General features: G+C 43.7%; 3 protein-coding genes across 3 annotated transcripts in view; all 3 read left to right on the top strand.

Moving 5' to 3' along the window:
* LOC136157634 (zinc finger protein 420-like) overlaps positions 1-6,613 on the top strand; it is a 21,270-nt gene extending 14,657 nt beyond the window's left edge. Inside the window, exons 6-7 of the mRNA XM_065919454.1 lie at positions 4,776-6,294; positions 6,379-6,613. Of these exons, the coding sequence (XP_065775526.1) occupies positions 4,776-6,294; positions 6,379-6,613 (1,754 nt within the window). The remainder of the gene's footprint in view (positions 1-4,775; positions 6,295-6,378) is intronic.
* A 24,545-nt stretch (positions 6,614-31,158) lies between these two features.
* Positions 31,159-48,713, top strand: LOC136157633 (zinc finger protein 708-like). The gene is made up of 7 exons (XM_065919453.1): positions 31,159-31,169; positions 33,933-34,017; positions 34,177-34,419; positions 41,344-41,470; positions 41,976-42,071; positions 45,006-46,812; positions 48,695-48,713. Exons 1-7 carry the CDS (start codon positions 31,159-31,161, stop codon positions 48,711-48,713), a joined length of 2,388 nt encoding a protein of 795 aa, XP_065775525.1.
* Positions 48,714-71,700: 22,987 nt separating this feature from the next.
* Positions 71,701-72,089, top strand: part of LOC136161709 (poly(rC)-binding protein 1-like) — a 1,464-nt gene continuing 1,075 nt past the window's right edge. Inside the window, exon 1 of the mRNA XM_065926734.1 lies at positions 71,701-72,089. This exon is cut by the window's right edge and continues 1,075 nt beyond it. Coding sequence (XP_065782806.1) covers positions 71,748-72,089 — 342 coding nt within the window. The 5' untranslated portion in view covers positions 71,701-71,747.

The following is a 72,089-nucleotide window of genomic DNA, read 5'->3' as shown; positions in this document are numbered from 1 at the left end:
CTTAGTGGTGCCATCCAACCATCTCATCCTCTGTCATCCCCTTCTCTTATCTTCAGTCTTTCCCAGCATCAGGATCTTTTTCAGTGAGTCAGTTTTTCGCATCAGGTGACCAGAGCATCAGAGCTTCAGCATCAGTCCTTCCAATGAATATTCAGAACCTATTTCCGTTAGGATGGAGTGGTGTGTTCTTCTTGCAGTCCAAGAGACTCTCGAGAGTCTTCTCCAACACCACAGTTCAAAAGCATTAATTCTTTGGCACTCAGCTTTCTTCATGGTCCAACTCTCACATCCATACATGACTACTGGAAAAACCATAGCTTTGACTAGATGAACCTCTGTCAGCAAAGTAATGTTTCTGCTTATTAATATGCTGCCTGATTTGGTCATAGCTTTCCTTCCAAGGAGCAAGTGTCTTTTATTTTCATGGCTGTAGTCACCATCTGCAGTGATTTTGGAACCCCCAAAATAAAGTCAGTGCTTTCACTGTTTCTCCTGCCGATTGCCATGAAACGATCTGACTGGTGCCATGATCTTCATTTTGTGAAGGCTGAGTTTTTCAGCTTTTTCACCCTCTTTTTTCAGTTTCATCAAGAGACTCTTGAGTTACTCTTCACTTTCTGCTATAAGGGTGGTGTCAGCTGTACATCTGAGATTATGAATATTTCTCCCTGAAATCTTGATTCCAATTAGTGCTTCATCCAACCTGATATGTTGCATGACATACTGTGCATATAAGTTAAATAAGGAGGGTGACAATGTACAGCCTTGACGTACTCCTTTCCCAATTTGGAATCAGTCCATGGTCACATGTCCAGTTCTCACTGTTGCTTCTTGACATGCATACAGATGTCTCAGGAGGCAGGTACGGTAGTCTGGTGTTCACACCTCTTGAAGAATTTTCCACAGTTTCTTGTGATCCTCACAATCAAAGACTGTGGGTAGCCAATAAAGATGTAGTTGCTTTTCCAGGACTCTCTTGCTTTTTATGTGACCCAAGGGATGTTGGCAATTTGATCTCTGGTTCCTCTGCCGTTTCTGAATCCAGTTTGAACATCTGGAAGCCCTCAGTTCACGTACTATTCCAGCCTTGCCAGGAAAATGTTTGAACCTTTATTACTGTTTGAAACGAGGGAAGTTGTGTAGCAGTTTGAGCCTTCCTTGGCGTTGTCTTTCTTTGTGATTGGCATGTGAACTGACCTTTCCCAGCCCTGTGTCCACTGCTGAGTGTTCAACATTTGCTGGCTTATCTAGTGCAGAACTTTAGCATTATCATCTTTTAGGACTTGAAATAGGTCAGCTGGAATTCCATCACTTCCACTAGTTTTGTTGGTCTTCATGCCTTCTAAGTCCTACTTGACTTTGGATGCCAGGATGTCTGTTACTAGGTGAGTGATCACACCATCGTGGTTATCTTGGTCATTAGATCTTTTTTGTATAGTTCTTCCATGTATACTTGCCAACTTCTCTTAATATCTTCTGCTGCTTTTAGGTCCATCCCGTTTCTGTCCTTTATTGTTCCCATCTTTGTTTGAAATATTCCTGGTACTTCTAATTTTCTTAAAGAGATCTCTAGTTTTTACCGTTCTATTGATTTCCTTCCCATTTAGGTCTCCACAGAGCAATGAGTAGAGTTCCCTCTTTCAGTCATGGTTTTAAAGTATCTCTTATTTAATTTCTTGAAACTAGTACTTTATTAAGTTTATCATATTTGTATTCAGCTTCGTTGACAATGTCTTATGTGTCCTCAGTTTCTGATTAGTTCTCTGTCACTATCATTCATGATTTTTAGATTGAAACATCTAATAGACAATTCTCAGAAACTTGTATAGCAAGAAGTGGATTTAAGAATTACTAGGCACCTAGGATTTGTGAAAGTGTTTGCTGTCTGCACTGAAGAGGACTAAAAGCAGGAAGTAATCACTAGATTGCCTGTCACCCCTGAATTCAGTGGTGATTGGAGGCTTTTATCTTGTTTCTTCCCCTATAACCTATGTCTTTGCCATAACATTTTGTCCAGCTTCAGTTTGTGGTCTCTCTTTTGAAGGCTACAGGAACCTAGTTAGTCCCCCTTCTGGTCTCTGCACCTTGGTGGATGAAGTTGGTCCCAAGGTTTGTGCCCTTATCCTCTTGATCTGGGCTTTGATTGCTGTTCACCGTGACCAGGGCCTGCTGTGGATATTCAGGGCTGTTTCCCCATTGTTCTGTGGTTGTTACTGCCCTCTCTCTGGTGGTACCTGCTCCCTGTGTGGTGGAATATAGCCCCCAGACCTGAATCTTGGCTGTGATTCTGATCTGTGGTGCGAGGCAGGTGGGACAGGAGCACCGCACATGGAGAAAAGTCACTGAGTATTACTCCTCTGGGGATGTTCACTCAGGATGTGCTCTGGTTCCTGCTCCCATGCATTCTGCCGGGTCTCATGTGATGTAGTTTAGGCACTACTCTTGGCCCCACCTTAACCACGGGCAGGATGGCACATCACCCTGGGATCTCACAGATGTTGTTTTCACAAGGTCACCAGCATAGATTCAGTGAAGTCAAGTCCTGGGATTGCAGTCAGTGTGGAGCTGGGCCTGCTGTGGTGCTCTGGGGCTGCTCAGGCTCTGTCCTGGCCCAGCCCTATTCTCTGGGAGCCCACAGAGTTTACAGGAGCTAGAACTGTCCCTGCCTTGACTGAGAGAGCGCTGGTAGGTGATTCAGATGCTCTGTAGGGGCTGAGGTTACATAGCCGGTCGTGGGTGTGAGACCGTGGCTTCTGTTGCTGCAGGGAGAGGTGTCAGCTTTTCTTCTTCATCCCTGGGGCTCAGCTGTGCTTTCAGCTCCATCTGAGCGTGTGGACAACTCACAGGTGTCTTCTTCTGAGCTGCCCCATTGCGCAGGAGTCTGCTGATTGTGGAGGATGTAGATGGGGGAGGCCATGCCTGGGGGCTCAAAAGTCCTACATGGTTGGAGTTCTTCATAGTCCTGGGCGAGAAGGTCCAGCAGAAGGGACAAGGGATGCAATGGGCTTCTTCTTTGGGCATCACTCACTAATGCCCCTCTGCTCTCAGGTGGTTCAGGCTTCCACCACAAGCATCCCCTTTGCAGAGCTCTTCCCACAGCCCCATCGCTTCAGGATGTTTCCTCACAGCCAACCTCAATTCTCTGCCTGGGTCTGCTCTCCGAACCCCACATGTCAGCACCCAGCCCTTGTCTGCAGTGGTGGACATGCCTCTCAGGCTGGGTGGGCAGAGCAGGGTCAGGACCCCGTGTGCAGGTCTCACCGTGTCCTGCTGCCACATGCTGGTTGCCATGTTGTCTCCACAGAGAATGAGGCTCTCCTGTCCAAACAGAGTGCCCGACGAGGGGCTTCCCCGAATGTGGAGACTGCACCTCATTTTCATGTCCCCCCAGGTTGCAGACCCCATCCCACTTCCTCTCCCCTTTCTTTTCCTTCTTCTTTCTATTGTCCTGCCTGGCTCAGCAGGAATCTTTCTTGTTTCTTTAGATTTCAAGTGGTCTCTGCTAGTGTTCAGCTGGGCTCTATGAGAATTGTTTCATTTCTGATTCGTTTGTGGAGACAGAGATGGTCTCCACATCTGCCTAATCCTCTGGCATCTTGATGCTTCCATCTCTATTTTTCTCTATTTTAGTTTTAATCTAGCTATGGTCATCAATTTTCTCTAAATGTTTAAAGATATTCACTGAGAATAGCAGGGGAAATTACTTGTTATTTGATATCTTTCAGCCTTGTCTCCACAAGACACCCAGGATTTGATGCCGAAGAATCCAGCATTAGAAGATGTGTTCCCAAAAGCACACCTAGGAATATATCAAATGTTTCACCACAGAAACTTAAATTTAAGGGACGACTGGGAATGTACATGGGTATATGAAAGACAGAGAGGATCTTTATATGGACTTAAAGAAATGGAGACAGTTACACAGATTGCTAACATTACTGGAAAAAGAATTGAGCGACCTGAGTCAAGTTGGGAGAAACACCCACTTCAGTGTTCAACATTTGCCAAGATGTGTAAGTGTTTAAGAAAAGATTTCCATCCTTTTTTGAAACATACATGTTCTCTAAAAGGAAACATGGAAAATCTGGAAGGTAATCTCATCTCTATTGCAAATATTCATTCAAACAATTCTGAACATAGGCTTCGACTAAACATACATTCAAGCATGTCTGAACACCTACAATTTTACAGTGAGTGGGAAAACTCACAATCTAATCAATTTGAGGGGTCCATGAGCAGGGGCTCATTTTTCTTCCCCCAACAGATATTTTCTCTCCATTCCAAGATGTATAATGTTGATGATACTGGAAGAGATGCAATCCAACCATTATTGTTCAATACATATTGTGATATGTTCAGTACACAACAACTTTCCATGGGCAATGAAATGAGTCAAACCTTTAGTAAGAGCTCCAGCTCCAATAATTACAAGAGTATTTTTGGTGGACTGGGAAGGCATTCAAGAAATGAAATTGGATATATAGTTGAAGTGGACTCAAGTCTTAAGAAACATCAGGGAACCGAATCTTCAAACAAGGATTCTAAAAGTAATACATGTAGCAATACCTTTGATCAAATGTCAGGTTTTTCTCTCGTTAAGAGTACTTGTACTGAAGGGAGGACTTGTACTGAATATGGTATGGTTTCTAATCAGTCTTCAGAACTTATTCAACCACAGACTGTTCAGAATTCACAGAAAGAAAACAAGTGTAAGATATGTGGGAAACTGTTTAGTAAATCATGCCATCTAAGGGGACATAAGAAAATTCATACAGGAAGGAAACCTTTCCAATGTACACAATGTAACAAAGTGTTTAAGCAGCGCTCAGTTCTTACTCGGCATCAGCGAATTCACACTGGAGAGAAACCTTATAAGTGTGCGGAATGTGACAAAGCTTTTACTTACAACTCCCATCTTATTGAACACCAGCGAAATCATACTGGAGAGAAGCCTTATAAATGTAAAGAATGTGACAAAGCCTTTAGTCGTCCCTCACTTCTTACTGGACATGAGCGAATTCATTCTGGGGAGACACCTTATAAATGTAAAGAATATAACAAAACATTTACTAAGTGCTCAAATCTTACTCGACATCAGCGAATTCATTCTGGGGAGAGACCTTATAAATGTGCAGAATGTGGCAAAGCCTTTACTTACAACTCACATCTTATTGAACACCAGCGAAATCATACTGGAGAGAAGCCTTATAAATGTAAAGAATGTGACAAAGCCTTTAGTCGTCCCTCACTTCTTACTAGACATGAGCGAATTCATTCTGGGGAGAGACCTTATAAATGTAAGGAATGTAACAAAACATTTACTAAGTGCTCAAATCTTACTCGACATCAGCGAATTCATTCTGGGGAGAGACCTTATAAGTGTAAAGAATGTAACAAAGCCTTTAGTTATCCCTCACTTCTTACTGGACATGAGCGAATTCATTCTGGGGAGAGACCTTATAAATGTGCAGAATGTGGCAAAGGCTTTACTTACAACTCACATCTTATTGAACACCAGCGAAATCATACTGGAGAGAAACCTTATAAATGTACGGAATGTGGCAAAGCCTTTATCTCTTACTCACAGCGAACCCATCATCAGCGAATTCATACTGGAAGGAAGCCTTATAAATGTAAAGAATGTAACAAAGCCTTTTGTCTTCCCTCACATCTTACTCTACATGAGCGAATTCATTCTGGGGAGAGACCTTATAAATGTAAAGAATGTAGCAAAGCATTTATTCAGTGTTCAGATCTTACCCGACATCAGCGAATTCATTCTGGGGAGAGACCTTATAAATGTCAAGAATGTAACAAAGCCTTTATTCGATACTCGCATCTTACTCGACATCAGCGAATTCATACTGGAGAGAAGTCTTATAAATGTAAAGAATGTGACAAAGCCTTTCGTCGTCCCTCACTTCTCACTGGACATGAGCTAATTCATTCTGGGGAGAGACCTTATAAATGTCAAGAATGTAGCAAAGCATTTATTCGTTGTTCAGATCTTACCCGACATCAGGGAATTCATACTGGAGAGAAGTCTTATAAATGTAAAGAATGTAACAAAGCCTTTCATCATTGCTCAGGTCTTACTCGACATCAGCGAAGTCATTCTGGGGAGAGACCTTATAAATGTAAAGAATGTAGCAAAGCCTTTATTCAGTGCTGGCAACTTACTCAACATCAGCGAATTCATTCTGGGGAGAGACCTTATAAATGTCAAGAATGTAACAAAGCCTTTACTCAATACTCACATCTTACTCGACATCAGCAAATTCATCCTGGAGAGAAGTCTTATAAATGCTAAGACTGTAACAAAACCTTTATTGAATGCTCACATCTTACCTGACATTAGGAAATTGATACTGCAGAGAGACCTTATAAATGTAAAGAATGTGACAAAGCCTTTTTTCAGTGCTTGCAACTTACTCAACATGAGCGAATTCATACTGGAGAGAAGCCTTATAAATGTGAAGAATGTGACAAAGGCTTTACTACGAATCCGGCCCTTACTCAACATCACCAAATTCATCCTGGGGATAGATGTTATAAATGTACAGAATGTGGCAAGGCCTTCTTTACGGGTTCTAATCTTACTAAACATCGGTGAATCCATACTAGGGAGAGACCGTATAAATGTACAGAATGTGGCAAAACCTTTAATCGGAGCTCAATTCTTACTACATATTTGTAAGTTCATACTGGAGAGAAACCTTATAAATGTACAGAATTTGGCAAACCCTTAGTCATGGTGGTAATCTCACTAAACATCTGAGAACACACACTGGAAAGAAACCCTAGTAATGGAACAAGTGATGGAAGAGGTTTGCTCTGAACATGCATCAGAAAACACAAGAGTTTATATAAGAAACCTATGGAAGTGATGTAACAAATATGTAGAAAGGTTGTTAAACAAAAGTTAGATCAAAGTAAATATCAGAGATTGCATACTAGAAGGCATTTCATTAGTTGTGTTTTCAGAAGTTTCTCTGAAGGAGAATGACTGTAGGGAGTACTCCATAGTTAAAACACATAGAAAATGGATATATTAGCATGAATCATGAGATGAAGGTTTATGGTTAGAAAGTTACAATTCTTAGCAATGTATGTATGTTTGTTAATAATGACAGGATTTGAGATTATTTGAAGTAAATGTAATTCAGCACTCAAATAATCCATACAGTGCTCACCAGAATCCTTGTCTTGGTTTGAATGGATTAATCCACACTCAGCCTAGGGAGTCCGAGGCACTTTACTCAGGGTAACTTATAAAAGCTGAACTGCAAGTACTCCTGTTTTCTCTGACTGATTCCAGCTTTGACCTCTCTCAGAAACTCCTGCCCTAAATCCTCCCCTACAGAGAGGTCTTAGGTGTGGTGAGTGTGAGGCTTTGAGCTGAAGACTCCTGAACATTGGTTTTGGAGAAACATCAGAACAAAATGGGATTTGCTGATGACTCCTTTCATGGCCCCACTGTAAACCTGCAGATTCATAACTTCTTGGAGTGGGGACCTGGGCACCAGGGATTTGTATTCATTGAAATGATTCAGAAAGAATCTTTATCCAAGAGGTTTCCATCTGGTTTCCCATCAGGATCATGTGACCAGTGACAGGAAATGACCTCACTGATGCCCTTCCAATGGAGTTCTAGTTTGGTCCTGTGGGAGCATCAGTGTGGTGTGTCGTATGTGCTCCAGGGCATTCTAAGGGGAGGGCCGGGATAAGGACGTGGCTCCTGGTCCATTTGTGAAAGCTGAGGCCCAGCTTCAGTCCAAGGAGAGGCCGTAGGGTTGGTCTAGCTGGATTTGGACCAGGGAAGTCAGTCAGCTCACACCGTCTGTGTGAGCAGAGTGTTAACAGCTATCTCTGGGGAGAAAACAATCAAGAAATTAGCTCACAGGATAGTCTCCAAGTAGGAACTGATTGTTCCTGAATCTCTCCTGAGACAGAGGGCAGGAGCAGTCATTCTTAGCTTTTCAAGGTCTTTCTGTCTGTAGTGAGAGAGTGATTTCCTAGGCAGGTTGAGAAGAAGCTTGGGGGTCCCCAAGGAAAGAGGGGTCTGGAATTCTCAAAGAAGAAGATAGGACAAACTTTTTTTCTTTCCTCTACATTCCTTAGAATTATATAGCAATAATGTATTCTGCTTGAGGACAGTCTCTGGATTAAACCTTCTGGCTAATCCTGTTATTTTAAAATGTAAATTATAGGAGTAGATCTGGTGAGGTCTTTACAACTTCCAGACATTCTTTGGGTTCATTGGAGAGTATGTAACTCCATTGCTAACACTAGCAAGCAGATACTCTTTCTGTCCCCTTCTGATGTCTATGTCAGAAGCTTTCTCTGTCTCCTTTATACTTTAATAAATGTTTACTACACAGAAAGTCTGAGCAATCAAGCCTTGTCTCTGGCCCCAGATTGAATTCTCCAGAGGCCAAGAACCCCAGCCTCTTTGCATGATTCAGCAACAACCTATCACCTTGGGGGCTCACTGGGGATTCTTCAGGACAAGGGAAGGGTGCTTGGAGCTCTAGTTCTCCTAGCGAACACTTTTTCTGCTGTACTTTACTAACTCCTTGGTGTGCTTGCGTGAATGAATGAAATGCCCTGCATGAAGCGAGTGAACTGCTCTGCGGTTCTGTGGTGACCTCATAGGGCTGATGGCAGAAACCTGTCGGGGATTTATACCGACCTGCCAATGCCAAGAGGCACCCAGCGTCTCCTTCAGGGACTGACCAGAGACGGGCAAAGCATGTGGACTGAACTCTCCTTTCTCAGTCAAACTTTTGGTCTCTGGCCATTTCAGAACTCCTTGGAAATTAGAAGTACTAACCTATTCTGTCACATCATAGATTTTCAAGGGCCTTGTCATCTGTACTGACACTGTGACTTAGATCTCACACTTGGATTGGTAGTCAGGAAGCACCTAGCCGTGATAGGAATCAAAAGATCGGAAGTTAGATGGAGCTCTAGCTACAAGAGCATCTCTGAGGTTAAAGGTCACTCAGATTGGAACTGCAATGGGTTTCTTTTTTCCCTTTGATAACACGGGCTCTTATTGGACCAGAGGAGGCTCGTATACTGGTAAGGGGACGCTTGGAAGTAACATCTCAGTTTTCTGTTCATATTGGTTTTATTGTGGTCAGGAGTATATCAGGGTCGTGCACAGGCACTCAGGTGACCACTGTTTCCCCCAGCGGTTTAGCCTGGGAGGTGTTCCAGAGCTTATTCTGATTGCACCCCCGGTGGCATCAGAGGCAAGCAAGGTTTCAATGGTGAGGCACTGGACGTCAGTCAGGGAAGCCATCAGGTCTACCCCTGGTGCATCTCCACCCCGTCTTGGTGGTAGAACCGGGAGGAACAAGTACGGCCCCTGGGTCGGTAAGGGACAGAATAAGTCCGACCAGGGAAGGGAAGCTGTGGTGTACACACTGTCTACACCCCCATCTAGAGCAGGGAGGGGCGCCTCCGGTAGAAAGATGGTGCTGTTCGCTTCTTTTCTCTCTTACAGATGGGAGCTAACAATTGCAGCCTCATTCCTTTGAACTGTATCCTGAAAAACTGGGATAGATTTGATCCCCAGGGCTTAAAGAAGACACACTTGGTCTTCCTATGTGATACTGCATGGCCGCGGTACCCACTGGAGGGTGGCGAACGGTGTCCGGTTGGAGGGTCTCTTAAGTATAATCACTGTTTTACAATTAGATTGGTTCTGTAGAAAACAAGGGAAATGGGTAGAAGTAGCATATGTGTTGCTCTTTTCCCTCTGCAAAATGCCAGACTTATGTTCAAAGGGTATAGATTTGGCTGTGAAACCTTCAGCTCCCTCCTGTCCTCCTACCTTGCTAGATGAGATGGAGGACAGGAGCCAAAGAGGTAAAGAAAAGCAAGTTTCTCCAATCTATCCCTGGGATCATATGCACAGAGCAGCCAGAGAGACCGAGGAACAGCCACACATGAAGAGGCTGCCTCTTCATGAAGAACCCACTGGGAGAAATAATCAGTCTATGAGAGCTTATAAGCCTTTTTCTAATCAAGAAATACAAGAAATCAGGGAGGATCTGGGAGACTATTTAGAGGACCCAGAAAAATATGTTAGAGCTTTTAAAGGTGTTACTCTGCTTTATGACCTTACTTGGAAGGATGTGATATATATCTTGGGACAAATGCTGACTCCTGACTCAAAAAAGTTTTGGGAAAAGCAGTTGCTTATGGAGATGAATGGCTTGGAAATGAATCAGCAGGGAAGAGGGAGATAACCGCCCTCCCCGCTGGGAATCAGGTGGTCCCAATTACAGAACCAGACTGGAACTACAACACAGCTAAAGGAAGATGGGATCAGAGTCATTTTGTCAGATATATTCTTGAAGGACTCAGGCAGGGGTGTGCTAAACCTTTAAGGTAAAGTTGCTTAGTCGTGTCCATCTCTTTGTGAGCCCATGGAATGTAGCCTACCAGGCTCCTCTGTCCATGGGATTTTTCAGGCAAGAGTCCTGGAGTGGGTTGCCATTTCCTTCTCTAGGGGATCTTCCTGACTCAGGGAACGAACCTGGGTCTTCAGCATTGCAGACAGATTTGAGCCACCAGGAAGCCCATTAAACTAAGGCTTTAAACTCTGGCAAATTGGCAGACATAGCACAGGAGGAGAAGGAAGTTGCTGGTAAATTCCTAGATAGACGGAGTGAAGCAGATTCGCTGAGATTGATCCCAAAAGTGAAGAGGGACAAGTGATCTTAATGGATAGATTTCTCACTCTGTCTAGGTACCAGCCATAAGCTATTAAAACCATCATATGGACCAAATCAGTCTTTAGATAATCTGTTCCAACTGGCTCAGACAGTCTATTATGGTAGGGATTATGAGGAAAAGAAAGAAAGACAGAAAAAGACAAAGAAACAGGTGGAAGCCTTCACAATGGTAATAAAAACCCTTCTTAAACAGCCTGAGAAAGATGCCCAGAGGAACCCAGGTGAAAAGGGATGGAGTTGCTATTACTGTGGAAAGGAGGGGCACCTCAAGCGGGTTTGCCCTCAGGCATCTACGCTGCCCCCGGCTCCATGTCCGGTCTGCAGAGGACCACACTGGAAGAGAGACTGCCCCCAGAGGCGCAGGTCTCAGGGGTCGGGCTCTCAAGTCAATCAGGACTGAAGGTGCCCAGGGGTCCCCACACAAGCTCCCCTCCTAATTACACCTGAGGAACCCCGGGTATTAATAACTGTGGGAGACCAATCCTCGATTTCCTTTTAGATCCTGGGGCAAATTTCTCTGTGCTTTCTGAAGCCCCTGGCCCACTATCTTCCCAATCCGCTTCTGTAATGGCACTGTCTGGACAAGCCAAAGGATGGACCAGATAATCTATGTGAGCCTACTTCTGCTGACTCTAAAAATCCTGAGTCTGCCATTTGATCCTCAAGACTGCCTTCCTGTCCTGGGCCCATTCCTACGCTGAATTCCACAATCAGTCTAACTGCTGGGTCTGTGGAGTACTCCCCTCTTCATCAGTGGAAGGCCTCCCGGGGTAGACATACCCACTTCAAGGAAAAGACTCTTCAAGTCTGCCAGTTCCGTCAAAAACAATCACATGTGATGCCTCATCTTAAACTGTTAGATGTCATATCTAACAACCTTAAGCTGGACTGATGTAACTATAGACATAAAGTGACTTTTCATTTTGATTTTAGCTTGGTTTAATGACTGTTTTGCCTGTAACTGTATAATGGGATTTTCTAACCGTCTAAAAGCTTTTAGTTTAAAAATGGTTCTCTAAGCTCCTGTCAGTCCACAGCGTCTTCTAACTATTACTTGGGGCCCCTGAATCAGAGACCCTCAATACGAGGGTTAGGAGAATAGGTTGTCCCAACAATTTGGGGACCCCGCCCCTTAACAGCAGAGGTAGTTATGGAATGAAAACAACACCCCTTTCCCTTGGCAACACAATTCTCCTAAAAGAAAAGGGGGGAATGAGAGAGTCAATTCCTAGGTAGGCTGATAAGAAGTCCAGGAGTCCCCAAGGAGAGCGAGGTCTGGAATGCTCAAGGAGGAAGAAAGGATAAACTTTTTACTTTTTTCTCTCTACATTCCTTAGGATTGTATAATAATAAAGAATCATGCCTGAAGACAGTCTCTGGATTAAACCTACTGGCTAATCCTGGTATCTTAAAATGTAAATTATAGGAGTAGATCTGGCGAGGTCTTTACAACCTCCAGACATTTTCTCAAAACTCAGCGTAACATCCCCAGAGAAGACAGAACAGGAGGAACAAGAAGCGGAAACATCAGCTTCTCAGGTAAATGTCCTATCCTGGGGTCTCTGGCTGTATCTGCTTTTCCTCCTGAAATGCCCAAATGAGAATATGCAAGCCTTTAATTCTCTGCTCCTAATTTATTTGTTATCAACTTATTTCACCCCATTTCCCCTTATTATAGCGAAGACCTGCTCCTTACACTACTTTCTTTTGTCCCAGAGCCTTTTCTCCATTGTCTGCATCCTCGCTTTCTATGGAGCATGATAAATTCTCAACATGAATCAGCGACTCTGAACTGCTCAAAATATTCTTTTTTTTTTTTTTTTTATCAAAATATTTTTTTTTGTGAGAGATCAGCATAGGGAGTCACTCCTATCCTCACGCCCACTCGGATGTGGTTTGGTGTTGGGATTTTAGGGACGTTGGGAAATGCAGTGATGACTTAGCACCTGGATGCAATTTAGATATTTAAAACCGAGTTTGAAAATGCCATTAGACATGGAAACAATTCTCTTCTGTCCATGGGATTTTCCAGGCAAGAATTCTGCATTGGGTTGCCATTTTCTCGTCCCGGGGATTCTCTGAACCATGAGACTGAAGCCGCATCTCCTGCGTTGGCAGGCAGATTCTTTACCACTGAGCCAGCTGGGAAGCCCAGTGACTCAACTCAGTGGTCCAGTTTTTCAGAAAATATTCAGAAATAAAAAGAAACCTGGAAGATACTGTCCTTTGCATTTCTAAGACTTACTTGTTAAATGCATTGTGAGAATACTAAACAGGGGAAGTATAGGTGAAATTAAATTTGCATAAAATTAACATTTTAAAATGTTAGATTCAAGTTATAATTTCCTTGTTAATTCCAGAATGCCCAGGCAGTGATAGTGCATCTTTCATGTGATTCATTTACACCATGACATCTGGTGTAATGATGAAATGATGTCCACTGTTTCTGTTGATGTCTCTCTGACATCGTGAGGCTAAGAAGTTCATACTTCTTTCCTCTCTCTTTAAAGGAGATTGTAGAAGAAAGGAATAAGGAATGTGTGGAAATGCTCATAGTTAATGGAGAAACTCCTCCATCTTAGTTTCTCTTTGCTTCCTAGAGTGAACACTCATTGTGTGGATAATAGATACTGGGTGTTTGGGGTAGGCATAATGATCATCCAAGCCCACGTATGATGTTTCCAGAACACTCCATGCTCAAATCATAGACACAGTCTTTTTACCATATTTTTGTATATTTTCTAAAATTTTACAACAATCATAATGGTGCTGATCTGTTTTCCACTGTGTTGAAAGATAAAGCTCAACACAAATGATATAGTTTTTCCAGAAAGAAAAGCTTCAGAACCAGGAGTCTTAATTTATCTTATACTGCTGTGTATGTTTCCATCCTAAATGTACCTAAAATGTACAAAGAATATCATCCACAAGTAGATGTATATATATTAACCTTTTAAAAATAATCTTGATTTTATTGACATGAATAGCTTTAATATTCTTAGTAAGTATAATCTCATTTTAATATATCCCTGTGTGCAGAAAAATGTTTATTTGATTGATCTTTTTTCTTCTTTTGGTTTTCTCCCAAGTTATATAAAGTTCTTTTGAAAAATACATGGATTTATTTGTTTGTCTCAGTTGTGTCTTAGTTGTCGCAGGCAGAATCTTAGAGCCTTGTGGGAGATTTTGTTGACACTGGACAACTTTGGCTGTGGGGTGTGGGATCTATTTCTCTAAGCAGGTATTGAACCCATCCCCCTGCCTTGGGAGCTGAGAGTCAGTCATGGGCTGTCAGGGGATGTTTCACAGGAGCTGAGAGTCAGTCATGGGCTGTCAGGGGATGTTTCACAGGAGCTGAGAGTCAGTCATGGGATGTCAGGGGATATTTTGCAGGAGCTGAGAGTCAGTCATGGGCTGTCAGGGGATGTTTCACAGGAGCCGAGAGTCAGTCATGGGCTGTCAGGGGATATTTTGCAGGAGCTGAGAGTCAGTCATGGGCTGTCAGGGAGTGTTTCACAGGAGCTGAGAGTCAGTCATGGGCTGTCAGGGGATGTTTCACAGGAGCTGAGAGTCAGTCATGGGCTGTCAGGGGATATTTTGCAGGAGCTGAGAATCAGTAATGGGCTGTCAGGGAATGTTTCACAGGAGCTGAGAGTCAGTCATGGGCTGTCAGGGGATGTTTCACAGGAGCCGAGAGTCAGTCATGGGCTGTCAGGGGATATTTTGCAGGAGCTGATAGTCAGTCATGGGCTGTCAGGGAGTGTTTCACAGGAGGATTCTTGTGTGCTGTTTCCTGTGTCTCTTGAGCCCTCCGTTCCTTATCAATTCCTGACAGGACTGTCAGTTCCAAGCCACTCCCAGGACTGAAATCATAGAGATGGGATGCTTGCATAGGATTTCCTTCATTAGCTTTTCCATTTGGTGAAAGGGGTTTTTTCCACCCTCTTTTGATATGGATTGCCTTTTGGCCTTGTGGCCTCTATTGCTTCTTGTTTCCTTGGTAACTTGTAAAGTCTGGTCTTTTGATCTTCATCTGAAGAAGCTACCTTGTGATATGGTATATATACTCACACAGAATTCAGTAAAGTACCCTTGTTCCACCAGAGACTTGGGTCCCCGTGTCCTTCTTTCTCTCCCTCTCTCTCTTTCTGGCTGATTCTCTGGAGTGCAGAGGCCTGATGCATAACCCAGGAATTTTAGCCTCTTTCCTTCTTTCACTTTCTTATCGTCGACTCCGGACCAGCAGCAGGTCCATTAAAGGACCCCACAGTGGACCACCACAAGTCCCTCTAAAACTTCTGTTATCTTTCATTAGTGTTGTCTCTGTGTATTTGTGTTTTATTACTTCAGTTCTAGGTGACACAAACTGAAGCAAAATTCAAGCTCTGCCATTTAATGAATATTTGATAAAATATTTGCCAAAGGTGGAACCGCAGTGGTGTTGATTTTATATTATTTCTGTGGTGCATTCAACAGTAAAAACTGTTAGAAAGACATAATATATACTAAATAATTCAAAGAATTGTAGCTGCCATGGGTACTATTCTATCAGACCTCTCAAATTTGCAAAATACTTGAAATTCATTGTTTAAGCATTAATCTTTACTATTCTATTTCTTTGCAGTTCATGTCACTCAAAATGGCTATTTATGGAGCAGATTTCCTCACATTTCTAGATAATATAAGCTTCTTTCAAATGTGAAGCACTGGCCCCACTCCAAATCTCTTGTATCAGAGTATGCTTTTTAAAAATGTCTCCTGTGTTCTTGATAGACAATTTATCCTATATGACAGACTTTCGACACTCAAAAATTAATATGCCAGTGTTGATCCGATCATTTTATAATTTCTCTTCCAGATCACAATAGTTTGTGAAATGTTTTATGGATCATATCTCATCCTCTTTTCTTGGGGTATAAATGTGGTGGAAAATATTACTGTGTAAAAATGTTATCGTTCTATAATATCAGCCACACCACTAGTCACAACCAGGTCTCTGAACTTGATGTTTTCATCTTGGGTCACATGTGGAAGTCTTCCCACGGTCACATGGCATCTGTCCTTTGTATTTCAGGGACAGCTGACATTCTGGGATGTGGCCATAGATTTTACTCGAGAGGATTGGGAATGCCTGGACTTTTTCTTCTTCCAATAATTTCAGGTCCTTGCTTTCTGGGGGAAAATGGGTATTTGTGATATTTGAAAGACAGTTTTCATGAGTCATTATGATTCTAAACTACTTCTTCCTTGATGTAATCTGTTGCCTTCATTCTTCTTTGTTTGTTTACTTTTTAATTGAAGGATAATTGCTTTATAGAATTTTGTTGTTTTCTGTCACACCTCAACGTGAAACAGCCATAGGTATACATATATCCCTTCCCTTTTGAATCTCCCACCCTTCCCCCTCCCCACACCACTCCTTGTGCTGCTTTTGTTTCCTGACATGCACAGCAATTTCCCTTTGGATTTCTATTTTTACATATGGTAATGTGAGTTTTCATGTTACACTCTCCATACAGCTCACCCTCTCCTCCCCTCCCCATTTCCATGAATCTATTATCTATGAATCTCCAGTGCTGTTCTGCAAGTACATTTTTCAGTGCCATTTTTCTGAATTCCGTATATATGCATTAGTATATGATATTTCTATTTCTCTTTCTGACTTACTTCACTCTGTATAGCAGGCTCTAGGTTCATCCACCTCTTTAGAACTGACTCAAATACGGTCCTCTTTATGGCTGAGTAGTGTTCCATTGTGTATATGTACCACTACTTCTTTTGCCTTCATTCTTGTTTGCTATTCAGTGGCTAAGGTGTATGGAACTCTTGGATCCCATGGAATGCAGCAAGCCAGGCTGCCCTCTCCTTCGTCAATGCCTGGAATTTGCTCAAGTTCATCTCCACTGAGTCAGCAAAGATATTCAACCATCTCACCCTGTGTCACTGCCTTCTTTTGCTTTCAATCTTTCTCAGCATCAGGATCTTGCCAATGAGTTGGTTCAGCAGACAAAGAGACCCAAGTATTGCGGCTTCAGCCTCAGCATCAGTCCTTCGTATGAATATTCAGGATTGATTTCCTTACGGTTGACTTGTTTCAGCTTCTTGAGTCCAAAAGACACTTAAGAGCCTTCTCAAAACAAAAAGAAAAGAAAAGAAACCTTCTGCTGCACCACAATTCGAGCTCTCAATTCTTCGGCGCTCAGCCTCATTTATCGTCCAACTATCACATCCACGTGTGACTGCTAGAAAAACCATAGCTTTGACCATATGGACGTTTGTGTGCAAAGTGATATCCTCCTTTTGAATACGTTGTCTAGATTGGTCATAGCTTTTCTTCCAAGGAGAAACTGTCTTTGAGTTTCATGGCTGAAATCACCATCCACAGTGATTTTGGAGCCCTCCTAAAGTCTGTCACTGGTTCCATTTGAATTAAGTGATGAGACTAAAGGCCATGATCTTAGTTTTCTGAATGTTGAGTTTTCTGCCAGCTTCTTTCACTCTCAGTTTCATCCCCATTAAGAGCCTCTTTAATTCCTTTTCGCTTTCTGCCACCAGTGTGGTATCATGTCCATATCTGAGATCATTGATATTTCTCCTGGCTATCCTGATTCCAGGTTCTACTTCATCCCGCATGACTTTTGCATAATGTACTCTGCATGGAAGTTAAATAAGCAGGGTGATAATACACAGCTCTGAGGTCCTCCTTCCGTGTTTGAAACCAGTCCATTTGTCCGACTTTGGTTCTAACTGTTGCTCCATGACCCGCATATCCTTCATTCTGGTCTAGCGGTGATTCTATAAATTCTCTGGCATAAAATAATGGCAACCTCCTCTTAAAATCAGATTCCCTCTACATGCTTTATCCTCAGTAGAGCTTGAGTACAATATCAGAACCTGACTTTTATGCATTTGTATTTTAAAGGTGCTTTCAATAAAGTCTTTGGGAAATCCTTTTTTTTTTTTTTTTTTTTTTTGCTATTTCAACTTTCTATCTTGTTTTCTCTTCTTACCTTAACACATACTGGATTAGAGACAGATGAATCACCACCAAAACATATATTCCTTTTTCTGATGAACACGTCTTCTGTTCTCTAAGCTGGACCTGGTCTCCTTTCAGGATCAAGTGAAGGATTCCGGACTGTAAATAAAGTGGACAAAATAGTGATACACCCAGGTACATGTCAGTGGATGGAGCAGATGACTCAGAAGGAAAAGACGAGAATCACGGAGGAAGCAATGCTTTGTCGTGTGGTTTGCGAAGATCTGCTTCAACGGAAATGATTTTCGATTAGTCTAGGTTTATTTCTGTCACTGTCATAGAAGGTCATCTCTTGACCCGTTCTTGATGCTTTTTATCATTTATGTATTTCTCTCCAGTAATTAATTTTCACATTCACAATGAGGACAAGGATTCTTGTCTTGGCCTGGGACAAATGGCATGACCTGATGGCTCCTCCATTGAGCCATTGAGGAGGTTTCAGGAAAAACTGTGTGGATTTCTGAGTAACTATATTGAGCCCTTTTAAATCTTCTGATTCTCTCTCTAGTCAGAAGTGTGTGGGTGGAGTCGTGAACAAACTGCCACACTTCTGGGACTACTGGCGACATTTACTACTTGTTTTCTATCCAATAATTTTGAATCCTTGGAAACTCCACGTATGATCTGATAAAGTTCATCTTCAAATTCATTCTTCACTGCTTAAGACACCTCCTTTAAATGAGCAATTGCAAACCTGAATTTTAATTCAAAGTTTCTCTTTTTATTAGATGAACTAACATGGTTTTCATTCCAATCCCTAAGAAAGGCAATCCCAAAGAATGCTCAAACTACCACACAATTGTACTCATCTCACACGCTAGCAACGTAATGCTAAAAATTCTCCAAGCCAGGATTCAGCAATACGTGAACCATGAACTTCCAGATGTCCAAGCTGGTTTTAGAAAAGGCAGAGGAACCATAGATCAAATTGTCAAATCCACTGGATCATCGAAAAAGCAAGAGAGTTCCAGAAAAAACATCTATTTCTGCTTTATTGACTATGCCAAAGCCTTTGACTGTGTGGATCACAATAAATTCCGGAAAATTCTGAAAGAGATGGACATACCAGACCACCTGACCTGCCTCTTGAGAAACCTGTATGCAGGTCAGAAAGCAACAGTTAGAACTGGACATGGAACAACAGACTGGTTGCAAATAGGAAAAGGAGTACGTCAAGGCTGTCTATTGTCACCCTGCTTATTTAACTTATATGCAGAGTACATTATAAGAAACACTGGGCTAGTGGAAGCACAAGCTGAAATCAAGATTGCTGGGAGAGATATCAGTAACCTCAGATATGCAGATCATACCACGCTTATGGCAGAAAGTGAAGAGGAACTAAAAAGCCTCTTGATGAAAGTGAAAGAGGAGAGTGAAAAAGTTGGCTTAAAGCTTAACATTCAGAAAACTAAGATCATGGCATCTGGCCCCATCACCTCATGGGAAATAGATGGGGAGACAGTGGAAACAGTGTCAGACTTTATTTTGGGGGGACTCCAAAATCACTGCAGTTAGTGATTGCAGCCATGAAATTAAAAGACGCTTACTCCTTGAAAGGAAAGTTGTGACCACCCTAGATAGCATATTAAAAAGCAGAGACATTACTTTGCCAACAAAGGTCTGTCTGGTCAAGGCTATGGTTTTTCCAGTGGTCATGTATGGATGTGAGAGTTGGACTGTGAAGAAAGCTGAGTGCCGAAGAATTGATGCTTTCGAACTGTGGTGTTGGGGAAGACTCTTGGGAGTCCCTTGGACTGCAAGGAGATCAGTCCTGGGTGTTCACTGGAAGGACTGATGCTGAAGCTGAAATTCCAAAACTTTGGGCACCTGATGTGACAAGCTGACTCATTGGAAAAAACCCTGATGCTAGGAGGGATTGGGGGCAGGGGGAGAAGGGGACGACAGAGGATGAGATGGCTGGATGGTATCACCGATTCGATAGGCATGAGTTTGAGTAAACTCCGGGAATTTGTGATGGACAGGGAGGCCTGGCGTGCTGCAATTCATGGGGTTGCAAAGAGTCGGACACGACTAAGTGACTGAACTGAACTGAACGGAACATTAAATATGTTAACTGTATTTACCCTAGTTCCTCAATGATAAAATACTCTCAAGAGTCTTCTTCACCACCACAATTTGATACCATCAATTCTTCAGTGCCCTGCCTTGTCTATGGTCCTAACCTCAAATGACTATTGGAAAGACCATAGTTTAGACTAGATGGACTTTTGTTAGCAATTGATGTCTTTGCTTTTTAATACACTTAAGTTTTTCATAGCTTTCCTTTCAAGAGGCAAGGATCTTTTGATTTCATGGCTGCAGTCACTGTTCACAGTGATTTTAAAGCCCAGGAAGAGAAAATCTGTCACTCTTTCCACTTTTTCCCTCTATTTGCTATCAAGTGATAAGACGAGAGGTCATCATAATAGTTTTTTTAATGATAACTTTAAAGCCAGCATTTTCACTCACCTCATTCACCCTTGTCACAAGGCTCTTTACTTTCTCTTCACTTTCTGCCAGTAGTGTGGAATCATCTGCATATCTGAGGTTGTTGCTCTTCATCCAGACCATCTTGACTCTAACACTTAAGAAGCCTTTTCTGAAAGCAGATCTCTGAGTCTAGATTATACAAAGGCAGCGATTCAGAAGCCACCAGCTATTTCCCTCTTGGTAAGTGCTGAGGAGCTGGAGTGGGTGCGGGGGAGGCGGGATTGGTGTCAGAGGCTGCCATCCGCCATTGATGTTCAGACTTTGGTTCTTGAATAGACTGATTCATAGAGGGTGTGACTTAGTAATCAGTGACCTCCCTCATCCACTCAGAAGTCGGGGTATGATGGGCTTCTGTCGTCTCTGTGCTTCTTGTTCAGTCACTCAGTCTTGTCCAACTTTTTGGGACCCACGGACTACAACATGCCAGGCTTCCCTTTCTTTCACCATCTGGACATTGCTCAAACTCATGTCCATTGAGATGTCGATGTTATCTAAACCTCTGGTCCTCTCTCGTCCCCTTGGAATAAGGACGTGAATAATCAAGGAAGAAGGATTGGCCCCAGATAGCTAGATGCATAAGTCCAGATGCTTCCATCTTCCCATACATAGAAGAACACTAAATCTCTTCATGGGAGAGATGTTTTTCCCTTACATTAATTGTCACTTTTAATATTCAGATTATCTGCCCCTTCCTACAAACTTGTATATAGTGTGGCTCCTGCCTTGCTTCCTCAGCTATCTTGGGGTCACCTGACCCACGGTCTCCTGTGCTCAAGTCCTACCATTCCCACAGAATAAAACCTAACTCATTGTTCAGGCCACGTGTTTTGTTTTGTTTTGTTTTTTTTCAGCCTCTAGTTATGTCACTTACTACTTAACACAGATCACTATTTCCTTAGTAGCTGATCAGATATGCATTTAAGGCATCATTTTCACAAATATTTCTCCATTCCCATGCACAGTTTTGGACTTCCAAGGTGGCAGTAGGACTAAAGAGTCTAAGTGCCAATGCAGGAGGCCTAAGAGACCTGGGCTTGATCCATGGGTCAGAAAGATCCCTGGGGGAGTAAATGACATTCTACTCCAGGATTCTTGCCTGGAAAATCCCATGGACAGAGGACCTGGTGCGCTAGAGTCCAAAGGATCGCAAGGATTGAGACATGACTCAGTGTCTAGGCACACACATTTTTAACCCAATGTTCACTGCTGTCCCTGCTTTATTTCCAAAGAAAGCTGTAGTGGTCAAGCGGAAAAGATAAAAATGTTACATGATCTCCTGCTCTTTCTGTCCCTGTAACTCAGCTTGCTCCTTGCAAAGTCTTTTTCACATAGGTGTCAAAAAGTGGGGACTCACAATACTAGGAACTGGAGATTATCTCGCTCACCCTCGTCCTGCTCTTTGGAATCGCCCTAGCCCCTGCGAACCTGCAAACCCGCTTAATCATGCCTGTCCATGTACAAAAAATCTGTAACCCGTTTGTTCAAGGCTCAGAACTTGGAGTGCTAACTCCTCTGGGTCCACCGGTGGGCCCAGTAATGAACCTGAGTTCCCCAACTCTCTGAGTGTGGTGCCTGGTTTCTCAAGTACTGGTTTCTGCAACATTTCTGGAGGCCACAGCAAGATTCCAGCCACACTGGCCCCTTGAGCTACCAGACTCGTGACTCAGCCAGATCAGAGCAGAGGACCCTAAGATGAACAAGGAGGTGTGACACCTGATGGTAAGGATCAGGTAAAGCCCCAGGGCCAGCGCCAAGTCAGGAGGTCTTACTCCAACAATGTGTAGAAGAGGAGACTGATCAGCTTCTTGGAGCTCCCAGGAATGGAGCATCAGATAGGGAGACCTGGGGCCTCAGGAAAAGGAGGTATTGTGATAACCTCTGAGTGACTGTGTATGCATGATTGCTGAATGAAGGCAGTGAAAGTGAGCTTCACAGCCCACGGCCTTCAGAGACTGAGAGGGTCCAAACCCTCGGGTTCCATGACGACCTCATAAGGCTGGAAGACAGCGCCAGCTTCTTGGGGATTCGATCCCTCCTTGTGAGGCTGGTCTGGTTTGAGAGTTTGTGCCGACCTGCCAATAGTAAGAGGAATCTTTAATCTCCCTCAGGAGAGTGGCCATGTGGAGGAAAAATGAACGTGAACAAGACTCTTGACCAGCGCTCCAGTATTAGGGCTGCCAGATGAGACACAGGATTTTACCCTCTATGTACATGAAGAATCACACTGCCCTGGGGATCTCACACAGACAGTTGGGCCATGGGAGTGCCCAGTCACATACCAGTGCAAACCACTGGGTCCAGCGGTCACGGGACGGCCACCATGCCTCCGGGCATTAGCTGCCACTGTGATTCTGGCCAGAGAAGCAGACAAGCTTACACTAGGACAAAATGTAAGTGTAAAGGTTCCCCATGCTGTTCCGGCCCTGATGAACAAGGAGCACAAATGGCTGACCAACTCCAGGATGGTTCACTATCAACAACTGCTTTGCAAAAACTCACTGGTCCAACTCGAGACTGTGCGGACACTGAACCCCACTAGTTTAACCTACAGAAGCAGGAACCCCGACATAACTGTTAGGAGCTCATAAATGAGATTTACTCGAGCAGGCTACAGCTGATGGACATTCCCTTCTAGAACCCAGAACTGGAACTGTTCACCGACGGAAGCACTTTTATCCAAGGTGGGCAGCGCAAAGCAGGCTCTGCCGTAGCAACTGACGAGATAGTGAAGGTGAGGCCTTGCCACAAGGGTGGTCAGCATCGAGGGCTGAACTGTGGGCTCTCGCCCAGGCACTAAGGCACGCCAAAGGGAAAGGAGTCAGCATCTATACCGAGGCAAGATATGCCTTTGCTACTTTACATGTACTTGGAGCTACTTATGAAGAAAGGGGACTATTGACAGTGGGGGGCGGGGAGGGTGGGGAGGAGATTAAAAACATAAAGGAAATCTTCAGATGTTAGAAGCAGTCTGGAAGCCCTCCCAAGTGGCAGTCATCCATTGTAAAGGCCATCAGCGAGGAGCTGATCCACTGTGCAATGGGAATCGGTTGGAGACCAGGCAGCCAAGGAGGTGGCGACCCAACCCAGCCCAACAGTGCGCCCCGAGACAATCTTTAAGGTCCTCTTGGCACCAGAATTGCCTCCACCTCCAAGGTATGGTGCTGGAGAAGACACCTGAGAGTCCCTTGGGCTGCAAAGAGATCCAACCAGTCCATCCTAAAGGAGATCAGTCCTGGGTGTTCATTGGAAGGACTGCTGCTGAAGCTGAAACTCCAATACTTTGGTCACCTCGTGCAAAGAGTTGAATCATTGGAAAAGACCCTGATCCTGGGAGGGATTGGGGGCAGGAGGAGAAGGGGACGACAGAGGGTGAGATGGCTGGATGGCATTACTGACTCGAAGGACATGGGTTTGAGTAGACTCTGGGTGTTGGTGATGGACAGGGATCCCTGGCGTGCTGTGACTCATGGGGTCGCAAAGAGTCGGACATGACTGAGTGACTGAACTGAACTGACAACAGAATTTCCTCCATCCCCAAAGTATACCAAGGAGGAAGATCAGTGGATGCTAAATGACGGGAGAATAAAAGGAGGGCTGCTGGAGCTGCCAGATCAAAGACTCTTTGTCTCCAGCAATACAGAAATCCAGCTGATAAAATAACATCATGAAAAAACACGTTTAGGCAAACCTGTGCTGGAGAGCTTACTGACCCACTTCTATTTCGTCCCTAAGCTCCCAGCCCTGTGCGTGCAGATCAGTGCTAGTTCTGTGACTTGTGCTCAGAACAACGCCAGCCAAGGACCAAGACCCAACCCAGGGGTGCTGACCATTGGGACACTGCCCTTTGAAGATCTAGAAGTGGACTTCACTGAAGTCAAGCCCGATAGGGGCTACAAGTATTTCCTTGTGGTAGTCTACACCTGCTCAGGATGGGCTGAAGCCTACCCCACGTGCACTGAACGGGCACGAGAAGTGCCCAAGGCCCTGTGAAGAGACATGATCCCGAGATATGAGCTATCTCTCTCCCTAGGGTCTGACAACAGGCCAGCATTAGTGTCTCAGTTAATCCAAACTTCATCCTGGACACTGGGCCTCAAATGGAAGCTTCACACCGCATACAGGCCTCAGAGCTCAGGGAAAGTTGAACGCATGAATTGTAACCTCAGGACTACATTAGCTAAACTCTGACAGGAGACCAGTTATCTTGGGTCAACATGTTACCCCCCAACCTTACTCTGAACTCAATGCACCCTGAGAACTTAGGCTTTTCTCCCTTTGAGATCTTATATGGGAGAAAACCTCCAGTGATAGGAAAACTCAAGGGAAACCCCCAACAACTAGCTGACCTGGAGATGTCCCGATACCTCCATTTCCTGGGAAAAGTCTTCCACCATATCGCCTGAGAAACCTCTGAAAGGACAGCCATTCCTTTGGGCAATTGGGTTCATGCCTATCAGCCAGGAGCTGAGGTATGGGTTGAAGATTGGAAAAAAGAACCAAGTCAGCCAATTGGGACAGGCCCTCCCACGGTTGTCCTGGTAACCCCTACTGCTGTTAAAGTTACAGGCATCATCCCTTGTATCCACAGCATCAGGGTCAATGAAAGCAGAGGCTTCCTGTGATGAGGACGCATGGAAAACAGTTCGGGACCTGGGAAATCCCCTCAAGGTCTGGTTCCAAAAACAACAGCCCTCACCTACCAAAGATGCTCTGCCTGCTCTAGCCGCTCCAGAAGCTGACTAGTCACGTGCCATTCACGCACGGCAGAAGCTTGAGGATTCTTCAGCCTTGTTCCAGGCACACTCCAGCAGCTGGCTGGTCAATGCGTGGCGGAAGCTTTAGGAACTGGCTATTCAGATATCAATGGATGTTTATTGTCAACCCTGGCCTCTATCCCTGATTGATATTATTGCTGTGCTTTTCACTACAGGACTAGCTTCAGTCACATCCCAGGATGGATTTGGTTCAGAAGCTGCAGTTAGCTCTCTGTTAACTCACTGCAGTGGGAAGCTTCATTCTAATTAGATGTTTTCTATGATCGATTCTCCCTCCTATCCAAATCACTCACAGGATACCTGACCCCCCTTCACAATAGGCTCAATTGCTATAGCCGTGACAACTCAAAGAAGCGGAGAAAACCTTTTGCTAGTGCTCAGTCACCTGTTATGTGCAGCTGCTTTGGAGCCTCTTGGTGTCCCTTGCTGTAACAGATGGAGCTGTGCCTTATCCATCATGCACCTGTCAACATTACAGTCAACCCTTGGAAAAATCCCTTACTCAACCATCAGCTAGAGCAATGTATAGATAGCCTAACCTATAGGCCAATCACTTACTGCCTTTCTGATCATGTGATGTGTATCCAGGGCACTGGGTGCCAAAAATGTTTCCTAGCTGTGTCCCCCACTGCCACGACCTTTCCTCCACCAGAGGATTCCAACCTCAGGCGGCATCCCGACACTATGGTGTTGCCATCATGCGTCTGCAACTCCGTCTACCCCAAATGTCACGTAGATGTTACAACCCAGAATAGCTGTCTGTCTGCCAAATAAATGGGAAAACCTACTGGGCAGGGACAATAATGCAGACAGATGAAATCACGGACCATCTTTGCCCTTAAAAATCACGCTCTGCCTGTTGGCAGTATGACATAGGTTATAAAGTTAACTCCCCACTAGACCTTCATCTGTACCAGGTTCTCAACGCAACTCATCACCTTCGAAAAGACACCAACCCCAAGCTGGCCAGTGATTGCCGGCTTTGCTCATCCTTAGGAGCTCCATGGTATTTAGCTACACCAGTACCATTAACTATTGCAACAGCCATGGGAATTCTGATAGATTCACCCTTACAAGGGCCAGTCTTAAGGGCAATTGAGTTAACTCAAAAGGCTTCAGAATGCTTTACAAATGATGGAGGAACTGAAGCTGTAGGCAATTTATCCAGGGACTGTTGGGGTCCTTTAATGGACCAGAATCTGGTGGTACGGATAAGAAAGTAAATCGATGAGAAGAAAATAAAAGAGAGAAAGAGGCTAATATCCCCTGGTTTATGCAAGGACCAATAAAACCCTTGACACAGGACTTGCATCACTCACGAAGGCACCAGGCGCCCTCTCGAGGGTGTGAAGGCAGAAAGTGCCTTCTCAAGAGGGTCTTAGAAGCCCGGGCATTAAAGTGAGCATGACGGGTCTCCACGCTCCAGAGAGTCAGCCAGAAAAAGAGAGAGAGAGAGAGACAAAAAAGACCCTTGGACCTAAGCTCTGACGAAGCAAAGATGCTTTGATGATTTTTCTGAGTATATACATGCTGTGGTACCAGAAACTTCTTTCAGGAATGATAGAGACCAGAAAACCAAACATACAGTAACCATTACCAAGGGAACAAGGGGTAATCCTAGTCACAAGGTCAGGAGACAATCCATATCTCATGAAGGCGGAGCAAGCCTAAGCAAATTTTGTCAAAAAGAGAATGTTTACTAAAGGAGACCCAAGCCTGCCTCACACAATGACCTCAGTCCCTGGGAGCAGCATGCTGTTCCACTTGAAAAGGGACAAAGTTCTCATGAGAGACAGCATGTAGACATTCTCCTGTCAAACACTCCCTGACAAGGGACGAAATAATCAAACTGTAAAAGGTGAGTGGCCCACTCATCTTCCCACAGACACAATATAGTGCCTCCCTCATCAAGACCTTCTCTTTGTTTGTGGGACAGATGCTTACTTATGTCTACCAATCAATGGATGGGTATCTGCACCTTAGATTTCCTCACTCCCCAGAAGAATATTGGCCCTAGCTGGTTTGGAAATCTTGGCTGGGTTGAGAATTGGAATAGGAGGAATTGCTTCATCAATCACCTTCTACCATACACTATCCAAGTGTTATAGCCACGGGTTCCAGGAAACAAACTCTTCAGAAGGACAATGCAGATAGTGGAGTGCAGTTTATTACACAGGCGGGCCCAAGACAGAGTCTCCTCTTAGCCAAGGGCCCAGACCAGCATTTGTGAAAATCTTTTATACCCCATGTGTACGTGTTCGAACCCACCACTCCAAATTCCTTGAGACTTACAAAGGAAGGGTAAATACAATCACAGTCACCCCATCATTCGTGTGTTATGTGTTCAAACAGTTAATAATCAATAAGACCGCGGTTACATTCCAACCAGGTTATAACCGATAAGCCTGTGGTTACATTCCGATAGATACTGTTCGGAGGCAGGGGTGATTAGAGTCCGTTTCTCTTAGGGGAGGAGTAACCCGGATATGGTCTTCAAGGTCCCCCTGTCCGGAGGTGTCTCATCCTTCCTTGTTGTCCCCACAGACACTAAGCAGAGGCTCAGAGTCCACGGGAGAAGCAGCCACGCACGAGCAGCAGGGACAGGCCCGAGGTGGGGTCCAGGCCTCATGAATTCCTTCTTCACAAGGACTTCACATGAAGGAGGAAGCAGAACAGGCTCCATCTTGAAAGCAGGACTCCATCTTGGGCCGGACTGTGGACTTTGAGCTATATGCCCAGTATCTATGGAAATGACATAGCAATGGAAAACCAGGCTCCCGGAAGGAAGAGCCCCAGGGCTCTCCTTTGCCTAAAAGAACACCCTAATTATCTGTGTAACTGAATAGAATCATACATTCTATTATGCTTTTTGGGGTATGACCACAGGCCTATTGATAATTGTCCATTCTTAACTACCTAGGCTTCAGGTATATGATTGAAGGTTAACTTTGATTGTATATTTCTTTTACCTTTGTTCAGACTAGTTTCAGGGTACCTTATACACTTAGGGTATAGAAGGCTTTCACAAAACCTGGTTGGGGTCCTTGGCTAAGAGGGGACTCTGGCTTGGCCCCGCTGGTGTAATGAACTGCACTCCACTATCTGCAGTGTCCTTTTGAGTGAGTTTGTTCCCCAGAACGCGTGGCTATAACGCACAGACAACATTGAGAGAGTAGCCACATCTTGAGTGGCCTTACAGGAGCAGCTAGATTTCTTGGCTGAGGTGTTTTTACAGAATAGGAGAGGGCTACACCTACTGACAGCTGAAAAGGCAGGACTCTCCCTCTTTCTCTTGAACGAAGAATGCTGTCTTTATGTAAAGCAATTAAGAATAGTCAGAGACATGGCCCAACAGCTAAGGGAATGAATCATGAAAAGTAGAGAAGAACTAGCAAATTCCTGGGGTAATTGGAACCATATCTGGGGCTGGGCATTGTGACTTCTCCCCTTAACTGGCCCTCTCTTCACGTTCTTTGTGGCGCCTTTGTTTAGCCCTTGTAGTCTCAAAGATATTACCCAGTTCATCACCTCTCGAATAGAATCCATAAAGTTACAAATGTGAATAGTTCGATATAGTCCCCTAAACGATGGGGAGCTCTGAATATCGTATCAAACATGAGATGATGCTTTCTACAGTGAGTGACAGAAGCATCAAGAGGAGGCAATGAAGAGTAGAAACATCAGATTTTTACATAACCTTCTGCTCCTTCTGTTATAACCATGAGTTCCGGGAAACAAACTCACTCAGAAGGACAATGCAGATAGTGGAGTGCAGTTTATTACACCGGCGGGCCCAAGGCAGAGTCTCCTTTTAGACAAGGACCCCGATCAGCATTTGTGAAAATCTTTTATACCTGATGTGTACGTGTCCAAACCCACCACCCCAAATTCCTTGAAACTTACATAAACCAAAGGAAGGGCAAATACGACTACAATAATCCCATCATTCACATGTTATGTGTTCAAACAGTTAGTAATCAATAAACCCGCAGTTACATTCCAAAGAGTTAATAATCAATAAGCCCATGGTCATGTTCCAACCAGTTAATAATCAATAAGCCTGTGATTACATCCTAATAGATACGGAAAAAATTTTTGACCTGTCCAGAGGCAAGGGTGATTAGTGTCTGTTTTCTCTTAGGTGATCAGTAACCTGGATAGGATCTTCAAGGTTCCCCTGTCCGGAGGGGGTCTTCTCCTTTCATTGTCGTTCCCACAGGCACTAAGCAGAGAGTTCAGAGTCCACTGGAGAGGTGGCCGAGCACGATCAGCACAGACAGGCCTGAGATGGAGTCCAGGCCCTATGAATTCCTTCTTCATTCCCCCCTCTTGAGGCTCTTAACTCATATTATGAGCATCATTCATAGGGATATATTGCACCCTGGCTCTCCAACTGCCAATTAGGGAGAATGACATCAACCTTCGGGTTACAAAGTTCATAATACATTGTACAATTCAGGGTCCACAAAGCAGAATTATCAAGGCAACTATGACAGTGGTAAATACAGTTTTCTACCAATCGCTCTTCACCCAAGGTAGGACCGAAGTCCAGAAAGGAAAGTTTTCACTTGACATTGTTTTTACCTGATTTTTCATGTCATCTAAAGCAGCTGATACATTGTCAGATAACTCAGGAATGCATACACAATATTTAACCTTAATTATAGCACAGGTGTCTCCTTGAGCAGCTGTGAGTATGTCCAAAGCCATTTTATTATGAATTACTGCTTTTCTCATTTAGATTTGCTCTTCATTTAAGGCTTGGATGGCTTCTGTTCTATCTAGGAGGGCCTGTTTGTGAAATTAGTCAAGGCCTCTACTTTAATCACAATATTTGTTGTCCCTATAGAGGGTACGAAAAAGGCAGCAACATACTCATACCATTGAAACACAGATCTTGTCCACCTAGCATGTAAATAAGGTAGATTTACTGGGGTTGTTGTAGGTTAGGTTTTTGTTACACTGGCGTTTATATCAAATGTAACCCCATGATCCGAGTCTTCTGACTGTAGATCTTACACCAAGAGAGCAAGGAGAGATTATGATTGACAAGAGAGAGGAAAGTCTCTTTGTCATCCCAGAAAAAAGCAGAGTGGTTTAAAATCTCCTTGGCAGAGCTGTGTCACCCACCAAGGAAGTCCGTCAATCACAGACAGAGTCATAGTCCTACATACCCAGCAGTTGTAGGTGTTGTGGAAGTCCGTGTAGGAATGTGCCCATGAGACGAAAACATTGTCGGAAGTTAAGTTCAAAATCACGTTGATGACGCCAAGCAGCAGGAGTTGATTGTGTGGCTTCATCCTGAAGGGGCTCGTCCGGGATCTTCTTTTCCTTCTTCTTAAGGATGGTCTTAGTCTCTCGAGGGTCAGTGGGGTCCCTCTGTGCAGTCCACTCAGCGTTTTCTGGGTGTGCGTGGTATGCTCTCTTCGCCCTCGTATGATGGATCAAGGGACAATACCTGCAACTTTAACTGCAGCAGGGGTAGTTAGAATAACATAAGGGCCCTTTCACCAAGGGGCTAGCAAATCATGTTTCCAATCTTTGACCCATACTTGGTCACCAAGTGTAAACATATGAATCTGTTCCCCAAGGGGGAATGACACCCTTTCTTGTACAAACTTAGTTACCCGATTTATTACCTTACCCAGTTCCATCTGCTGTGAAATCCTATCCCCCCCCTTCCTGAGGCAAATTTGTTGACACCCGTTTTATTATGGGAGGAGGCCTCCCATACACAATTTCATATGGAGAATAGCCTTGGGACTGTGGGGTCATCCTGAGTCTGAGCAGAACCGTTGGAAGAAAGTCCACCCAGGAGCAGTCAGTCTCTATGATCCACTTGGAAAGTCTCTTTAAGTGTCCGGTTGACTCATTCCACCATCTCAGAACTCTGGGCCTACATGCAGTGTGTAGTTCTTATTTGATGTTTAAAGTTTTGCTTACTTGTTGCACTAAATCAGATACAAAAGCCGGGCCATTGTCCGATCCAATGCTGGGAGGGAACCCAAATTTGGGAACTATTTCGCTAAGCAGGCACCAGGCTACTTCTGATACTTATTCAGTCCAGGTAGGAAAAGCTTCTGCCCATCCCGAGAATGTACATACCATGACCAGCAGGTAACGGTAGTGTCGGTGAGGTTTCATTTCAGTGAAGTCCACTCCCAGGTGTTCAAGGGGCAGCGTGCCTTTCAGCTGAATACCCGGAGGATTTTGTCTGAATCCCCGAGAGGCAGCATTAACCTGTGAGCAGGCAACAGGGCCTAAGTGGATCGCTTTGTGTGTCTGGCTTACCAGAGTGTGTGCCAGCTCCTCCAGTACCAATAATTTGCCATTTGGCAATTCCCAACCATCTCTTTTTATTCTTGGCCCCTTCTGCTTTTGCTAATCTGACAGTTGTCCTTGTTTTATCAGGCTAGTGCCATCAGTATATAGGACCCAATTAGGGTCTGGAACCTTGAGCCCTTCTTTAAAACAAACCCCAGATACCTTACCTCCTCTTTGTAGATCTGTGCCTTCTTCTTAGACACCCGGTAACCTGCTTCCATGAACAACTGGAGCAGTGCATTTGTCCCTTTCCAGCATTTTTCCTAGATCTCAGGCAGCCAGCAGCAGGTCATCCCTGTATTGTAGGAGCTGACATCCACACTCTTCTGGATGGAATGAGTCCAGGTCAGAAGCCAAGGTTTCCCCAAAGATGGCTGAGGAGTTCTTAAACCCTTGTGGGGGAGTCCAGATAAGCTGTTGTTCGGTGCTCCTGACTGGATCTTCCCATTCAAAGGAGAAGATGGCCTGTTACGCTGGGGCGAGGTGTATGCAGAAGAAGGCATCCTAGAGATCTAGGCAAGTGTAAACTTTAGTCCTCGGCAGGAAGAGGCTAAGTAATGTATAGGGGTTTGGAACAGTGAGGTGTAAAGTCACAGTAGCCTGGTTGACTAGCCTCAGATCTTATACAGACCTATAGTCCTGTCCTCCTTCCTTTTTGACTGGCAGGCTCGGTGTATTCCAAGCCGACTGGCACTCTGCTAGAATGCCTGCTAATTTCAATCTATTGATGTGGGGCAGTACGCCGGCCCAGGCCTCTGTCGGTAGCGGGGTCTGGTTTGAGTTCTGTTATAGCTGGGGCTTGATGTTTAGCCAGCCTGAGGGGACGGGGGGTGGGGGGGGTTGTCTTCCACCCAGATCTCAGGGAATAATTGAGTTAACTCTCACTCATGCTCTTCTGGCCCACCCGGTTCTTCCTTCAGAGGCTCATGCAACCTCCACTCATCCTGGGGTGGTACTGAGAGAGAGGGCAAATAAGTCATAGAGTCCATCCGGAAGGTGGGCCTCTCCTCAGGGGAGAAAGTCACTTGTGCTCCTAGTTTGGAGAGCAAGTCTCTTCCCTACAGGGGTACTGGGCACTCAGGAATGGAGAGGAATTCATGAATCACTTGGTGACCCCCCATCTGACATTTTCTGGGCTGGCAAAATGATTCAATCATCTCTTCTCCCGATACCCCAGTTACAGCGGTAGTCTTTTTGGACAGAGGTGCCCCAGGTTTTGTTACTACCGATAGTTCTGCTCCTGTATCCACCATGAAGTCAATGTTTTGGTCCCCCGCTTTTAAGGTTACCATGGGCTCTCAAGGACCTGATATCTCTGAGCCCTGGCAGCCCTATTTAGTTTCCAAGTCAGTAAGCCCCACAATTGTGGGAGCTTCCTCTTCCTTCCTTGCCTTAAGGCACTCATTCTTCCAGTGGCCAAAACCTCGCATCGGCCTTGGGCACACTGGTTTGACTATAACAGTGCCTGGGGCCTCTGTTGGAGCCGGCTGAAGAACTGTCCTGTCCCTGGGGCAGATGAAGTTTTCCAGAGGGCCCGAGATAGACTTTCCCAGAGCAGCAGCTAGCACTGTAAATCTCTTGACTGTTCTCTTTCGTTCCCTCCAGCTCTCTGGCAGAGCGCAGTCTCTGTTTAATTCCAACCTCTCACTCCCCCTCTTGTCAGTACTCACCGGGAGAGGCAGGTATAGCTTGGGCGGTTTGGCTGGAGCCGGATCCTGGAAGTCTTGGCCAGAGGCTTCTGTCCTCGGGATCAGAGCCTGCCAAAGCGGCGGCTCTAGGACCTCCAGGAGAGCTGGCGGAGGAGCAGCGGCTGCTGCAGGAACTTCACCTGGCCCAGGATCGGGCATTAAGGCGGCCTCCGGTCCTGGTGGAGCACTGGGAGGCAGGCGCGTCATTATCCAGCATACGGGAGGGGTCAGGTCATCCCCGTCCAAATCCTGTAGAATTTCCTTTTTTATCATCAGTCAATTTTTGTGCCATTAATATTTTCCCCTTTCCCTTCTGGATACAGAACCATGTCCAAGTAAGAGGGTCTCGAGCTAACCCTAGCCATGAGTCAATAGATGGAAGCCAGACTGCTTCCACTATTGTTGACTTCATGGTGTTCTCTGGTGCCCATCCTACTCCCATAGAGGGCCATTCGACCTCACAGAGTATGTGGAGGCGGTTAAGCTTCATCTTCACCCCATAGTCTCCTCCTAATCACTTCTTTAAACTTTTAATCATGCACTCCAATACAGTTGCCTTAGATTCACTTCCCCCCATCTTGCTTACCTTCTCAGACCTCCTGATCCCTGGGGCCACCCGAGCCAAGTCCCATATGTTATGGTCTGACAAAATCTAGTAGAAGATCCGCCCGAATGGTTAAAACCTTTTGTTCACAAACTCCCTGATTCTCCTAATGTACAGGCCCTGGTTACAGACACTCCCACTTCCCCAGAAGAAGCCAAGAAGAAAAAGGGCCCAAAATCGGTCTTGCAGGAATCCTCGGACTGGGACCTGATTGACTTGGAGACGGAAATTAGGCCCCCGCCATATGCCCCTCCTCTGTTGCAGGTTCCTCCTGGGGGGAAGAGCCCCCCTGATAAATCAGAAGGGGCGGGGGAGTCCCGACCCTGAAGAGAGAATAGAGGGGGTGGGGGTGAGCGAGATCATGGAGACCCAGAGTTACCTTCATCTACTGTATAGGCACTCCCCATCCGGGTGGGACCAGCTAACCCAGACGGAGAGCGAACCTATCAATACTGGCCCTTTTCCCATTGTGTTCACTCATAACCCCACCTGGGATGATTGCCAACAGCTGTTGCAGGTGCTCTTCAACACAGAAGAATGGGAGCAAATCCCGGCAGAGGCGCGGAAACGGGTCCCGGGGGTCAACGGGAGACCAACCACCCAGCCTCATCTCGTGGACGAGGGGTTTCCTCTGTTGCGGTCTAACTGGGATTTTGAGCGAAAGAAAGGTAGGGAGCATCTCCGATTGTACCGCCAGACTCGAATGGCTGGCCTGCGGGCCGCAGCTAAAAAGCCAACAAATTTGGTAAAGGTAAACTTAGTAAGGCAAGAGCCCACTGAGAGCCCGTCAGCCTTCCTAAAGAGGCTAATAAAAGCTTTTAGATAATATACACCTATGGACCCCCAGGCTAAGGAATCACACGTTGCAGTCCTACTAGCGTTTGTAAATCAAGCAGCCCCAGATATTAAGAGAAAGTTACAAAAGATAGAAGGGTTAGGAGAACAGACAATACAAGACTTACTGAAAGCAGCTGAAAAGGTATTTAATAATAGGGAGACCCCAGAAAAAAAGGGAGAAACGACTTCGTCGGGAGGAAAGGAAACTAGCTGAAAAGATCAGGAAAGAAGATAGGAAACATAGGGCAAAGGAAAACCGGAAAAACCAGAGAGAGCTAGCCAAGATTCTTTTTGCGGGGATAAAGGCCAGAACAAAATTGAGGGAACCTCGAGGCCCCCAGACAGGAAAAAAAAAAAGAGAGAGAGCGAGACCAAAAAGGCAGGCCTAAAAAAGATCGGTGCGCTTACTGCAAAGAACGGGGGCACTGGAAAAATGAGTGGCCTAAGAGGGACCCGAAGAGAGGAACAACCCAGAGAAAAAAATTTCCCCTAGAACTCGAGTTCTATATGCGGACTAGGGGAGTCAAGACTCGACACCCCTCCCCGAGTCCTGGGTAACCATACATGTAGAGGGAAAACCCGTTGGCTTCATGGTAGACACTGGCACCCAACACTGTTTTAAATAAAAAAAACTGGGACCAATGTCTAAAAAAAAAAACCAGCTTGGTGCAGGGAGCCATGGGGACAAACAGATATTTTGGACCACAGAACGGAAAGTAAATCTGGGGACCCATCAGGTGTCCCATTCATTTTTAGTGATACCAGAATGCCCAGCCCCTCTGCTTGGACGGGACTTGTTGACTAAAGTTAATGCTCAGATCCATTTTGACCCTGGGGGAATGTCAGTCACGGATGGACTTGGACAGCCGATACATATCTTGTCTCTAGCTTTAAGAGATGAATACAGACTTTTTGTGCCTAAGCCCTCAGAGGTTATAGCACCAGATATACAACCGTGGGTCCACAAATACCTGTTGGCATGGGCAGAAACAGCAGGAATGGGACTGGCTAAACAGAGACATCTGGTCGTCATTGAACTAAAAGCCGAGGCAACGCCTGTGAGGGTGAGGCAATACCCTATGAGCCAGGAGGCTCGGTGGGGGATCACTCCCCACATTTGACGGCTCATGGATGCCAAAATTCTCAAGCGGTGCCAATTCCCTTGGAACACCCCCTTACTACCGGTGAAGAAGCCAAAGAGGACAGATTACAGACCTGTCCAAGACCTGCGAGAAGTCAACAAACGGGTGAGTGACATACACCCTACTGTCCCCAACCCGAATACCCTCCTGAACAGTCTACTGCCTGAGTACACTTGGTACACTCTGTTAGACTTGAAAGATGCCTTTTTCAGCCTACCCCTGGTGGCCCAGAGCCAAGAAATATTTGCCCTTGAGTGGACTGAGGGGAAAGACTAACCGGTAGTACAACTAACTTGGACCCGCCTCCCACAAGGGTTCAAAAACTCCCCTACTTCGTTTAATGAGGCTTTGAGTAAAGACCTCTATGAATATCAGACTCGCCACCCAGAGGTCATCCTGCTGCAATATGTAGATGACCTTATGTTGGCTGGAACCACAGAGGAGGCATGCAGCCGTGCCACCGGTGACCTCTTACAGACTCTAGGCACCTTAGAACATCGTGCTAGCGCAAAAAAAGGCGCAAATATCCCGGCAAGAGGTCACCTATTTGGGGTATAAGATCAGGCAGGGGCAAAGGTGGCTAACTCAGGCCATAAAGGAAACAATATTGCAGATACCAGAGCCCAAGACCCCGTGCCAGGTGAGAGAGTTTTTGGGGACTGTTGGATATTGTAGACTGTGGATCATGGGGTTTGCTGAGAAGGCCCGGCCCTTGTATGAGAAAAGTAAAGAGACCTCAAACTGGACTTGGACTGAGCCAATAAAACAGGCTTTCCAGACACTCAGACGGGCCCTACTGGAAGCCCCAGCCCTTGCCCTGCCTAACTCAAATAAGCCATTCCAGCTGTTTGTAGATAAAAAGCAAAAAATAAAAAAGGGGGTCTTGACGCAACAATGGGGACCATAGAAGCGGCCGGTAGCATACCTTTCAAAGCGACTGGACCCGGTGGCCTCTGTGTGGCCCCTTTGCCTCCGCATCATTGCAGCCACTGCCCTCCTCATCCACGATGCCGACAAGTTGACATATGGACAGCAACTCTGCGTTTACACCCCCCACGCCATCGAAGGGGTTTCAAAGCAGCCGCCAGATCAACGAGGATAACACCCTCCAGAAGGATGACAAAGATAGATGGTACCGAGATCAAAACAGCAACCTGATATTGCCTGTCATCCTGGGTCGTCACCTATGTGAACACCTGCATACAACTACACACTTGGAAAAAAAAAAAAAAAAAGGACCTTGACACTTCTCCAGACAGCCTGCCTGAGGTTCCCTCGACAAAATGCAACTGTACGAGAAATAATCCAGGCTTGCAAAGCATGCCAGCTGATGAGGGCAGGGAAAAGGCAGCACACTGGAACGAGGTACCGAGGGGAAGAGCCAGGGCAACACTGGGACATAGATTTCACTGAGGTAAGGCCAGGCAAGTACAGGTATTGCTATCTGTTGGTTCTGGTAGATACCTTCTCGGGATGGGTAGAAGCCTTCCCCACTAAGGGAGAGACAGCAACAGTGGTTGCTAAAAAGATCTTAGAGGAGATAGTGCCTAGGTACGGGCTGCCAGTGACTATGGTTCTGGTAGATACCTTCTCGGGATGGGTAGAAGCCTTCCCCACTAAGGGAGAGACAGCAACAGTGGTTGCTAAAAAGATCTTAGAGGAGATAGTGCCTAGGTACGGGCCTGCCAGTGATAACGGACCTGCCTTTGTGAGCCAGATTGTACAAGGGCTGGCCCAAGCTCTGGGGACAAAATGGAAGTTACATTGTGAATATAATCCCCAGAACTCAGGACAGGTTGAAAAAATGAATCGGACCCTAAAAGAAACTTTGACAAAGTTGGCAATAGAGACTGGCGGAGACTGGGTGACCCTCCTTCCCTTCGCGCTCTTTCGAGCGCATAACACCCCTTATAAGCTGAATCTTACCCCTTTTGAAATTCTGTATAGAAGACCCCCTCCTGTGTGTCCTATATCGAGAGAAAATGCCTACCACCCCCTACCTTGAGACAATTCCAGCAATCACTGATGGCATTAAGTAAGGTGCATAGCCATGTTTAAAAATTAATTCGAGAGATACACGAGGAAACAAGCAAGGGGACCATCTCCTCACATGATATTGGCCCGGGCGATTGGGTTTGGGTAAAACGACACCAATCTAAAGCATTAAAACCTAAATGAAAAGGCCCTTATGTTGTCCTCCTTATCACTCCTACTGCTGTTAAGGTCGACAGGATCGGGCCCTAGGTTCACTGCAATCACGTGAGGCAAGCCACCGCAGAACAAGAAAAGATGCAAGCAGGATGGGAGGCGAGTCCTCACCCGTCAAACCCTTTAAAACTGAAACTTGTACGATGAGAGCCCTTTTAACTCTCCTGCTGATAACAGTTTTCATCGTCCCAGGAGCAACCAGCCACAACCCCCATCAGCCAGCTAACCTGACTTGGGTGATCTACAATCCTGAGACTGGACAAGTGCTGAATTCGAGCTCCAATGTGGCCCCCAAAGGGACATGGTGGTCAATACTGATCTTTGATTTGTGCGTGCTGGCGACTGACGGTAATGGGTTTGGTCCCCACCAACTGACCAAGTTCTTTGCCCACAGCTCTTTCGGTCTGTTCACCCGTAACTGTGAGCGAAAAGGCCCACAGTACTACGAACAGGTGCATGTCTATGTCTGCCCGGGGGGTAAAGGGGATCGGAACCAAATTGAGAAGTGTGAGAGAGTTGACTCTTTTTATTGCGCCACTTGGGGTTGCAAAACTACGAGAACAGTCCATTTCACACCTCCAAGAATCCTTGAGCTTCTTGGCTAAAGTAGTGTTACAGAATAAGAGAGGTTTAGATTTGTTGTTTCTGCAACAAGAAAGATTATGTACAACACTGGGAGAAAAATGCTGTTTCTATATCGACCATTCAGGGGTGGTACAGAAAATCTCTCCAGAAAGTAAGAGAGGGACTAGCCCAGTGAAAGAGAAAACGAAAAGCCCAACAAGGCTAGTTTAAATCTTGGTTTCAGCACTCCCCCTGGTTGACCACTTTGATTTCCACCCTCCTGGATTCACTCATAGTATCAATATTGTTACTGACCTTTGGTCCATGCATTTTAAACCGTCTGGTCTCATTTATTAGGGAACGCCTAAATACCATCCAAATTATGGTATTGAGACAAAAATATCAGTCAATTTCACAGGGTGAAGAGAAAGATTTCTCTACAAAAGTACAAAGACAAGGGGGAAATGTGAGGCTGTCACGGCTAATGCCATGGCAGGCAGCCTAGAGTAGAAGTAGGCCTGGTTTCCTGGGGTAACATAATTATCAGGCCACCTAGAGCCAGCCAATCAACATATGCCTAGCCAGAAGAAAGGGAACCTATCAAGGGAAAGCTGAAAGCCCCACGTAGGGCCAACAAAAATTACCTTGCAACTGTGTAACCAATCCGCTTACGCCAACTACCCACTGTGTAACCAATCCGCTTACGCCAACTACCCACTGTGTAACCAATCCGATTGCGCCAACTACCTGCTGCTTGTTTTGACCTAATAAATACCTGAGAGAACTGGGGCTCGGGGCCTTTCGTCCTCACACACCTGGTGAGGGCGGGAGGCCCTGGCTCGAGTCAGTAATAAATTCCCCTATTGCGAGTTGCATTGTTTCGAGGAGTCTTCTTTCCCTACCTGGGACTCGGACTACGGGCAGAACACCTTCAATTCTCTGCTTCTAATTTTTCTTCCTAGGGTGTTTGTTGCCAACTGCTTATTTTTTTCCAGTTTTTCTTGTGTTAGAGGAGACTGGCTCTTTAGACAGTTTCTTCCTATGTCCCAGAGCCTGTTATCCAATGTATGTATCCTGGCTTTCTATAGAGCATGATGAAGTCTCAACATTGTTCCGTCAGTTTCAATGTTGAACATATTCCCTTTGCTGTTCTGTGTTGGGATCCTAGGGAGTAGGGGAAACGCCATGATGAGTTTATATCTGGATACAACTTCAGGTCTTTAGAACAGGAGCAAAAGGCAATGCCCTTGGAAATAGAATGGACTCAGCGGTCTAGATTTTTTCTCAGAATATTTTCAAAAACAAAAAAATGTAGTTGAGACTATTCTCTTCCTCTGTTTCGATAAGAAAGACTTACTAATTAAATGTGGTATTAGGCTACATGTCACGGGAGGTATATATGAAGTGAAATTTGCTTAAAACTAGCATTTTTTAATGATTGATTCAGATCATGGTTTTCATAATATTACCAAAATACCCATGCAATGATAATGCATTCTTCCATGTACTTCTAACCCCATGACTCTGATGTTAGGGTTTAGGTACTTCTGTGAGATTCCAATGCTAGGTAGCTCATGTATTTTCCTTTTGTCTTTAACAAATGTCTTGGGGAAAAAATGTGAGGGATGTGCCTAAACTATGACAGTTAATGGGGGAATCCCATATGCTCTTAAGTTTCTCTTTGCTTTGGAAGATGACTGTGTTTAGTAGAGATGCTGGGTTTGGGGGATTTTTGTCACTCAAGCCCAGGTCTAGTCATTTCCTGGTGCACTCCATGCTCACATCACAGAGTCTCATCACATTTTTGTATTTTCCAAAATGTTTATAAGAATCTTATTAGTGTCAATCTATGTTCAACTATATTAAAATTTGAACTATAGCTCTTTGGAAATGATATAGATTTTCAGGAAATGAAAAAATTCAGAACCAAAGCTTTACTTTATGTTACATCATTCTCTATGTCTGTATTCTAGTTTATTTAAAGAAATAAAATAATATCATCCTCATGTATATATGTACATTTTTAATCAGTTAAAAAATTCTATTTGATTGACATGAGGACTTTTCCCTATTGACTATTAATAAGTATATAGACCCATTTTAGTTTATGTGTCTGTCCACAAACCTGTTAACGTGATTTGATCGCATTTTTCTATTTTTTTAAGATTTTCAGAAGAAGGGAGTAGGTACCTACTCTAGTATTCTTTCCTGGAGAATCCTATGGACAGAGGAGCTATTATTTCTGCTGCACATTCATGATTGTGTAAGAACTGTCAGAAAGATATACAGTATATACTAAATAGTTAAAATGATTCTTGCTGCAAGGTTACTATCCTATAAGACCTGTAAAATCTGTAAAAGAATTAAAGTTCAGACTTAAATATGAATTCTTCCCTACTATTCTCCTTCATTGCTGTTCAAAATGGTCATTTGTGGAGCAGAATTTGCAATATTACTAGTTCAAAGAAGCTTGGTAAAAATGTGGCACAATTTCTCCACTCCAGAACTCTTGGATCAGAATCTGCTTTTTAAAAATGTTTCCTGGTTTTTGGTAGACAATTTGTACTGGGTCGCACGAATACAACACTCAAAAATAAATATGCCAGTGTTGATCTGTTTACATTATAGTTTCTCTTCCATGTTAGAATAGTTTCTTGTGAATCATATCCTCTTTTCTTGGGGTGAAAAATGTGGTAGAAAATGTTACTGTGTGATACCCGAAACTACACTAAATCAAAATCAGTTCTCTGAAATTACTGCTTTCGTTTACGGTCAGGTTAGGACGTCTTCCCGTGGCCATATGACAGTCAGTCAGTCAGTCAGTTCAGTCATTCAGTCATCAGTCCTGTCTGACTCTTTGCGATCTCAGTTGTGTCTGGCTCTTTGTGACCCCAAAGTATATGCATGTGTACTTTGTATTTCAGGGACGGCTGATGTTCCGGGATGTGGCCATAGACTTCACCCAAGAGGAGTGGGAATGCCTGGACCTCGGTCAGCGGGACTTGTACAGGGATGTGATGTTAGAGACCTACGGGAAACTGGCCTCCTTGGGTCAGGACAACTGCCTTCCAGAATCCCTTTTCCACCACTGAGTTTGGTGCCTGCATTTCTAGAACGTCTCCTGGAATATTCTGCTTCCACCAACACCTTCAGATCCCTGCTTTCTAGCAATAAATGGGTATTTGTGAGTTTAGAAAGAAAGCCTTCATGGTGATTCAGTATGATTCTAACCTTTTTCTTCCTTGATGTAATCTGCCTCCTTCACTCTAGCGTGGTGGTGATTGAATCAGTTCCATGGTATTAAATAGTGACACCTTCCTCTTAAAATCACATTTACACTACTTAGTTTCGCCTTGTAGTACTTGACCAGAATGTCAGGATCTGATTTTAATGTATTTGTTAGTATTGTAAGGGTGCTTTCAATAAAGTATTTGGGGGAATCATCCTCTAGGCTGTATTAACATTCACCCGTGTGTTCTCTTATCACCCAAATACATATTGGGTTGGAAACTTATGAATCTCTAGCAAAACAATTATTACTTTCTCTGATGAACAGGTCTTGTGGTCTCTAAGTCGGACCTGGTCACCTTTCTGGAGCAAATGAAGAATCCCTGGGATGTAAGGAGAACGGACACAACAGCCACATACCCAGGTAGGTGTGAATGGAGGGAGCTGATGACTCAGGTGAGAGGACCCAGGAGCAGTGAGGAAGTCAGCCTTTGTCCTGTGGCTTGGGAAGCCGTGCTGCAGTGGAAATGATTCTGGAGAACTCTGGGTTCATTTCTGTTGCTGTCATAGATGGACATTGCCTGGCTCCTTCTGCCTCTCAATCATTCATGAATTCAGCTCCGTCATTACTTTTCTCATCCACAGTGAGAATTCAAATTCTCTTCTTGGCTGTGACAACTTGCCTGATTTGGCTGCTCTTTCATTTCTTGAGGGTCCTAGGAAAACTGCCCATTGACCAGTAAATATAAGATGCTCTTTTTAAAGTTTGTTTCTACCTCTAGAAAGAAGTGTGTGAGTGGAATTGTAAACAAACTACCAATACTCTAGGATTATTGGAGACAGAATTTATTTTCTGATTTATATTTTCTAAAACACTAGAAGCTACAAATATGACCTTATAAATTTTAAACTCATTTCAATGTATAAAGCAAAACTTCCATAAAATGAGAGAATGCAAATCTCTGAGTTACACACACAATGTTTCACATTTCTTTATGTGAAATCATTTTAAATATCTGAAGTGTATTTACCACAATTCCTCAATGGTAAAACACTTTAATATATTCAATTAACTCAAAGATTTCTTAAATAAATTGGCAAAATAGTTTAGAACATTTTCCACCATATTTCTAATGGTTGTTTCAAACTATTAACATTTTAGATCATATAAAGTCCTTTTAAGTCCTTTAAATCCTTATTGGATTTAAATCCTTATTGTTTTACAATGTTGTACTCTGGTACAGCAAAGAGAATAAAGTACACGTATAAATAGCCACTCTTTGTTAGATTTCCTTCCATTTGGGTCTCCACAGGTAACTGACTAGAGTTCTCTGTGATCCCAACATATTTTTTAAAATCTCACTTCTTATTTAATTGCTTAAGACTCTATTATCTCATTTGTTATCAGTTTCCAATGACCCTCAGTTTCTAAATACTTGTATGCCAGTATCATTTATGATGTTTAGATATAAGCATCTAATAGAATGTGTTCCAGTAGAACACAAGTGGTAAGAAGTGGATTAAAGAATTGGAAGGCACCTAGTATTTCTGAAAATGTTTGGTGTCTCCATTTAAGACGTCTTAGGGCAAAAGGTAATCATTAGACTGCGTGTCTCCACTTCATTTAGTGGTTCTTGCAGCTTATTATTTTGCCCCTTCCTCTGCTCCATACTCTTTGTCCTCTGGTTTTATTACGTGTTCTGTTTATGTGGTCTCTGCCCTGAAGGCTGCACAAGTTCCTCTTGTTTCTTGTGCCTGCCCTTTAGGGGCTCATTTTGGCCCTGAGGTTTGTGCCCTGATCCCCTTGATGGGCACTTGATTGCTGTGACCCCAGCCTGCCCTGGATATTGAGCGGAGCTTCCCCTTCACTCTGTGGCTGTCACCGCCATGTCTGTGGTGGGTGTGCACCCTGGTTGGTGGAACAGAGCCCCCAGATCTGTTTCTTCGCTGTGATCCTGATCTATGTGGAGGCAGGTGGGATTGGAACACACCCCCGGGAGAGAAGCCCCTGAGGATTGCTGCTCTGGGAATGTTCCCCTTGGGACGTGCTCTGTGCGTCACTTTCCCCCATTGGCTGTGTCTCGTGTGACCCTGGCTGGCACTCATCTTGGCCCCAGCTCAACCATGGGTATGCGGGCACACGGCCCTGGGGTCTCTCGGATGTTGTTCTCCCCGGGTCACCAGCATAGATCCCCTGAACTCAGGGCCTAGGTCCCAGGTACTGTGGTGCTCTGGGGGCAGCTCAGACTCCAGCCTGGCCCCGTCCCCTCGTGTCCGAGCCCTCAAAGTCTACAGTTGCTAAAGCCACACCTGCTGTGATCGGGGGCGTCCCCCTTGTCCTTCAGATGCTCTGTAGGGGCTGAGCTGACAAAGCCGGTTGCCTGTGTAAAAGCGTGGTTAGTGCAGCTGCGAGCAGAGACCTCAGCTTTGCTTCCTTAACCCTGGGGCTCAGCTGCGCTTTCAGCTCCTTCTGAGCATGTGGCCCACCCACGGGTGTCTGCTCCAGAGGCTGCCCCAGGGCACAGGGGTCTGCTGACGGGGGAGGAGGGGCATGCGGGAGGCCGTGGCTGGGCCTCAGTAGAGCCCACCGGGTGGCGGTCCTCCCTACTGCCAGGGATGAGGGGCCAGCACGGGGGAGAGAGGCTGCGGTGGGGTTCTTCCCTTTGGGCCTCACTCAACAGTGGCGTCTGCCCTTTGGTGGTGCAGGCTTCCTCCACAAGCGTCCCATTTGCAGAGCTCCTCCCTCCCTCCCGTCCCCTCAGGATGTGTCCTCATGGCCAACCGCAGTCCTCTGCCTGGGTTTGCTCTCCAAAGCCCACGTTCCAGCACCCAGCCCTTGTGTGCAGGGGTGGACACCCTTGAGGTGGACACCCTCTCAGGCTGGGTGGGCAGGGCAGGGGTCAGCACCCCCTCTGCAGCTCTCACTGCCCTGCTGCTACACGCGGGTTGCCATGTTCTCTTCCACAGAGAATGAGGCTCTCCTTCTGTCCAAACTGGGCTCCCCCAGTGAGGGGCTCCCCCGGATGTGGACACCTCTCCTCTCTTCAGATCCCCCCAAGGTTGCAGGTCCCATCCCAGTTCCTCTCCTCTTCCTTCTCCTTCTTCTTTTTTAGTCCACCTGGCTCAGCAGGAATCTTTCTTTCCTTTTAGGTGGTGTAGGATCTTTGGTAGTGTTCAGAGGGGCCTCTGTGAGAATTCTTCCAATTCTGATGTATTCCTGATGCATTTGTGGAGAGAGATGAACTCCAATCTGCCTAATCCTCTGGTACCTTGATCCTTGGGTCCCCATTTTCTCTAAATCTTCAAGGATATTCACTGAGAATAGTAGATAAGAAAGCTTCTATTTGGTATCTTTCAGCTGTGTCTTCTCACAACACCCATGGTTTGATGTCAAAGAATCCAGGGTTTGAAAATTCAATCCAAAAAGCAAACCTGTATGAAAGAGCTCACCTCGGAGATGAAAATTTATCCAAAGACTGGGGACATACAAGGGTATGTGAAAGACTGAGAGGATGTTTATATGGACATAAAGAAATTGAGACCGTTTCACATACTGTGGACATGACTGCCAGAAGAAATGAGCACTGGGAGTCAAATTGGGGAAAGCACCCGATTCAGTCATCACCGTCTGCCGCGCAGTGTATCTTTGTAAGCAATGACTCACATCAGTTTTTGAAACACACATGCTCTCTGAGAGGAAATGTGGAAAATCTGGAAGGTCATCCAGTCTCTTCTCCAAATGCTCGTTCACACCACTCTGAACATAGACTTCGATTACACATACATTCAACCACGTCTGAAAAGGAGAAGTTTACACATGATGGAGAAAACCCACAATATAATCAACTTGAGGGATCTGTGAGCAACGGGTCATTATTCTTCCACCAACACACAGGTTCTCTCCAATCCAAAATGTGTAATGTTGATAATAATGGAAGAGTCTTAATTCAGCTATCACTGTTTGATACATGTCATGATAGGGTTAATATAAAGGAACTTTTCATGTGTAATAAGACGAGTCAGGCCTTTAGTAGGAGCTCCAACCCCAATAGTTACCAGAGTATTTATGATGGAGCAAGAAACTGTTCATGCAATGACAGTGGATATTACATTGGGCAACACTCTGATCTTAGGAAACATCAGGCAACTCAATCTTCAGATAAGGATTCTGAAAGTAATACAGGTAGGAATATCTGTTATGAAGCATCAGGTCTTTCACTAAATAAGAGTATACATATTGGGGAGAAGACTTACAATTGTAGTGAATATGATGTGTCTAATCAGTCTTCAGAACTTATTCAACAGCAGAGTATTCAGAATCTACAGAAAAACTGCAAGTTTAAGAAATGTGAGAAAGTCTTTACTAATGCACTCAATCTACGTAAACATAGGGAAATTCATACAGGATGGAATACTTTCAAATGTACAGAATGTGACAAAGCGTTTAATCATAGTTCAAAACTTAGTCAACATCAGCGAATCCATGTTGTCCAGAAGCCTTATAAATGTAAGGATTGTGGCAAAGGCTTTAGCCGGCACTCAGGTCTTATTTGCCATCAGAGAATTCACACTGGAGAGAAACCTTATAAATGGCACAAGTGTGCTAAAGCTTTCAATCAATACACACCTCTTATTAAACACCAGCAAATTCATAGTGACGAGAAGCCTTACAAATGTAAGGATTGTGGCAAAGGCTTTATTCAAAGAGGAAGTCTTACTTGCCATCAGAGAATTCACACTGGAGAGAAACCTTATAAATGTCAAAAATGTGGAAAAGCTTTCAGTCAGTACGCAACTCTTACTCAACACCAGCGAATTCATACTGGAAAGAAGCCTTATAAGTGTAAGGATTGTGGCAAAGGCTTTAGCCGGCACTCAGGCCTTACATCCCATCAGAGAGGTCATACTGGAGAGAAGCCTTATAAATGTAAGGATTGTGGCAAAGGCTTTAGCTGGCACTCAGGTCTTACTTGCCATCAGAGAATTCACACTGGAGAGAAACCTTATAAATGTCAAAAATGTGGAAAAGTCTTTAGTCAACACTCTACTCTTACTCAACACCAGCGAATTCATTCTGGAGAGAAGCCTTATAAATGTAAGGATTGTGGCAAAGGCTTTAGGTACCGCACAAGTCTTACTCGCCATCAGAGAATTCACACTGGAGAGAAAACTTAATAATATAAAGAATGTGGAAAAGCTTTCAGTCGCTATGAAACTCTTACTAAACACAAGCGAATTCATACTGAAGAGAAGCCTTATAAATGTAAGGATTGTGACAAAGACTTTAACCCAGCACATTGGTCTTACTTACCATCAGATAATTCATACTGAAGGAAATCTCATAAATGTAAGGAAACTTCAGAGGCCTTAATCAGCTCTCTCACCTCACTGGACATCAGAGAGCATGTCCTGGAGGGAAACCCTAGTAATGAAGTAAGACATGGAAGAGGTTTGTCCTGAATATACAATTCAGGAGACAAAAGACTTATTTATATAAGAAAGATATGGAATGACATAAAGAAAATATAGAAAAATATTTATAAAAATTCAAATCTAAATCAATATCAGAAAATGCATACTAGAAAGTATTTCATAAATCCTGTTTTCTGATGTTCCTCTTAGGGAGAAATATTGTAGACAGTGATTCATAGTTAAAATAGACAGAAAATTGATATGTTAGTATGGATCACAAGGTGAAGAGGTGATGTTTAGCCATGTACAGTTAGTAGCTATGTATGTTTGTTGATATTGACATGATTTGTGATTATTTGAAAACCAAAATGAATGTAACTGAATTCTCAAATTACTTCATGCTATACTTCATTTCTAGTGTGCATGCAAAGTTATGCTTTTGATGGTTGCTACCTCAAAGATGAGAGAAGCCATTCTATCTAGGAAGAAAACATTTATATTTTTCTCCATTATAAGATTAAGGACACAGGAATGTAACATATACAGTGAACATCTAAATGGTGGTGTTTGTCATTCATGTCACACATCCCTGTAAGTCACTGTGATGTAAATGTTCAGGAAATAATTCCACAGATTAAAGTAAGATGTCCATTTTCAGTAGTTACATCACTTGCTTTCAAAGTAACATATAATGACAGTTCACTAAAATCTTGATGTCTTTTATAATATCAACAGAAGTCATGAATATCAGGTGACATGTTTAAATTAAAGACATCTCTGCTACGCTAGAAATGAACGGAAAACCCTTCCCAGAAAAGTCATGTAATTAGTGTATGTCTTCTTAAATGATTAGCCTCCCTTTTGTAAACATAGAAATCACAGTTCTGAGATCATTGTATCAGAGGAAAGATTATCATTGTTTATGCTTATAATCTGTATTTTAACCAAAGTGACATACCGGAGTGTAAAAGGTTTTATTCTGTGTGTGGTAAGCATATATGCTAATCAATAAAGCTGAAAGGTTGCTTGTATAAATGTTGATGTGTAATGAATGAAGTGTTAGCCTAGCAATTGAAGGTTGCAGGAAAGAATATCTAACCAGAAACTTTTCGGTAGCATAGAAGGGTGAAGTCTGTAACAATTAGTTTCCTTCCTGCCCTTAAGCCTCACATCATTAGATCATGTATTTCCCATCATTTGTCCATTGTACTTTTCCCCCTCTCTCTTTAACCACAGGGACATTGTGACGGTTCTAATAAGAAGGATCATACAGAGTACTGTTGAGAGCTCCCCTGAACTGCTCCACGCTGTTGCTGCCTCAGCATCTGTCTGGGGAGCAGGCAGCCTGCAGGTCCTTTAACTCACACCAGCCAGTCCTGTGAACACTTGCACCAGAAGACCCCCTTCCTTGAGACCATCAGGCTTGCTGAACCCCAGGGACTATTCACAGGCTCCCCTTCAATGCCACCCTCACAGAGCCACAAAATCCTAGTCCTTTTGGTCTGAATGGACCCATCCACACTCAGACTGGGGAGCCCACAGCACTTCACCCAGGGCTCTTATAAAAATCTGAACCACAATTACTGCCTCTTTCTCTGCTCACTTCTATCCTTGACCTCACTCAGAGCTTGCTGTGAATTCTCTCAGGACCTAGAGTCATGAACTCACCTGCTTCAGTTGTCCTTTGTTCTTCTGTTGAGCTAAGTAAGATTTTTCATGGGCTCATTTAAGCAAATGTAAATTTAACATTTGTCACAAATATACTTAAACGGCATGATGGTAAAATTCTGAACTAAGATTTGTAAAATCTAACCCTGTTTCTTAGCATATGCTTTTGTAAGGCTTAAAGGGACTGTTTTCTCCTGGCTTTGACATACATTGAATGCAATATATAAATATCTGAAAGTATATATGTTATATAATTTATACAACATACATTGAATAGAATAAATAAATATCTGAAGGTATTAACGCTAGCATTGAGAAACAAGCAACATGTGAGTTTGTGTGTGTTTTCATACACATTTACTCAAAGGATTTAAAAATGCTAGACCACAACTGCTCATTTCAGAATTGCAGATGGTTTACTAAAATTGCAAATCTTACAAATTTGTCAATTAATCTATTTTGTCTACTATTCTGGGCATTCATTTCCTTAAATGTCAAAAGGTTATGTTTTTTAAGGAACTTCCACACTGTCCTCCCGAGTGACTGCACCTGCTTACATTCCCTCCGGCCATTCAGGAGGTGCCCTGATCTCCAAGCCTCTTCAGCGTTTATGACATTATTAGTGGGCTTTCTTGTAGTTGTTATTCTGTCAGGAGGTGATGTATCACTGTCGTTTTGTTCTGCATTTCTTATTATTTAGCGATTCTGAACATCACTCTTTTGCCTCGTGCCCATCTAAAGGACCAAGTTGCCTCCGCCCCGCACCCAGCCTCACCAGCTGAGGCGCACAGGCTTCATCTCCCCAAAGCTCGTGGTTCATGTATTGTTGAAGCCTGGCTTGGAGAATTTTGAACACTACTTTGCTAGCCTGTGAGATGAGTTCAATTGTGTGGTAGTTTGAGCATGCTTTGGCATTGCCTCTCTTGGGAATTGGAATGAAAACTGACCTCTTCCAGTCCTGTGGCCACAGCTGAGTTTTCCAAATTTGCTGGTATATCGAGTGCAGCACTTTCACAGCATCATCTTTTAAAATTTGAAAGAGTTCCCCTTGAATTCCATCACCTCCACTAGCTTTGTGTGGTGTGATGCTTCCTAAGGCCCACTTGACTTCACATTCCAGGATGTGTGTACACATCCCTAAAAGAGAAGCATGAGGTGAAACTAGAAACTTTACTTAATGTCTGTGTAGATTTATCGTGACACATATGTATCTTCAGGTGGGGAAAGATAAGTTGGAAGATTGTCTACGTGTGGGAACAGGATGTATATGGGAAATCTCTGTACCTTACTCTCATTTCTGCTGTGAAACTGAATCATCTAAGATATTGGAACTGGTACATGCACACTGAATATTTTTTAGAATAGACACTATTAGAAAAATGGACATGCTCCTCTATTTAATTTTTCCTTAGTCAATTACCCCTTAAAGATATGAGAGAATAGAGCTATTTAAAAAGAGCAGAGAACAAACCATAGTGTATGATTCATAAAACCTAGAAATACAAACATGAAGGAGAGCAGCAACATTTTTCTGTGTTGAAAGTGAAGTCACTCTGTCGTGTCTGACTCTTTGTAACCCTATAGACTGTAGCCCTCCAGGCTTCTCAATCCATCGGTTCTCCAGGCAAGAATACTGGAGAAGGTTGCCATTTTTTTCTTCAGGGGATCTTCCTGACCCAGGGATCAAACTTGGGTCTCCCACATTGCAGGCAGGCTCTTGATCATCTGAACCACCAGAGAATCCCTTTCATGGATTAGTTTTTGGGTAAGTTCACTAATGACATAACACTGATCATTATTTCTTTGGTTGGTCATCAGATAGCTTTTAGGGCATCATTTTGAAAGGCATCTGTCCCTGCCCATAGACTGTTAACCCAAGGTCCTCTGCTGCCTCTGGTTTATTTTTAAAGAAAGCTGTGATGGAAACACCTCCAGGCCCCTTGACTCTGAAGTAGGAGGCCTCCCACCTGCACAGAGGTGTTCACAGTGCAAATCATTTTGTGAAAGCCAGGGTCCCCAGGTTACAGAAGGGAGTAAAATAACAACAAGAAACCTAAGGACTCAGGCCATCTTTCCTAGAATCCTGAGAGCAAAGCCTTGCAGGAACCCAGGGCCCCCAGGTGATTCCCACCAAACACTCACCCCTCCCCTCCCCTCCCCCAAGGGCACAGGCACAGGCCACACCCACCCGAGAAAGAGCCCCTCCCCGGGAATCAGGCTGAGGTTCTTTGTTTCTAGAAGATCTCACCCTAAATCCTCCCTCCAGAGCTCTGGGGCAGGCAGAGCTGAGGGCTCAAGCTCAGGGCTCCTGGAAGCGGTTATTCCTGCTGCATTGTTTCAAAGACCCTCAGAGGCAGAGTCAGGGGGCCCAGAAGTTGGGTCCCTTGTCTCTTGTGAATTCTTCTGGGGCTTGGCTCTCTAATGCTAAAAGAAAGAGAACTCTCGAGGTGGTCTGCAAAGAGAGTGGGGAAAGTGAGCACCAAACCCAGGAGGTGATTAGCATATCAGCCTAATCTTGATTTCCCACTACAGCTCTGGGACCGAGGAAGCCAGAAAAGAACTCAGAAAAGGGAGAGAGAAAGAAGACGTTCTCTTCTTTTTCATCGCAGCAGCTGAAGGTGAAAGAGCTGTGTGGGTGCTCTTAAAGGTATTTTCTCAGCCTGTGTGCGAGTTTGGGACATAATATGCCCAAAGAAGATGCAGAGCAGGAGGAAGAAGACGAGGGAATGGCAGCTTCTCCGGTAAATGTCCTGTCTGGGTCGGGGGCTGTGTCTGCGTTTCCTCCTGAAAGGGCTGGGCTGAGAAGCTGCACACCTTTACGCTCTGATTCTAATGTTTCTCTCTGGCGGTGTGTTGTCAATGACTTCTATTTCCTTTATTTCTCATAATGGTGAAGGCCGGCTCTTAGCCTGCTTCTCCCTTGTGTCCCGCAGCCTTTTCTTCACTCTATTCTGGCTTTCTGTAGAGCATGATGAATTCTCAAGAAGAATTAATGACTTCCCTTTGTGAGAAATGAACACGGGAATTCACTGGTGTCTGAGATTCCCAGGGGAATGTGGTTCATGTTGGGATCCCAGGGAAGTAGGGAAGTGCCGTGATGAGTTTAGGTGGAGATGCAATTCAGTTCTGTAGAACAGGAGTAAAAAAAAAAATGCCCTTATAAATAGAATGAACTCAGCGGTGCAGAATTTCTCAGAAAATTTTCAGAAATCAAAAAAGTAACAGAGATTCTCCTGCTTCAAGAAGAAAAACTTACTATGACATATGCTATTAGGTTACAGATCTTGGGAGCAATATATGCAGTGGAAGAGCATAAAATGATTATTTTTCATAGTAGATTGAGATCATGCTTTTGATAATGTTGCCAAAATACCTGGCAGTGGTAATACATTTAACCATGTACTTCTTACAGCATGACCTCAGATGTTCATTGGCTCCTGTGCTTCTGTGAGATTCCCATGCTATGAAGTTGTTTTTTTGTTTTTTTTCCTGTCTTCTAAAAGTTTCCCTGGAGAAGGGAATGACTAACCATTCCAGTATTCTTGCCTGGAGATTCCCTTGGACTGAGGAGCCTGGCAAGCTGCAGTCCCTGAGGTTTCAAAGAATAGGGCATAACTGAGTGACTAACACTTTTCTTGCTTTTAGTACTATGTAGGAATACAGAAATTTCTGTAAACTTTCAGTAGAGTTGTCTCTGTATATTTGGCTATATTTTATGACAGTCTAGAGTCCATAAACTAATGTAAAATTTCAGCTCTGCCATTTTAAAAATTGTTAAAATATCTTCTAAAGGATGCAAGAGCAACATTATTGATTTTAAATTATTTCTCTTGCACATTGAAGACTCTGAAAAACTGTCAGAAAGAAAGTTCAGTTCAGTCGCTCAGTGGAGTCTGACTCTTTGCAACACCTTGAATCCCAACACTCCAGGCCTCCCTGTCCATCACCAACTCCCGGAGTTTATTCAAACTCAAGTTCATCGAGAGTCGGTGATGCCATCCAGCTTCTCATCCTCTGTCGTCCCCTTCTCCTCCTGCCCCCAATCCGTCCCAACATCAGGGTCTTTTCCAGTGAGTCAGCTCTTCGAATGAGGTGGCCAAAGTATTGGAGTTTCAGCTTCAGCATCAGTCCTTCCAATGAACACCCAGGACTGATGTCCTTTAGGATGGACTGGTTGGATCTCCTTGCAGTCCAAGGGACTCTCACGCGTCTTCTCCAACACCACAGTTCAAAAGCATTAATTTTTTAGTGCTCACCTTCGTTCACAGTCGAACTCTCACATCCATACATGACCACTGGAAAAACCGTAGCCTTGACCAGACGGACCTTTGTGGGAAAAGTAATGTCTCTGCTTTTTAATATGCTATCTAGGGTGATCATAACTTTCCTTCCAAGGAGTAAGCATCTTTTAATTTCATGACTTCGATCACCATCTGCAGTGATTTTGGAGCCAAAAAAAAAAAAATAAAGTCTGACACTGTTTCCACTGTCTCCCCATCTCTTTCCCATGAAGTAATGGGACTAGATGCCATGATCTTAGTTTTCTGAATGTTGAGCTTTAAGCCAACTTTTTCACTCTCTTTCACTTTCATCAAGAGGCTTTTTAGATCCTCTTCATTTTCTGCCATAGGGTGGTGTCATCTGCATATCCGAGGTTGTTTTATTTCTCCCGGCAATCTGGATTCCAGCTTGTGCTTCTCCCAGCCCAGCATTTCTCATGATCTATTCTGCATATAAGTTAAATAAACAGGGTGACAATATACAGCCTTGACTATATATTGTAGTCCTTTTCCTGTTTGGAACCAGTCTGTTGTTCCATGTCCAGTTCTAACGGTTGCTTCCTGACCTGCATATATAGTAGATGCTAAATAGTTAAAATGATTCTTGCCACCAAGGTTACTACTATGAGACCTGTAAAATCTGTAGAACACTTAAATTTTGAAGTTAGGTATGAATTCTTTCTTATTATTCTACCTTAGAGCTCTTCAAAATGGTCATTCATGGAGCAGAATTTTCAGCATTAGTAGTTGAAATAAGCTTGTTAAAAATGTGGCACATTGGTCCCACTCCAGAATGTTTGGATGGGAATGTATTTTTTAAAAGTATTTCCAGCTTTTTTCTTTTTTTTTTTTTTTTGGATAGACAATTTATCCTGTGTCACATGAGTACAACAGTCAAAAATAAGTATGACAATATTTATTTTATAATTCTTGATTATTTTATAATTCTTCTTCCTAGTCATAATATTTTCTGTAGTAGAGTATGGGTCATATATCATCCTCTTTTCCTGGGGTTAAAAATATGGTGAAGATACTACTGTGTAAAAATTATATTCTTGTGTAATAGCAGGCACTCTCCTAAAGGAAAACCAGGTCTCTGAACTTGCTGTTTCCATCTTGGGTCACATAAGGAAGTCTTCCCACGGCCCCATGGCATCTGTACTTTGTATTCCAGGGACGGCTGACCTTCCGGGATGTGGCCACAGACTTCACTCAAGAGGAGTGGGAATGCCTGGACCTCGGTCAGTGGGACTTGTACAGGGAGGTGATGTTAGAGAACTACAAGAACCTGGCCTCCTTGGGTGAGGACAACTTTCTTCCAGAATCGCTTACCTACCCACGAGGTTTTGGTTCCTTCATTTCTAGAATGTCTTCTGAAATTCTCTGCTTCCCACAGTGGTTTCAGATCTCTGCTTTCTAGGGGACGTGAGTGTCTGTGAATTTAGAAAGGAAGGCTTCATGATGGTTTGCTATGCTGGTCAACTTTTTCTTCCCTGATGTACTCTGCCTGCTTCATTCTAGGTGAGTGTTAATTGTATACGTTCTGTGGTATTAAATAGTTGCACGCTCTGTTAATTTCACATTTACACACTTACTTCTGCCTTAGCAGCAGGTGATTAAAATCTCAGGATTTAATTGTTATGTATTTGTTAGTACTGTAGAGGTGCTTTGAATAAAGTATTTGGGGAAATCATTTTCCCGGCTGTATTAACATTCTCCCATGCATTCTCGTCTCACCTGAATACATATAAGATTGGGCCCGGATGAATCTCTAAGAACCCAAACATTCCTTTCTCTGATGAAGAGGACTTGTAGTCTCTGGGTTGAATCCGGTCACCTTTCTGGAGCAATTGAACGACCCCAGGAGTATAAGGAGCGTGGAGACAGCAGCCATATACCCAGGTAGGTGTGAGTGGATGGAGATGATGAGTCAGATGAGAGGTCCAAGGAGCAGTGAGGAAGTCAGCCTTTGTCACGTGGTTTAGGAAGATGTGCCTCAGTGGAAATCATCTGGGAAAACCTAGGTTTATTTCTGTTACTGTCAAAGAAATGGATCACCTGCCCCATTCTGTCTCTGAAATCATTCATGACTTGATCTCCAGTGATTCCTTCTTTCCATCACAGTGTGAATTAAAAGTCTCCTCTTGGCTTGTCACAAACTGCATTCATTGGTTGCGCTTCCATTTCTTGGGGATCCTAGGAAAACTGCCATTTATGAGTAACTGTATGACGGTCCTTTTAAAGTTTCTACCTCTAGACAAAAATGTGTGAGTGAAGTTGTAGACAAACTGCTAAACTCCTAGGAATACTAGGGACAGGTTTTGTTTTCTGATTTATAACTTCCTATCCACTGGGAGCTAGATATAGGACCTTCTAAATAAATTTCAAATTCAAGTAATTTTTTTTCACTGCAGAAAGCAAAACCTGCTGAAAATCAAAGGATGCCCATCTCAGGTTTACTTCAAAGTTTCTCTTTTCCTTATATGATTTTATATTAAATATCTTACGTGCATTGGCCCCATTCTAAAATGCTGACTACGTTAATATACTCAATTACCTCATCGAATTTTAAAATAAATTGGCATGAAAGCTTAGCACATTTTCCACCCATATTATTAATGGTTGATTCCAACTATAAGAATTTCTAGATTATATAAAGAAATCTTTTTTAAAACTTCTAATTGGAATACAGCTGTTTTATAATTTTGTACTACTGTACACCAAGAAGAATCAATTATACCTATCAGCCAGTTCATTCAGTCTCTCAGTCGTGTCCCATTCTTTGCAACCCCATTGATGCAGCACACCAGGCTTCTCTCTCCATCACCAATACCTGGAGCCTGGCCAAACTCATATCCATCAAGTCCGTGATGCATATAGCAATCTCATCCTCTGTTGTTCCCTTCTCCTTCTCTCAATTTCCCTCGGTATCAGGGTCTTTTCTGGTGAGTCAGTTCTTTGCCTGAGGTGGCCTAATTATCAGAGCCTCAGCTTCAGCATCAGTCCTTGCAATGAATATTCAGGACTGATTTCCTTTGGGATGTAGTGATGTGATCTCCTTGCAGTCCAAGTGATTCAGACTCTTCTCAAACACCTCAGTTAAAAAGCATCAGGTTTTCAGGACTCAGCTCTCTTTGTGGTCCAACTCTCATATCCATACATGACTAGTGAAAAAACGATAGCTTTGACTAGACAGATATTTTTCGGCAAAGTAATGTCTCTGCTTTTTAATATGCTGTCTAAGTTGCTCATACTTTTCCTCCCAAGTGAAAGGCTGTTGCTGAATCATGCAAAGTCGCTGGGGTTCTTGACCTCTGGAGAAGAAAAATTCAATCCAGGGCAAGAGACGAGGCTGGATCACTCAGAGCTTTTGTGTAATAAAGTTTTATTAAAGTATAAAGGAGATAGAGAAAACTTCTGACATAGACATCAGAAGGGGGCAGAAAGAGTACCCCATTGCTAGTGTTAGCAATGGAGTTACATACTCTGCAGTGAATCCAAAGAATGTCTGGAGCTTGTAAAGGACTCACCAGATCTACTCCCATAATTTACATTTTAAGATCAGAATTAGCCAGAAGGTTTAATGCAGAGACTGTGCTCAGGCAGGATATATTATTGTTATATAATCCTAAGGAATATAGAGGAAAAAAAGTAAAAAGTTTGTCCTTCCTTCCTCCTTGAGTATTCCAGAACTCTCTCTCCTTGGGGACCCCTAGACTTATCAACCTACCTAGGAAATGACTCTCTCACATGGAGCAAGTATCTTGTAATTTCATGGCTGAAGTCAACATCTGCAGTATTTTTTGCGCCCTGAAAAATAAAGTCTGTCAGTGTTTCCATCATTTTCTCCGACTATTTTCCATAAATTGATGGGACTGGATGCCATGATCTTGGTTTTTTAAATGTTGAGTTTGAAGCCAGCTTTTCATTCTCCTCTTTCAGGTTCATCAGGAGACTCCTCAGTTTCTCTTTGCTTTCTGCCATGAGCATGGTGTCATCTGTATATCTGACGTTGTTGATGTTTTTTCCTATATCTTGATTCCAGCTTGTGCTTCTTCCAGCCCACCATTTAGCATGATGAAAAGTGAAACTGAATGCTACTCAGTCGTGTCCAACTCTTTGCGACCCCACAGACTATGCCATCCATGAAATTCTCTAGGCCAGAATCCTGGAGTGGGTAGCCTTTCCCTTCTCCAGGGAATCGTTCCAACACAGGGATCCACCCAGGGCTCCTGCAACATGTGCTCTGCATATAAGTTAAATAAGCAGAGTGGCAATATACAGTCATGACATACTCCTTTCCCAATTTGGAACCAGTCTGTTGTTCCACATCTGGTTCTAGTTGATTCTTGACCTGCATAGAGATTTTCCAGGAGGAGGGTAAGGTGGTCTTGGATCACCATCTCTTTCAGAATTTTCCAGTTGTGATCCACACAGTAAAAGGCATTGGCATAGTCAATAGAGCCAAAGCAGATTTTTTCTGGAACTCTCTTGCTTTTTCAGTGATCGAAGGGGTGTTGGCAATTTGATCACTGGTTTCTCTGCCTTCTCTAAATTCAGCTTGAAGATCTAGAATTTCTCAGTACACATTCTCTTGAAGCCTCATTTGGAGAATTTTGAGCCTGCGTTTGTTAGTGTGTGACATCAGTGCAATTATGCGGTCTTTTTAACATTTTTTGACATTGCTTTTCTTTGAAATTAGAATGAAAACTAATGTTTCCCAGTCCTGTGGCCACTATTGAGTTTTCAAAGTTTGCTGGCATATTGAGTGCAGCACTTTCACAGCATCATCTTTACGATTTGAAATAGCTCAGCTGGAATTCCATCACATCCACTAGCTCTGCTGGTAGTGATGCTTCTTTAGACCCACTTGATTTCAGACTCCAGGATGTCTGTGTCTAGGTGAGTGATAACGCCATCCTGGTTATCATGGTCAATAAAATATTTTGTATAGGTCTTCCACATAGTCCTGACACCTTTTGTTAAGATCTTCTGCTTCTGTAAGACCCATACCATTTCTCCCTCAGTCCACTCAAAGGCAAATATTTCCTGGCTCTGGGCTGCCAGGGTTAGGCTGAAAAAAGCATCTTTCAAGTCCAACACAGTGTACCAAGTGTACTCAGGCAGTAGACTGCTCAGGAGGGTATACGGGTTGGGGACAGTAGGGTGTATGTCACTCACCCGCTTGTTGACTTTTTGTAGGTCCTGGACAGGTCTGTAATCCGTACTCCCTGGCTTTTTCACCGGTAGAAAGGGGGTGTTCCAAGGGGATTGGCACCGCTTGAGAATTCCGGCATCCATGAGCCGTCGAATGTGGGGAGTGATCCCCCGCTGAGCCTCCTGGCTCATAGGGTATTGCCTCACCCTCACAGGAGTCACCTCGGCTTTTAGTTCGATGACGACCAGATGTCTCTATTTAGCCAGTCTCATTCTTGCTGTTTCTGTCTATGCCAACGGATATTTGTGGACCCACGGTTGTATATCCTGTGTTATAACCTCTAAGGGCTTAGGCACAAAAAGTCTGTATTCATCTCTTAAAGCTAGAGACAAGACATGAATCGGCTGTCCAAGTCCATCCGTGACTGACATTCCCCCAGGGTCAAAATGGATCTGATCATTAACTTTAGTCAACAAGTCCCGTCCAAGTAGAGGGGCTGGGCATTCTGGTATCACCAAAAACGAATGGGACACCTTGTGGGTCTCCAGATTTACTTTCTGTACTGTGGCCTAACAATATCTTTTTGTCCCCATGGCTCCCTGCACCAAGCTGGGTTTTTTTAGACATTGGTCCCAGTTTTTGATTTAAAACAGAGTGTTGGGCGCCAGTGTCCACCATGAAGCCAACGGGTTTCCCCTCCACATGTATGGTTACCCAGGACTCAGGGAGGGGTGCCGAGTCTTGACTCCCCTAGTCACTGTCTTTCCCCGCATATAGAACTCGAGTTCCAGGGGAAATTTTTTCTCTCTGGGTTGTTTTTCTCTTCGGGTCTCTCTTAGGGCACTCATTTTTTTCTAGTGCCCCTGTTCTTTGCAGTAAGCGCACTGATCTTTTTTAGGGCCTGACTTTTTGGTCTCTCTTTTTCTCCCGACAAAGTCGTTTTTCCCTTTCTTCTGGGGTCTGTCTATTATTAAATACCTTTTCAGCTGCTTTCAGTAAGTCTTGTATTGTCTGTTTTCCTAACCCCTTTATATTTTGTAAATTTCTCCTAATATCTGGCGCTGCCTGATTCACAAACGCTAGTAGAACTGCAGCGCGTGATTTCTCAGCCTGGGGGTCTATAGGTGTATATTGCCTAAAGTCTTCCATTAGCCTCTCTAGGAAGGCTGACAGGCTCTCAGTGGGCTCTTGACTTACTAAATTTACCTTTGCCAAATTTGTTGGCTTTTTAGCTGCGACTCGCAGGCCAGCCATTATAGTCTGGCGGTACACTCAGAGACGCTGTCTACCTTCCACTCGCTCAAAATCCCAGTTAGGCCACAACAGAGGAAACCCCTCGTCCACGAGATGAGGCTGGGCAGTTGGTTTCCCGTCGACCCCCGGGACCTGTTTCTGTGCCTCTGCCAGGATTTGCTCCCATTCTTCCATGGTGAAGAACACCTGCAGCAGCTGCTGGCAATCATCCCAGGTGGGGTTTTGAGTGAACAAAATGGGAAAAGGGCCAGTATTGATAGGTTGGCTCTCCATATGGGTTAGCTGGTCTCACCCGGACGGGGAGTGCCTGTACAGTAGATGAAGGTAACTCTGGGTCCCCATGAACTTGTTCACTCCTATTTTTTCTAGTCCTTCTCCAGGGTTGGGATTTCTTTGTCGCTTCTGATTCATCGGGGGGTGGGGTGCTCTTCCCCCCGGGGGAACCTGCAACGGAGGAGGGACATATGTCGGGGGCCTAATTTTCGCCTCTGAGTCAATCAGGTTCCGGTCCGAGGATTCCTGCAAGACCGGTTTTGGGCCCTTATTCTTTTTGGCTTTTTTGGGGGGGAGTGGGAGTTTCCATAACCAGGGCCTGTACATTAGGAGAATCAGGGAGTTTGTGAAAAAAAGGTTTTAGCCATTCGGGAGGATCTTCTACTAGATCTTGCCAGACCATAACATAAGGGACTTGGCTCGGGTGGCCACAGGGATCAGGAGCCATAACTTTTTTTTCACCACCCAAATAATAGAAGGTTGAAAAGTTTCCTCTGGGGGCCATCCAAGTTGGAAGGCATGCCACTCTGCAGAGCAAAAGGTTATTAATTTCCTCTTTGTAACCAGTAGCAACAGATCATACGCTCTAGCCCTGACATCTGAGAAATGATCAGTCATGAGAGAGAGTGCGGTGGATTCTCTTTGCCCCATAGCGAGAGTCAGAAGAAAGTCACTGAGAATTTCCACCAATAAATCTTATTGGGAGTGGTGGTGGCCAGGAGGTTGGGCTTGTGGTATGCTTCGTGGAACTATTTGAGTGCCTTAGTCATTGCACAGAAGTTTTCTTGTTGGGGGCGGGCACCCTAAGTGTTTCTAGCCTGTTCTGTGACCCCCTTATCCTTTAACGGGAGTCTTCCAGTGACAGGCGCCCTATCGGCTCTCAAGTGCCTGTCCCGTGCCCACACAGACGGGTTTTTATTTGGCCAGATTCTCGGCTTAAAATACAAGAAAAAAGAAAAGAGTTTCACCCTCTCGGGCTCCCGTTACTGGGGCTGACTTGTTGGGAGGCTTTCAGAATCCGCCAGGGAGTAGCCCTGGTCGGGACTCGTCAGTTGCCCCGACAACTGTCTGCCTGTTCACTGAAACTCCCAGAAACAGAAATGAGGCTCCAAGGCTTTATCGGAAGAAGTAGACAACGACACACCAGAGAACAAGACAGGAGACAATGTCGGCAGTTATACAGAAAAACACATAGACAGACACACATCGGCCGACAACACAGATCCTCTGGAACAAGGGTCACCTTACTGAATGGCGTCCACTGTTCCCCAGATTCGGGCTTAAGAGAGGAGGTCTCCTACCAGCAGAGCTGGCTGCCTTCCAGCGTGCTTGCTGGCCTCGGCCTCATGCCAGCCAGAACGGCCAATCCGTTCCCTCATGGAAAGCTTTCCTTCACGCCAGACACCTTGCTGCCTTTTAGCAGGGCCTTGGATTTACTCTGGTCTTCCTGCACCAGACACCATCCTGCTTCACAGCAGGGCCTCGGCTTTACTCTGGGCTTTCTGTGCCAGACACCTTCCTGCTTCAGAACAGGGCCTCAGATTTCCTCTGGACTTTTCCAGATCTGCCTGAGCACCGGTGCTATTACCGGTCCTTTTTCCCCTTTGTTCCAAAGAGTGTTCTTCCCCGGTCAAGGGATCCCGGACGAGCCCGCAAATGTTCTGCCTGGAGTCCGAGTCCCCGGTCGGGAAAGAAGACTCCTCGAAACAATGCAATTCGCAATAGGGAATTTATTACTGACTCGTGCCAGGGCCTCCCACCCTCACCAGGTGTGTGAGGACGAAAGACCCTGAGCCCCAGTTCTCTCGGGTATTTATTAGGTCAAAAAAAGCAGCAGGTAGTTGGCACAAGTGGATTGGTTACACAGTGGGTAGTTGGCGCAAGCGGATTAGTTACACAGTTGCAAGGAAATTTTTGTTGGTCCAACGTGGGGCTTTCAGCTTTCCCCTGATAGGTTCCCTTTTTTCTGGCTAGGCATATGTTGATTGGCTGGCTCCAGGAGGCCTGATAATTATGTTACCTCGGGAAACCAGGCCTACTCCTAATCTAGGCTGCCTGTCATGGCATTAGCCGTGACAGCCTCACAGTGTGAGTTGGGTTATGAAGAAAGCTTAGCCCTGAAGAATTGATACTTTTGAACTGTGGTGTTGGGGAAGACTCTTGAGAGTCCGTTGTACTACAAGGAGATTCAATCAGTCCATCCTGAAAGGAATCCGCCCTAAATATTGGAATGACTGATGTTGAAGTTGAAACTCCAATACTTTGACCCCATGATGGAAAGAACTGATTTATTTGAGACGACCCAGATGCTGGAAAAGATTGAGGGTGAGAGGAGATGGGACAACGGAGGATGAAATGGTTGGATGGCATCACAACTCAATGGACATGAATTTGAATAGACTTTGGGAGTTGGTGATGGACAAGGAGGCCTGGCGTGCTGCAGTCCATGGGGTTGTAATGAGTCGGACATGACTGAGTGTCTGAACTGAACTGAATGAAGAATGAGACAGTATTCTTGACTGGAGACTTCCATGGACAGAGGAGCCTGGAGGGCTACAATACATGACATTGCAAAGAGCCCGACATGACTGATTGACTAAGCAGAAAATTGTGAACTGTATCCACTGTTTCTATTAAAGACAGATCAAAACCATAGTTTTAATTTCTTTTTATTTATCATGGAGCTGCTATTGGCACATGTATAGTAACCCTAAAAATGCATGGTTTCTGTAAGGTACTCCATGATTTCAGATCTATCTATGCAATTCCAATCACTAGTTACATTAAACATCAGGTATCATATGGCTGGATTCAATAGTAACAATCACTGTCACAAAAATTATACTGTGACTTCCTTGGTGGCCCAGTGACTAAGATTCCTCCTTCCCAATGTGGGTGGTGGGTGGGGGAGGTTGGGGTTGAAGGCCTAGGTTTGATCCCTCATCAAGGAATTAGATCCCATATTCAACAAGTAAGATCTGGCAGAGCCAAATAAATATTTTTCAAAGAGAATTACACTAAGATACTTTAGGAGGCATTGGGAACTGACATCTGGTGTAGCACCTAATCTCTCTTTAATAGCTGCATTGAATTTCTAAAAGTATTCCTCCTTCCCGTGTTGCTTTGGCCCTGGATTACTTTGAGTCAGAACACTTTCTTTTTCCTGTATGGTCACCAACACAGGCTCCCCAAAACACCTGTTTCTTACAGATTCTTGCCCTCAGGCTGAAGTAGAATCTGCTCAGTCTACATCCTCCCATTGCCCGGATAGTGGGTTCATGGTTCTGGTCATGGTAAGCTGCCCCTGTGACAGGGAGGGAGGCAGTCAGACCCCTAGATAAAGGCTTGCCATCCTGTGATTCATGTCCCCTCAGAACTGCAATTATCTTTTCATCTCTAGCTTCGATGTGACACAGGCTTGGGGAACTGAGATTGTATGTGAAAACCTTTATTGCTCAGTTGCTAATGATAAAACAACAATTAAAAGTTTATGCCGATCATCTCCAAAGAGACTATTGAAATGCTTGAGGAAGGTTCTATTCCCCTTGGTCCCTGGAGACAGACAGGGATTCACATGGAAGCAGTAGAAAATACTGAGGTCTAAGAAAGGAAGGGAGTTTCATGTGTTTGCTTATGTAGTTTGTCTCCATGAGACATCTTTCTACCAAAAATCAGTTGACCACTGAACTGTGCCTCTCTTTAAATTATGAGTAGTGAAATGGAGCCAAAGTACCTGAGAAGGAATTTCAATATGAGGGATTTTCAAAATGAGAGGGAATTTCTCCATCTGTCATTTTATGGAGGTGAAATTTCCATACCGCATTGCCTGAAATGTCATAGAACTTCTCAAGAAGTATCTTGAGGCAAATACTCCCTGTGTATACTGTTAGGACTCAATGTCTGTTAGACAGAAATTCCCCCATGATTTCCACTGTAGTCTGCAAGAGCAGGTACACCTTAGTGCTAACTCCCTAGAGAATGTTCTCCTAGTTCTTAGTGACCAAAGTCATATTCAGAACCAGAGGTTCCAGCAGGGAACTGTGAGATTTGAGCTATTGATACTTTAGTCATGAAAATCATTATCCATATGCCCTACTTAAATTTGTCCCCACTCACAGATACTTCAGAAACATATTTTCGTTTTTGTTCATAGCCCAAAGCATTTGGGATCCTAGTTCCCTTGCTAGGGAAGGAACCGCAATCACTGCATTGGAAGATGAGGTCTTAACCATTGGACCACCGGGGAAGTTCCTAAGCACGTTTTCTTTAATAAGTAATTTATTAACTTGACATACATTTACCATTATATTGTACTGATCAATGCTTTGTCTGTAAGAAATGATTGAATTTCAACTCTGAGATCTTAAGTCCCCCACCAGGGATTGAACACACATAATCTGCAGTGGAAAGAAGCACAGTGTCTTAACCACTGGACTACCAGGGAAGTTGCTAATCTCACATTTAAGAAGAAAGGTGTACTCTCTTGGGATCCAATTGTCTGTGACATTCTCTTTTTCCTGTCTTGTTTGCTCTTCTCCAGAATATCCTTTCAGGGACTGGGTGAGGAGAAGGAAGTTAGGAAAGAAAGCCAGCATGGGGGAAGGTGCTTGGGAAGGGAACTGCAGAGCAGTTGAGGTGTTTGACACACCCCACTGAGCTAGTTTCCTGCCCAGCATTAGCATAAAAAGTCCTGCTTCTTGGAAACTTGTTCAGTTCTGTTAGAAGGAGGACAATCGGTTTCCTGAGTAGCAGCAGCAGCGACAACAATTACCAGAATAGTCTTTGTAACAGCAGAATATGGCAGGAGGAACGGCATATCATTTCTGTGGTTATGTTAGAGATGACACTGGATTCCGGTCTCCCTCTTTCTTTCTAGAATCACTTCCTAAGGGAAAAGCCAGCTGCCTCGTTGTAAGCAGGTCTCTGGTTTCAATTACTGAGGCTTCCTCCCAACGGATCATCTGAGGGATTATATTCAACTTTTCAGCACTTACGAGACACCCATCTTCACACACTTGCACAAAGAGCTGTTGAACTTTGCCTTTTTTTCAACTTGCTGAAAACATCCCGGCTTCCCATCGAGGCTGCTCTCGAAATTCTTTCTCTTTTGCCTTAAGTTGTGTGAAACACTAACTTAGAACAGGCAGGAAGCAGCTCTGCTCCAGAGAAAATCAAAGAGATTTAAAGGCAGCAAAAAGCAGAGAAAGGAAGCACAGTTGGGCAGAAGGACCAACAGAGCCCCAAATGGAAAGGGGTAGGGTGAGAGGCGGCAAGGCTCCACCCCCACTGGCCATTCTGACCGGTGTGAGGTGATAGCTGCTTGTAGTTTTGATTTGCATTTCTCTAGTCATGAGTGAGGTTGAACATCTTTTCCTGTGTTTGTTAGCCATCTGTAAGTCTTCTTTGGAAAAATGTCTGCTTAGGTCTTTTCCCACTTTTTGATTGGGTTGTATGTTTTTCTGTTATTGAGTTGTATGAGCTGCTTGTATATTTTGGAAATTATTCCTTTGTCCGTTGTTTCAGTTGCTATTGTTTTCTACCACTCTTAGGATTCTCTTTTCACCTTGCTTATAGTTTCCTTTGCCAACAGAGGTCCGTCTAGTGAAGGCTGTGGTTTTTCCAGTGGTCATGTATGGGTGTGAGAGTTGGACTGTGAAGAAAGCTAAGTGCCGAAAAATTGATGCATTTCAACTGTGGTGTTGGAGAAGACTCTTGAGAGTCCCTTGGACTGCAAGGAGATCCGACCAGTCCATCATAAAGGAGATCAGTCCTGGGTGTTCATTGGAAGGACTGATGCTGAAGCTTAAATTCCAATACTTTGGTCACCGGATGCGAAGAGTTGACTCATTGGAAAAGACCCTGATGCTGGGAGGGATCGGGGGCAGGAGGAGAAGGGGACGACAGAGGATGAGATGACTGGATGGCATCACCGAGTCTATAGACATGACTTTGAGTGGACTCCGGGAGTTGGTGATGGACAGGAAGGCCTGGCATGCTGTGATTCATGGGGTCCCAAAGAGTCAGACATGACTGAGCAGCTGAACTGAACTGAACTGTAAGTTTCCTTTGCTTTGCAAAACCTTTTCAGTTTAACCAGGTCCCACTTGTTTACTTTTGTTTTTATTTCCATTACTCTAGAAGGTGGGTTATAGAGGATCTTACTTTGATTATATCATTAAGTGTTCTGCCTCTGTTTTCCTCTAAGAGTCTTTTTAGTTTTCAGTCTCACATTTAGGTCGTTAATCCATTTTGAGTTTATCTTCCTGTATGGTGTTAGGAAGTGTTCTAATTTCACTCTTCTACATGTAGCTGTCCGGTTTTCCCAGTACCATTTACTGAAGAGGCTGCATTTGCCCCATTGTATATTCTTGTCTCTTTTGTCAAAACTAAGTTATCCATAGGTTCATATGTTTATTTCTGGGCTTTCTATCTTGTTCCATTGGTGTATGTTTCTGTTTTTGTGCCAGTAACATACTGTCCTGATGACTGTAGCTTTGTAGTATAATCTGAAGACAAGAAGGGTGATTCCTCCAACTCCATTCTTCTTTCTCAAGACTGCTTTTGGCTATTTGGGGTCTTTTGTGTTTCCATATGAATTGTAAAATATTTTGTTGTAGTTCTGTGAAAAATGACATTGGTAATTTGATAGGGATCTCATTGAATCTGTAGATTGTGTTTGGTTGTATATTCATTTCCACAACATTGATTCTTCCTACCCAGGAACATGGAATATCTCTTCATCTGTGTATGTCATCTTTGATTTTGTTCATCAGTGTCATAATTTTCTGTGCACAGTTCTTTTGTCTCCTCAGGTAGGTTTATTCCTAGATATTTAATTCTGTTTTGTTGCAATGGGGAATGGTATTGATTCCTTGATTTCTCATTCTGATTTTTCATTGTTAGTATATAGGAATGAAAGTGATTTCATTTGTATTGTTTTTGTATCCTGGAACTTTGCTAAATTCATAAATTAGCTATAGCAGTTTTCTGATACTATCTTTAGGGTTTTCTATATACAGTATCATGTCATCTGCAAACAGTGAGAGTTTTATTTCTTTTCTGATCTGGATTCCTTTTATTTGTTTCTTCTCTGACTGCTGTCACTAGGACTTCCAGAACTATGTTGAATAATAGTGATGAAAGTGGACCCCCTTGTCTTGTTCCTGATCTTAGGGGCAGTGCTTTCAGTTTTTCACCATTGAGAATAATGTTTGCTGTAGGCTTATCCTATACATTGATGTAGATTCCTTCTATGCTCATTTTTTGCATAGTTTTAGTCATAAATGCATGCTGAATTTCGTCAGAGTCTTTCTCTGCATCTATTGAGAGGATCATGGGATTTTTGTCTTTGAATTTGTTAATATGGTATACCGCATTGATTGATTTGCGGATATTGAAGAATCCTTGCATCCCTGAAATAAACCCAAGTTGATCATGGTGTATGAGCTTTTTGACGTGTTGCTCAATTCTGTTTCCTAAGACTTTGTTGAGGATTTTTGCATTTATGTTCATCACTGATATTGGCCTGTAGTTTCCTTTTTCTGTGTTGTCTTTGGCTTTGGTATCAGGGTGGTGGTGGCCTCATCGATAGAGTTTGGAAGTGTTCCTCCCTCTGCAATTTTTTGAAAGAGTTTTAGAAGTATAGGCATTAGCTCTTCTCTAATTGTTTGATAGAATTTTCCTGTAAAGCCACCTGGTCTTGGGCTTTTGTTATTTGGGAAATTTTTGATCACAGCTTCCATTTCAGTGCTTGTAATTGGGTTGTTCATAATTTCTATTTCTTCCTGTTTCTGTCTTGGAAGATTGAACTTTTCTAAGTTCATAATAATCTCTTATACCCCTTTGTATTTCTGCATTTTCTATCCCAAGCTCACCTTTTTCATTTCTAATTTTGTTGATTTGATTCATCTCTCTCTTCCGCCAGTACTCTTGCCTGGAAACTCCCATGGATGGAGGAACGTGGTAGGCTACAGTCCATGGGGTCGCAAAGAGTCGGACACCACTAAGCGACTTCACTTTCACTTTCCCTTTTTCTTGATGAGTCTGGCTAAAGGTTTGTCAATTTTGTTTATCTTCTCCAAGAACCTGCTTTTAGTAGTATTAATCTTTACTATTGTTTCTTTCATTTCTTTTTCATTTACTTCTGCTCAGATGTTTATTGTTTATTTCCTTCTAGTAATTCTAGGGGGTTTTTGTTCTTCATTTTCCAGTTGTTCTAGGTGTCAGTTTAGGTTGTCTATTCGAAGTTTTTCTTGTTTCTTGAGGTAGGATTGTATTGCTATAAGCTTCCCTCTTACAAATCCTTTTGCTGCATTCCATAGGTTTTGAGTTGTCATGTTTTCATTATCATTTGTTTCTAGAAATTTTTTTATTTCACTTTTGATTTCTTCAGCGACCCGTTGGTTATTTAGAAATGTGTTGTTTAATCTCCTTGTGTTTGTGTTTTTTACAGTTTTTTTTTTTTTTTCTTGAAATTGATATCTAGTCTCGTAGTGTTGTGGTTGGAGAAGATGCTTGATACAATTTCAATTTTCTTCAATTTACTGAGCGTTGATTTGTGACCCAAGATTTGGTCTGTCCTGGAGTATGTTACATGTGCACTTGAGAAGAAGGTGTCTTCCTCTGTATTTGGATGGAATGTCCTAAAGATATCCATGAGATTCATCTCATCTAATATATCATACTTGTGTTTTCTTATTTTCTGTTTTGATGATCTGTCCATTGGTGTGATGGGAGTGTTAAAGTCTCCTATTTTTATTGTGTTACTGCCAATGTCTCCTTTTATGTCTGTTAGGGTTTGTCTTATGTATTGAGGTGTTCCTATGTGTGTACATAGATATTTACAATTGTTATGTCTTCCTCTTGGAATGATCCCTTGATCATTATGTAGTGTCCTTCCTTATCTCTTGCAATATTCTTTATTTTAAGGTCTATTTTGTCTAATATGAAGATTGCTACTCCAGCTTTCTTTTGCTTCCCATTTGCATGGAATATATTTTTCCATTCTCTCAATTTCGGTACATATGTGTCTTCAGCTTTGAAGTGGGTTTCTTGTCGACAGCATATACATGGGTCTTGAATGTGCATCCATTCGGCCAGTCTGTGTCTTTCAGATGGAGCATTTAATCCATTTACATTTAAAGTAATTATTGATATATATGTTCCTATTGCCATTTTCTTAATTGTTTGGTCTTGAATTTGTAGATCTCTTTTCTTCCCTTGTATTTCTTGACTATACAAGTCCCTTTAACATTTGTTGAAAAGCTGATTTGCTGGTACTGGATTCTCTTAACTTTTGCTTGTCTGAAAACCTTTTTATTTCTCCATCAATTTTGAATGAGATCCTTCTGGGTACAGTAATCTTGGTTGCACATTCTTCCATTTCAGAGATTTAAGTAGATCCTGCCATTCCCTTCTACCCTGCAGAGTTTCTGCGGAAAGATCAGCTGTTACATGTGTGGGGTTTTCCCTTGTATGTTGCTTATTGCTTTTCCCTTGCTGCTTTTAATATTCCTTCTCTGTGTTTAGTCTTTGTTAGTTTGATTAGTATGTGTTGGTGTGTTTAACTTTGATTTCTCCTGTGTGGGACTCTTTGTGTCTCTTGGACTTTGTTGACTATTTCTTTTCTATGTAGGAAATTTTTAACTATAATCTCTTCAAAAAATTTCTCTACCCTTTCCTTTTCTCTTCTTCTTCTAGGGCCCCTATAAATCAAATATCAGTGTGTTTGATATTCTCCCAGAGGTCTCTGAGACTATTCTCAGTTCTTTTCATTCTTTTTACTTTATTCTGCTCTTCAGAAGCTATTTCTGAAGATAAAATAGAACTGTTTTATCTTCCAGCTCACTGATTCATTTTTCTGCTTCACATATTCTGCTATTGATTTCTTCTAGAGTATTTTTAATTTCAGTAATTGTGTTGTCTCTTTGTGTTTATTCTTTAATTCTTCTCACTTCAGTTCAGTCGCTCAGTTGTGTCCACCTTTTTGCGACCTTATGAATTGCAGCATGCCAGGCCTCCCTGTCCATCACCAACTCCCAGAGTTTACACAAACTCATGCCCATCGAGTTGGTGATGCTATCCAGCCATCTCATCCTCTGTCGTCCCCTTGTCCTCCTGACCCTGATCCCTCTCAGCATCAGGGTCTTTTCCAATGAGTCAACTCTTTGCATGAGGTGGCCAAAGTACTGGAGTTTCAGCTTCTACATCAGGCCTTCAAATGAACACCCAGGGCTGATCTCCTTTAGGATGGACTGTTTGGATGTCCTTGCAGTCCAAGGGACTCTCAAACGTCTTCTCCAACACCACAGTTCAAAAGCATCAATTTTTTGGCTCTCAGATTTCTTCACAGTCCAACTCTCACATCCATACATGACCACAGGTAAAACCATAGCTTTGACCAGATAAACCTTTGTTGGCAAAGTAATGTCTCTGCTTTTTCATATGCTGTCTAGTTTGATCATAACTTTCCTTCAAAGGAGTAAGCATCTTTTAATTTCATGACTGCAGTCACCATCTCCACTGATTTTGGCCCCCCCCCCCCCAAAATAAAATCTGACCGTTTCCAATGTCTCCCCATCTATTTCCCATGAGGTGATGGGAGTAGATGCCATGATCTTAGTTTTCTGAATGTTAAGCTTTAAGCCAACTTTTTCACTCCCCTCTTTCACTTTCATCAAGAGGCTTTTTAGGTCCTCTTCACTTTCTGCCATAAAGGTGGTGTCATCTGCATATCTGACGTTATTGATATTTCTCCCGGCAATCTTGATTTCACCTTGTGCTTCTTCCAGCCCAGCATTTGAATTCCTCTAAGTGTTTGCTAACTGATTATTCTTTTTCTCTGTTTTGCTTTCAAGGTTTTTCATTATCTTTACTCTCATTATTCTAAATTCTTTTTCAGGTCGATTGCCTATTTCCTCTTCATTTATTTGGTCTTCTGTGTTTCTAGTTCATTCCTTCCTTTGTGTCTTATTTCTCTGGCTTTTCACTATTTTTTAATTTTAACTTACTGTATTTTGAGGTCTTCTTTTCTCAGGGTTCAAGGTTGAGTTCTTTCTTCCTTTTGGTTTCTGCCCTGCTAAGGTTTGTCCAGTGGTTTGTGTAAGCTTCTTATAGGGTGAGAGTTGTGCTGAGTTTCTGTGTGTTTGTTGTTTCCCTCTGATCGGCACGGGGAATGAGGTGGTAATCCTGTCTGCTGGTGATTTGGCTTGTATTTGTGTTTTGTTTGTTGCTTGGATGAGGTGTCCTGCACAGGGTGTTACTGGATGTTGGGTCTTGTATTCAAGTGGTTTCCTTTGTGTGAGTTCTCACTATTTGATACTCCCTAGGGTTAGTTCTCTGGTAGTCTAGGTTCCTGGAGTCAGTGCTTCCATTCCAAACATTCAAGGCTAGATTTCTGGTCAGAAAGGAAGATTCCACAAGTGATTTGTCATGACATTAATTGAGACTAAAACCAATACCCCAAGACAACACACCCAAGATGAACTGCAGGCAAATGGCAGCTACAAAGTCAGGCAAATAATAATTACAAAAATGGAATATACACATATGCATATACACCCAGGGGCAAAGTCAAAACAGCCCAACAAAAATAACGTACAGTAGATTGACTCAGCCAACAAAGGAAAAAAAATTGACCAGTTAAGAACAAAATTAACTAAAGCACAAACTGGAAATGAAAACTGAAGCAAGGTACCAAGGGGGGAAGAAAGAAATGAAAACAAAACTAACAAATATGTTGATACGAAAGGAAAGAAAGAGAAGAAAGAATAGATATGCAAAGCTAAATAGAGGTAGATAAAGATTTATATATATTAAGGATTAACTCTAAGTTGGAAAGAATAGTAGGAAAAGCAAATAAGTAAATAAATGTAGAAAAAATCATAATTAAAAAATTAAGATTAAAAAGAGAGAGAGAGGAGAAAAAAAGTAAAATTCCACAGAACTGCTAAAGTACAATGTAGAGGCATAGGTTTATAAGAATAAAAAATGTGAGCCACCAAAGACTTGACCACGTAACGAGCCCAACTCCCCCGAACGCCTCCCGCCGCTCGCCATGGATGCCGGTGTGACTGAAAGTGGACTAAGTGTGACTCTCACCATTCGGCTGCTTATGCACGGAAAAGAAGTAGGAAGCATCATTGGGAAGAAAGGGGAGTCGGTTAAGAGGATCCGCGAGGAGAGTGGCATGCGGATCAACATCTCGGAGGGGAATTGCCCGGAGAGAATCATCACTCTGACCGGCCCCACCAATGCCATCTTTAAGGCCTTCGCTATGATCATCGACAAGCTGGAAGAAGATATCAACAGCTCCATGACCAACAGCACGGCGGCCAGCAGGCCCCCGGTCACCCTGAGGCTGGTGGTGCCGGCCACCCAGTGCGGCTCCCTGATTGGG

The sequence above is a fragment of the Muntiacus reevesi genome, chromosome 2 (assembly GCF_963930625.1).
Source record: "Muntiacus reevesi chromosome 2, mMunRee1.1, whole genome shotgun sequence".
NCBI lineage: Eukaryota > Metazoa > Chordata > Mammalia > Artiodactyla > Cervidae > Muntiacus > Muntiacus reevesi.
Note: the sequence above shows the minus strand (reverse complement) of the source record. Positions and strands in the feature narration are given on the sequence as shown.

Excerpts from the sequence above, each read along its gene's own strand:
- LOC136157633 (XM_065919453.1), top strand. Across the intron at positions 41,471-41,975 it reads CGGGAAACTGGCCTCCTTGG|GTCTTGTGGTCTCTAAGTCG; the intron begins GTCAGGACAACT and ends TCTGATGAACAG. Across the intron at positions 42,072-45,005 it reads CACAACAGCCACATACCCAG|CTGTGTCTTCTCACAACACC; the intron begins GTAGGTGTGAAT and ends GGTATCTTTCAG.